This window comes from Harpia harpyja, chromosome 4 (genome assembly GCF_026419915.1).
Source record: "Harpia harpyja isolate bHarHar1 chromosome 4, bHarHar1 primary haplotype, whole genome shotgun sequence".
Classification (NCBI taxonomy): Eukaryota; Metazoa; Chordata; class Aves; order Accipitriformes; family Accipitridae; genus Harpia; species Harpia harpyja.
Window position 1 is genome coordinate 80,338,468 of NC_068943.1, and position 66,749 is coordinate 80,405,216.

At 52.6% G+C, this 66,749-nt stretch overlaps 10 protein-coding genes across 15 annotated transcripts in view; 6 read left to right on the forward strand and 4 right to left on the reverse strand.

The window, feature by feature from the left end:
• Positions 1–1,227: 1,227 nt before the first annotated feature.
• Positions 1,228–1,610, forward strand: LOC128141271 (feather keratin 1-like). Its single transcript, XM_052785868.1, has one exon. The coding sequence runs from the start codon at positions 1,252–1,254 to the stop codon at positions 1,555–1,557; it is 306 nt and encodes a 101-aa protein (XP_052641828.1). The 5' UTR covers positions 1,228–1,251; the 3' UTR covers positions 1,558–1,610.
• A 4,937-nt stretch (positions 1,611–6,547) lies between these two features.
• Positions 6,548–7,837, reverse strand: LOC128141245 (uncharacterized). Its single transcript, XM_052785842.1, has 3 exons — positions 7,624–7,837; positions 7,108–7,256; positions 6,548–6,874 (listed from the first exon to the last, which is right to left on the reverse strand). The coding sequence occupies exons 1-3, from the start codon at positions 7,835–7,837 to the stop codon at positions 6,548–6,550; spliced, it is 690 nt and encodes a 229-aa protein (XP_052641802.1).
• Positions 7,838–10,564: 2,727 nt separating this feature from the next.
• Positions 10,565–13,560, forward strand: LOC128141246 (feather keratin Cos1-1/Cos1-3/Cos2-1-like). Its single transcript, XM_052785843.1, has 3 exons — positions 10,565–10,693; positions 12,277–12,429; positions 12,815–13,560. The coding sequence occupies exons 1-3, from the start codon at positions 10,565–10,567 to the stop codon at positions 13,139–13,141; spliced, it is 609 nt and encodes a 202-aa protein (XP_052641803.1). The 3' UTR covers positions 13,142–13,560.
• Positions 13,561–16,994: 3,434 nt separating this feature from the next.
• LOC128141247 (feather keratin 1-like) lies at positions 16,995–18,193 on the reverse strand. The gene is made up of 3 exons (XM_052785844.1): positions 18,179–18,193; positions 17,699–17,851; positions 16,995–17,321 (listed from the first exon to the last, which is right to left on the reverse strand). Exons 1-3 carry the CDS (start codon positions 18,191–18,193, stop codon positions 16,995–16,997), a joined length of 495 nt encoding a protein of 164 aa, XP_052641804.1.
• Positions 18,194–22,413: 4,220 nt separating this feature from the next.
• On the forward strand, positions 22,414–23,723 carry LOC128141248 (uncharacterized). Its single transcript, XM_052785846.1, has 3 exons — positions 22,414–22,707; positions 22,982–23,134; positions 23,397–23,723. The coding sequence occupies exons 1-3, from the start codon at positions 22,414–22,416 to the stop codon at positions 23,721–23,723; spliced, it is 774 nt and encodes a 257-aa protein (XP_052641806.1).
• Positions 23,724–34,318: 10,595 nt separating this feature from the next.
• On the forward strand, positions 34,319–35,277 carry LOC128141249 (feather keratin 1-like). The gene is made up of 3 exons (XM_052785847.1): positions 34,319–34,345; positions 34,413–34,565; positions 34,951–35,277. The coding sequence occupies exons 1-3, from the start codon at positions 34,319–34,321 to the stop codon at positions 35,275–35,277; spliced, it is 507 nt and encodes a 168-aa protein (XP_052641807.1).
• A 4,676-nt stretch (positions 35,278–39,953) lies between these two features.
• LOC128141272 (feather beta keratin-like) lies at positions 39,954–40,694 on the reverse strand. The gene is made up of 2 exons (XM_052785870.1): positions 40,665–40,694; positions 39,954–40,280 (listed from the first exon to the last, which is right to left on the reverse strand). Exon 2 carries the CDS (start codon positions 40,257–40,259, stop codon positions 39,954–39,956), a length of 306 nt encoding a protein of 101 aa, XP_052641830.1. The 5' UTR covers positions 40,260–40,280; positions 40,665–40,694.
• A 2,860-nt stretch (positions 40,695–43,554) lies between these two features.
• On the forward strand, positions 43,555–43,884 carry LOC128141273 (feather beta keratin-like). The gene has a single exon (XM_052785871.1). It carries the CDS (start codon positions 43,579–43,581, stop codon positions 43,882–43,884), a length of 306 nt encoding a protein of 101 aa, XP_052641831.1. The 5' UTR covers positions 43,555–43,578.
• Positions 43,885–48,837: 4,953 nt separating this feature from the next.
• On the forward strand, positions 48,838–58,421 carry LOC128140743 (gametocyte-specific factor 1-like). 3 transcript variants are annotated; one of them, XM_052784950.1, is made up of 7 exons: positions 48,838–49,105; positions 50,995–51,092; positions 53,285–53,411; positions 54,400–54,486; positions 54,945–55,005; positions 55,993–56,075; positions 57,827–58,421. In XM_052784950.1, coding segments are annotated over exons 1-7 (480 nt in total). In that variant the 5' UTR covers positions 48,838–49,083; the 3' UTR covers positions 57,829–58,421. The 3 variants fall into 3 exon arrangements, with proteins under 3 accessions (XP_052640910.1, XP_052640908.1, XP_052640909.1); XM_052784949.1 differs by having other exon boundaries at positions 48,840–49,105; positions 55,987–56,075; XM_052784948.1 differs by lacking the exon at positions 57,827–58,421 and having other exon boundaries at positions 55,987–57,818.
• A 6,409-nt stretch (positions 58,422–64,830) lies between these two features.
• Positions 64,831–66,749, reverse strand: part of GOSR2 (golgi SNAP receptor complex member 2) — a 17,144-nt gene continuing 15,225 nt past the window's right edge. For all 4 annotated transcript variants that reach the window (XM_052784952.1, XM_052784953.1, XM_052784951.1 and 1 more), the window contains one exon: positions 64,831–66,749. This exon is cut by the window's right edge and continues 1,391 nt beyond it. The gene's annotated coding sequence lies outside the window, so the exon portion shown is untranslated.

Genomic DNA, 66,749 nt, shown 5'->3' on the forward strand with positions numbered 1-66,749 from the left:
ACTTGGTGCTGCTCATCACAACCCTTGGAGACCAGCAGCCATGCCAGATTGCAATGCCCTGCACTGCCCTCTTCCCCAGCCTGTGTTTCGTTAGCTGGTCTGTCAGGATCGTGCCCTGGTTTTGGCTGGAATAAAGTTAATTTTCTTCCTGGCAGCTGGTATAGTGCTGTGGTTTGCATTTAGGATGAGAATAATGTTGATAACGCACTGATGTCTCAGTCGTTGCTAAGCAGCGCCTATACTAAGTATGCTGCTGACCTACCTAGAAGAAGACTTTCTTGTTGCCCTCCACGTGCTTTGCCTGATTCAACGCCAGGTGGGCTTTGATTTTGCTAGCACCAGCCCCGCATACGCAGACAGCCTGGCAAATGTGCTCCCCAGAGCAAAGGGCATCAAGAGGAAGACAGCTGAAACCTTTGGCACGGCCTGGCTGCCTGGAGATGCCACAGCTAGTGACCGCTGGAGCAAGCCGAGAGAGAGGGAGGAGAGAGAAGCACGTGGCACGTCCTTGAAAAGAGCAGCCTTTGGGTGCTCTGCTGACGTGTGCAGCGGCAGGCAGAGCTGGGCCTCTTCCTGCCAAGGGAGTTGCAAACAGTCGCGCTTCACTGCCCCAAGCCAACATCCCCTGCCTGCACAGGACCCCTCCAGCACGTGGGAGCCATCTTCTGCCCAAACCGACGCAGCCCTGCCTGGGATATCCTTGGGAGTCTCATGAGGGCACATGAAAGGAGCCTGCATGGCAGACCAAGCAAGTCAGAAATGAGGAAATGAAATGGCAGCGTTGACGGAAACAAAAACACCACCTGTGCCATTAGGTAGGATATTTTGCTGTGGAGGTGAGTCTGTTGGAAAATTACTGCCCGCGTGCAGTGACTGTGGGCCTGGGGCGGTGCAGGAGCGGTATAAAAGTGGGCCCTTCTCCTCACTCTCTCATCCACTCCTCTCGCCTCCATCTCCTTGGGAACAAGGTGAGTACGAAGGCCTAACTCCTACTCCGCATCCTCCTCCAGGATTTCTCAGCACACACCCTATCTTATGCTGGGTCGTGGGGCTACTTAATCGTGGGAGAGGGAAGGGGGCTGAAAGTGTGGCATGGTGAGAGGCTGGGGCTTGGCTGAGGTGAGCTATGGGCTCTTGCCTCCAGCTCGTGGCTTGTCTCCCTCATGGGGGGGTGACAGGCTGCTCCTCACCCCTCTTCCCTGCTCTGCTCCCCCCTGCCCTCTCTCCCAGGTGCACCTCCGGACCCAAGACATGTCCTGCTACAACCAGTGCCTGCCCTGCCAGCCCTGCGGCCCGACCCCGCTGGCCAACAGCTGCAATGAGCCCTGTGTCAGGCAGTGCCAGGACTCCACCGTCGTCATCCAGCCCTCCCCCGTGGTGGTGACCCTGCCCGGCCCCATCCTCAGCTCCTTCCCACAGAACACCGCCGTGGGCTCCTCCACCTCCGCTGCCGTTGGCAGCATCCTCAGCTCTGAGGGAGTGCCCATCTCCTCCGGGGGCTTTGGCCTCTCCGGCTTTGGCAGCCGCTACTGCGGCAGGAGGTGCCTCCCCTGCTAAAGCTGCTGGCGATGGCCCTGGGCAAGGCCACCAGGGACCCAGGAGATGGTACCGCACTGGGGACGAAGCATCGGCTTGTTGCTTGCAGAGAGGCGGAGCAACCCCAGCACCCCTTGCAAAAGGACGGGGCCAGCCTCAGCTCTGAGAAAGCACAGCCCTTGCCTGCCTTTCCCCTCTTCCGCTCTCTCCTTTCCCTCCTGTCTCCTTGTTCTCTTGTGCTCCCCGGGCTGTGAGCACCACAAAGGCAGCCTAGAGAAGAGCTGTTGGTCCTTCTCCCTCTGTGGGGCAGGCACATGGACACCTGGAAAGATCTCCACCACAGCCATGGGGCACAGATTCTTTTCTGCCCCTGGTGCTCCCTGCAGTGGTTCCTTGCCTCAGATTGATGTAGTCTCCCTCTTTTGACTCATTAAAGTTCTGCTGCATCCCATCCTATGCCTCGTTGTCATCTTTTCCCCTGAAAAGTCTCTCTCGAGATGCCCAGGGAGAGAGATGTTGCTCAGTGGTGTTTCTGGGAAAGGGTTGTTGGGGGTGAATGGGTAGTGATTGGTAACAGCATTGTATAGGTTCTACCTGGGATGGAGTTTAATTTTCACCATATTAGCCCTCCTACTGGTTCTTGGTAGTTGTAGCTAAAATGGTGTTGATAACAGGTAAATGTTTTCTTTTTGCTGGGCAGTGGTTGCACAGCAGCAACCCTTTCTCTCCAACTCCCTCTCCAAAAGGCCAGTAGGCTGCGCGTGGGCAAGAGGTTGGGAGGAGACATAGCCAGGACAGCTGACCCAGACTGAACAAAGGGATAGTCCACACCCTATGACATCATATGCAGCAATAAACGCTAAGAGAAAGGAGAAAGCGGGGTGGAGGTGGGGGTGGGGGCGGCGGCGAGGCATTCATTATTAAGTTGTTTGTCTTTCGAGCAACCGCTAAGTGTACTGTAACTCTGCTTCTGTCCTGGTTTCAGCTGGGATAGAGTTAATTGTCTTCCTAGTAGCTGGTACGGTGCTATGTTTTGAGTTCAGTGTGCGAAGAATGTCGATAACACTGATGTTTTCAGTTGTTGCTAAGTAGTGTTTAGTCTAAAGTCAAGGATTTTTCAGCTTCTCATGCCCAGCCAGCGAGAAAGCTGGAGGGGCACAAGAAGTTGTCACAGGACACAGCCAGGGCAGCTGACCCAAACTGGCCAACGGGGTATTCCACACCATGGGACGTCCCATCTAGTGTATAAACTGGGGGGAGTGGGGGAGGGGGATCGCCGCTCGGGGACTAGCTGGGTGTCGATCTGTGGGTGGTGAGCAGTTGGACTATGCATCATTTGTACATTCCAATCCTTTTATTACTGCTGTTGTCATTTTATTAGTGTTATCATTATCATTATTAGTTTCTTCTTTTGTGTTCTATTAAACCGTTCTTATCTCAACCCACGAGTTTTACTTCTTTTCCCGATTTTCTCCCCCATCCCACTGCGGGGGGGGGAGTGAGTGAGCGGCTGTGTGGTGCTTAGTTGCTGGCTGGGGCTAAACCACGACAGCTTCCCAGGAGTGCCTGGACATCACCTGCTGATGGGAAGTAGAGACTAAATCTTTTTGCACGCTTTGCTTTGCTTTGCTTTTCTTCATTAAACTACCCGTATCTCAACTCTGTTTTTTTTCATCTTATTTTGCCCCCCCTTTCTCAATGAGGAAGGGGAGTGGTAGAACACCTTGGTGGGCACCTGGTGGCCAGACATTGTCAACTCACCACGGTCTTGTTGGTGCTTAACATGGGGCTCAAGACAATGGCAGTTTTGAACTGAGCATGCTATGGCTGTAGTAGTTACTAATTGACTGGCCTCTGTGCAGGTCAGGGAGTTTGCTTGCTGCACTACTTATCTCTTTATTTGGCTGAGCTTGGGAACTTGTTAATAGAACCAAAGGCCATGTGGTTTGCCCTGGCATTCATGCCCTTACTGTGCTGGGAGAGCTGTCTTGTGGAGAGGATGAGGGAATACACCTCCCTCTTCCCATCTGGGACTGATGTGGGTTGTTTTGTTGTGCAGGCTCCCGAGGTCCTTGTCCACCCTTACGTGAGGTGTTTAATACTACTAATTAACACTGTTGGCCTACTATGGCTTTTGTGGAATCTGGTGTCATGCTGGCAAAAGAAGAGACAACTTTTGGGTGAGGCAACAGTGAAACATGCCCTGCCGTGGCCGGTCCCTGGGGGGCAGCTTTTAGCACTGTATTGGAGCTTGACCTGTGCCTATCGAGCCACGATTCAGTATTATCAGAGGACAGTGGTTAAGACAGGGACCCAAACTACCTCTGCAAATGTCACGATTCAGCCAGGGATCCAAACTACATGTAAGAACGTGGTAGTTGAGGCAGAGACCCAAACCACATCTGAGAACACCATGGTGGAAATAGGGACGCAAACACCACCTACAGTAATCGCTCCAGTAGTGAAAAAGAAATAGTGGACAAGGAGGTGAATGGGTCCATATCATTGATTAGTAAGGGAGTGGGGAGGAGGCAGAGTCTGACTGGGAAGCCAGTCCTTCAGCAAAGAAATGGAGGAAGAAGTGAGAGGAATCATGCAATCACTCAAGAGATGGAAAGTACCTGGTCCCCGACCTTGAGAGAACTTTGAGAGATGTGTAAAGATTACAGGCACCTGCCAGGTGAGTGGATTACTGCCTGGCAACTCCAAAGCTGGGAGAGTGGGGCCAACAGTCAGGACATGGAAGGTAAGGAAGCTCAGCAGATGAGATCCCTCTCTAGGGACTGGGGAGTTGACAGTGGAATTGGAAAAGAGGCAATGAACTGCAGTCTCTGGAGGTGTCTCCTGTCAAGTGTGAGGGCAAGATATCTGTTCAAGTGTCGTGGTTTAACCCCAGCCAGCAACTAAGCACCAGGCAACCAGTCGCCTACTCCCCACTCCCCGCAGTGGGATGGGGAGAGAATCAGAAATAAATAAGTAAAACTCGTGGGTTGAGATAAGAACAGTTTAAGAGGACAGAAAGCAAGAAACTAATAATGGTAATAATAACAGTAATAAAATGAAAATAATAATAATAATAATGATAATAATAATAATAGTAATAATAATAATAATAGGATTGGAATCTACAAGTGATGCACAATGCAATTGCTCACCACCCGCCGACCGACGCCCAGTTAATTTCCCAGCGGAGATCCCCCCAGCCCCACTCCCCCCAGTTTATATACTAGACGTGACGTCACATGGTATGGAATACCCTGTTAGCCAGTTTGGATCAGCTGTCCTGGCTGTGTCCCCTCCCAACTTCTTGTGCCCCTCCAGCCTTCTTGCTGGCTGGGCATGAGAAGCTGAAAAATCCTTGACTTAGTCTAAACATTACTTAGCAACAACTGCAAACATCAGTGTGTTATCAACATTCTTCTCATACTGAACCCAAACCATAGCACTATACTAGCTACTAGGAAGACAATTAACTCTATCCCAGCTGAAACCAGGACATCAAGGAAGATCTTGTGATTTAGCAAGGAAGGTGGACTCCTGCTTAGGAAGGCATCGAGTACCTGAGAGAATTAGCGGTGCTGGAAGTCATCTACGGTGACCTCGATGACAACAAGGTCTCCAAATGTCTAGATAATGCCCTGTGTATATGAGCCATGTGAGAAAGTTTGTCCAGAATGCACCAGTGTCATATTCTAACAGCTTGGCAGCAACATATTGCCCGGATCTGGATACAGCAACTGTGGAGAGAGCATCTTCCCACCTCTGAAATTTTGAAGAAAATCTCTCTCCCTTCTTGTCCCCACAGGCCAGCACCTCAGCTTTGAGGGGTGCCCCATGGAGCCAGGTCTCTCCCACCACGGTCAGTGGGAAAGGGACCCCCAAGACCATGCTGCGTGGCCCTCTGTGGTTCCTCCTGCATGACCGGGAGAGGACTGAGGAAGTGGGGTGGTGAGTCCACCTTTAAGCTGGAAGCATGTGTATGCAAAGTGAGGGGGAAGACAGCTGCTAAGGAGGAGCTGTGCAAGAAGGCTGTCAGTTTGGTTGCCCCATCATGTGGGGCAGTAAAGAAGAAGTGTTTGAGAAGGGCAAAAGAACAATTCCAATTCTTCTGAAAGGTGGATTGGGCATGAAAAGAAGCAAGGTCAAAGGACCTGCACAGGAGATGCAGTTCTTGGGAGTAAAATGGCAGGGTGGATGTTGTCACATCCCCATGGATGTGATCAATAAGATAAAAACTGTATCCTCACCAATCTGCGGGCAAGACAATGTTAACCCACCACAAGAAAGGTTTTTAACCAGCTCTGCATGGTCCTTCCCTCTGTGAACACTGAAGCAGCAATGGTGAGGAGAGCGTTGCCCTGGGGAAGCTTGGGGTGCATTAGGCACATGGGGAGCCTTCACCATTCCCAAAGGGAGAGGAGGGTGAACCGGTGCATGACTATGCATACTCAATGCAAGCCTGTGTCACTGCACAACCATACTCAAGAACCCCTTCCCAGAAGCACCCCCGAGCAACATCTCTCTCCCTGGGCATCTTGGGAGAGATTTTTCAGGGGAAAAGATGACAACGAGGCATGGGCTGGGATGCAGCAGAACTTTAATGAGTCAAAAGAGGGAGAAGGGGTCGGTCTGGGTGGAGGTCCCAGTACACAGAGCACCAGGGGCATATAAAACTCTGCACCCCATGGCTGTGGTGGAGATCCTTCCAGGTGTCCATGTGCCTGCCCCACAGAGGGAGAAGGACCAACAGCTCTTCTCTAGGCTGCCTTTGTGGTGCTCACAGCCCAGGGGAGCACAAGAGAACAGGGAGACGGGAGGGAAAGGAGAGAGCGGAAGAGGGGAAAGGCAGGCAAGGGCTGTGCTTTCTCAGAGCTGAGGCTGGCCCCGTCCTTTTGCAAGGGGTGCTGGGGTTGCTCCGCCTCTCTGCAAGCAACAAGCCGATGCTCCGTCCCCAGTGCGGTACCATCTCCTGGGTCCCTGGTGGCCTTGCCCAGGGCCATCACCAGCAGCTTTAGCAGGGGAGGCACCTCCTGCCGCAGTAGCGGCTGCCAAAGCCGGAGAGGCCAAAGCCCCCGGAGGAGATGGGCACTCCCTCAGAGCTGAGGATGCTGCCAACAGCAGCGGAGGTAGAGGATCCCACAGCGGTGCTCTGTGGGAAGGAGCTGAGGATGGGGCCGGGCAGGGTCACCACCACGGGGGAGGGCTGGATGACGACGGTGGAGTCCTGGCACTGCCTGACGCAGGGCTCATTGCAGCTGTTGGCCAGCGGGGTCGGGCCGCAGGGCTGGCAGGGCAGGCACTGGTTGTAGCAGGACATGTCTTGGGTCCGGAGGTGCACCTGGGAGAGAGGGCAGGGGGGAGCAGAGCAGGGAAGAGGGGTGAGGAGCAGCCTGTCACCCCCCCATGAGGGAGACAAGCCACGAGCTGGAGGCAAGAGCCCATAGCTCACCTCAGCCAAGCCCCAGCCTCTCACCATGCCACACTTTCAGCCCCCTTCCCTCTCCCACGATTAAGTAGCCCCACGACCCAGCATAAGATAGGGTGTGTGCTGAGAAATCCCTTCGTACTCACCTTGTTCGCAAGGAGATGGAGGCGAGAGGAGTGGATGAGAGAGTGAGGAGAAGGGCCCACTTTTATACTACTCCTGCACTGCCCCAGGCCCACAGTCACTGCACGCGGGCAGTAATTTCCCAACAGACTCACCTCCACAGCAAAATATCCTACGTAATGGCACAGGTGGTGTTTTTGTTTCCGTCAACGCTGCCATTTCATTTCCTCATTTCTGACTTGCTTGGTCTGCCATGCAGGCTCCTTTCATGTGCCCTCATGAGACTCCCAAGGATATCCCAGGCAGGGCTGCGTCGGTTTGGGCAGAAGATGGCTCCCACGTGCTGGAGGGGTCCTGTGCAGGCAGGGGATGTTGGCTTGGGGCAGTGAAGCGCGACTGTTTGCAACTCCCTTGGCAGGAAGAGGCCCGGCTCTGCCTGCCGCTGCACACATCAGCAGAGCACCCAAAGGCTGCTCTTTTCAAGGACGTGCCACGTGCTTCTCTCTCCTCCCTCTCTCTCGGCTCGCTCCAGCGGTCACTAGCTGTGGCATCTCCAGGCAGCCAGGCCGTGCCAAAGGTTTCAGCTGTCTTCCTCTCGATGCCCTTTGCTCTGGGGAGCACATTTGCCAGGCTGTCTGCGTATGCGGGGCTGGTGCTAGCAAAATCAAAGCCCACCTGGCGTTGAACCAGGCAAAGCACGTGGAGGGCAACAAGAAAGTCTTCTTCCAGGTAGGTCAGCAGCATACTTAGCATAAGCGCTGCTTAGCAACGACTGAGACATCAGTGCGTTATCAACATTATTCTCATCCTAAATGCAAACCACAGCACTATACCAGCTGCCAGGAAGAAAATTAACTTTATTCCAGCCAAAACCAGGGCACGATCCTGACAGACCAGCTAACGAAACACAGGCTGGGGAAGAGGGCAGTGCAGGGCATTGCAATCTGGCATGGCTGCTGGTCTCCAAGGGTTGTGATGAGCAGCACCAAGTCCAGCTGGCAGACGCTCACTCCTGGTGCACTGCAGGGGCCCAGCCTGGGGCCAATAACGTTTAACCCCCTTTAGGCAAAGTCCTGCAGTGGGGGAGGAAGAACCTCCTGCACTGCTACAGCCTGGGGCCGATGGGCTGCCAAACAGCTTTGCCGGGGAGGATGTGGGTCCCGGTGGACACCATGAGGCAGGCCTGCACCCTTGCGGAAATGGCATTTGAAAGCATCCTGGGCTGCATGAGGAAGGGGTTTGCCATCAGGTCATGGAAGGTGATCCCTCTCCTCTGCTCGACAGTGCTGAGACCACAACTGCCGCAAAGAGTGTCGAGTTCGTGGCTCCCAGTATGAGAGATGCACGGTGTCGTGGTTTAAGCTCAGCCGGTATCAAAGCACCACGAAGCCGCTCGCTTGCTCCTCGCCTGCCGCGGCCCCGGTGGGATGAGGAGAAAATACAAAGAAAAGCTCGTGGGTCGAGACAAGGAGAGGGAGGGATCACTCGCCGCTTATGGTCACGGGCAAAAGACAGGCTCAACTTGGGGAAGACAAAATCAATTGAATTTACTACAAATCAAACCAAAACAAGGATACTGAGAAGTCAACCCAAACCTTAGAACATCTCCCCCCCACCCCCCTCCTTCCCGGCTCAGCTCCGCTCCCGGTTTTCTCTACGTCCTCCCCCAGCGGCGCAGGGGGACGGGGAATGGGCGTTGCAGTCAGTTTGCCACACATTTGTCTCTGCCGGTCCTTCCTCCGCGGGGGGAGGACTCCTCGCGCTCTTCCCCTGCTCCAGCGTGGGGTCCCTCCCAATGGAGAGAGTGCTTCCCAAACTTCTCCAGCGTGAGTCCTTCCACGGGCTGCAGTCCTTCACGAACTTCTCGGCCATGGGTCCTTTCCGCGGACCGATCTTCAGTCACAGACTGCTGCAGCGCAGGCTTTCCCATGGCGTCACGGCCATCTTCGGGGGCATCCAACTGCTCCGGCGTGGGGTCCTCCACGGGCTGCAAGTGGGCATCTGCTTCCCCGCTCACCTCCACGGGCTACAGGGGGACAGCCTGCCGTCTCACCACGGGCTGCAGGGCGCACCTCCTTCTTCACTGACCTCGGTATCTGCACAGGGGTTTCTCTCACATTCCAATCTCCTCCCCCACTGTAGGTTCCCCTTCTTAAGTGTGTTATCCCAGAGGCGCTACCGCCATCACTGATTGGGTCGGCCTTGGTCAGAGGCGGGTCCACCTTGGAGCCGGGGAATCTTCTAGGAGCTTCTCACGGGAGCCGACCCTGCAGCCCCTCCCCCGCTACCAAAACCCTGCCACACAACCCCAAAACACACGGCCGTACTGGCGCGAGTCCCGCAAAGCGTCACGGAGCCCACAAAGCGACTGGAGCCCCTGAGGCAGGAGGGGCTGTGAGAGGTGGGGTTGTTCACCCTGGAGGAGCGAAGGCCCCGCGGCACGCCTCTTAGCAATGCGTAAAAGAGCTGCTGGGAGAGAGTCAAGAACATAGAGTCAGACTGTCCTGAGTCCTATGCGGTGAAGGGGCAAGAGGTGATAGGCACACATTGAACGACGGGAAATCCCACAAAAACCTAAGAAAAGACTTTGTTCGTGTGAGGGTGGTCACGTACTGGATGGGGTTGCCACGGACAGGTTGTGGCTTCTCCATCCCTGTAGGTATGCAGAGCTTGACAGGACTTGGCCCTGAGCATCCTCCAAAGGCTGACCGTGCTTTGAGCAGGGGCGGTTGGACGAGGCGATCTCCAGAGGTCCCTTCCAACCTCAGGGATCCTGCGATGCTGTCATGGGCAAAAGACAGGTGCTGCACAGCTGCCCCTCAGAGGGAAGAACTGGTTGGGAACATTGGAATCAAGGGCAGGCGTGGTTGTCACACCTGCGAAACAGTGGAGTTCACGACCTGACGGCAGGGAGGAAAGCGAGTAGCAGAGTACGGCCCCTGGCCTTCAGGCACGCTGACTTTGGCCTAGTCAGGCAGCTGGTAGGTCGGACGCCGCGGAGGCAGCTGTGAAGCACAAAAGAGCTCCGAAAAGCTGGCAGCGCCTTAGGCGCCTCATGGTCCAAGCGCAAGAATGGTCCAGCCCAGTGCACAGGGAAACAAACAGATGTCTCAGCAGACCAGCTTTGGCTAAGTGGGGTACTCAAGGCAGAGCACCAGCGTCAAAAGGCAGCATCCTGGAGTTGTAGGGAGGGACGAGCTGCAAAGGAGGAATTTGGAAATAATTCCTAGGCATGTTGGGATGCTGTTAGGAAAGTCAAAGCTCAGCGTGCCTTGAGTCTTGCGAGGGGCACGAAGAGCAACAGGCAGCAAGCATCAAGAGCAAGATCGACCCCTGCAAGAGTAGCCAAAGAGTGACGGAGGAAGAAGCGGGCCCACTGCTGACTGGGGCGGCTGATTTCCTCCGAGTGGACAGAGAGCAGTCTGGGGGGAGTCCATGCCTTCTCTCTCTCACTCTTTACGTGCAAGTTCTCCCGGGCCGATGTGCCCTCTGAAAGAGTTGAAGGAAGGAGGCGGGGCCCTCCCAGCAGTGGGTGGGCTTCAAATCAAGGACTGCCTGAGAAAAGTCAACCCATACAAGCCAGGTGACGTGCTCCAGGGCAGCAGTGCTGTAAGGGGAGACGTAGAGCAGCTGGAGGACTGGGCCACAGGAGCCTCATGGCATTCAAGAAGGTCAGATGGCAAGTCCTGCACCAGGAAGGGAAGAACCTCTTGCTTAAGGACGGACGGGGGACTGAACTGTGCTACGATCTTAGAGCCCTTGACCCTCCTCTGGGCAGATCTGCCGGCGGGGGCAGGGTCAGCCTTGGGGAGAGGCATGGAGGGTGGACGGACAGGCCTCATCTTCCTGGCCAAAGAGACTAAGCTGTGGTGAGGAGCTCTCCGGAACGCTCCATGGAGGGAAAGAAAGGGTTGCCGAAAACACGTCCCCAGCGGCTGGGACTCATCCTTGGGTCCCAGGCAATATGTCCTCTCATGGCATTAGTGCTTCAGCATGCCGCCTTTCCCATGCCCCACAGGCCTCCTCAGCTTGCAGCACAACCCAGCACCGCTGGAGATGTAGGGAAACTTCCCCCGGTTCCCCAGCGAGCGAGGGCTGGCAGGACCCCGCAGTGCTACGCGCCTGGGGATGCTCAGGGAGGGGATGTGCTCAGAAGGGCCCTGGGTGCAAAACCAGCTCTCAGACTACATCAAGGAGGTGATGCACTTCCCTGCCCTGCAGACACGGAGGCAGCTGGGGCGCGCCCCAGGAGGGCAAGGGAATGCCTTCAGTAGCCAAGCTTCCTGGGATAGACTCTCCCTACCCATGGCGAGTCACGCTCTAATTTTGGGTTGGCCATGTGTCAGCCTCTTGGCGTGAGGCCAAGCCAGGAGCGCGTGCTGTCTGCGGGCCGTGTCCCATGCAGGGCTGAACTCCCCTGCAGCCAGGGCGGTTCCATCCCTGCCCCGGGAAAACCATGTCCGAGCACTGGGCTTGTACCCAAGTACGCAGCGCCAGGGAGACCCAAGGGCCATAGCCCTCAGCATGACCTTCTTGCCAGCGCTCCCACAGCTCGGGGGTGGTCGCAGGATGGTCAGTGTGTTTTGGAAAAGTGGCCAGGCCTTTGTGTCTCCTGCAGGTCAGGGTCCAAAGCCTGCGACCAAAGTGCATGGTGGAGAGTGGGAGGAACGAGGCGCTGTCCTGAGCCCCAACACACCCCTTTGGTAGTGAGGACAGATCCGACTCCACCAAGCTTGTTGAGTAATCATGGTGTTCAGAAGGCCAAAGTTTTCCTTCTTCGTGCCCGCTGAAGGCACTGATCAGAGACACCCATAGACCGTAACGTATGGGGATGACTTTGTAAAATAAACCTGTAAAGGATTAAGGGAGAAGGATGTGTCACAGCATCAGGGACAGGAGCCTTTGGGTACCCAGGATGGACTGTTTTGGCAGGAGGATATCTGTACATTCCTGTAATGTGAGTTGAAAACAACCTCACCAAATTTCCCCACACCGACGTCTCTTGCCTACACAGACCCCTCCTGCACTTGCTGGTGCATCTTCTGCCTGTACTGATGTGTTCCTGCCTAGGAAATCCTTGGGCCTCTCATCCTGGTACATGACGGGAGCCTCTGTGGCCTCATGGGTATGTCTGAAATGAGGAAATGAAATGGCAGCGTTGACGGAAACAAAACCACCACCTGTGCAATTAGGTAGGATATTTTGCTTTGGAGGTGAGTCTGTTGGAAAATTACTGCGCGCATGCAGTGACTGTGGGCCTGGGGCAGTGCAGGAGCAGTATAAAAGTGGGCCCTTCTCCTCACTCTCTCATCCACTCCTCTTGCCTCCATCTCCTTGGGAACAAGGTGAGTCTGAAGCTCTTTCTCTTCCTTCTTTTCTTCTTCCTCCTCCTCTTCCTGCTACGGGATTTCTCAGCACAAAACTGCCTTTTGTCCTTGCTGGGTCATGGAGCTCGTTGTCATGAGAGAAGGATGGAGGTATTAGGTGTGCATGGAAAGAGGTTGGGCTTGGCTGAGTTGTCTCCTGAGCTATGGGCTAGGAGGGGATCTCCCTGGGCATATTTGCTCTTCTGAGGGCTCTTTTGGGCTGAGGGGATGGTGAGGACAGCGGGCCTCCCTACACAGCCTCCAGCTCTCACCTCCAGCTTGTGGCTTTTCTTCCTTGTGGTGGGCCTACAGGCTTCTCCTCACCCAGCCCCTGTGCTCTGCTCCCCCCTGCCCTCTCTCCCAGGTGCACCTCCGGACCCAAGACATGTCCTGCTACAACCAGTGCCTGCCCTGCCAGCCCTGCGGCCCGACCCCACTGGCCAACAGCTGCAATGAGCCCTGCGTCAGGCAGTGCCAGGACTCCACCGTCGTCATCCAGCCCTCCCCCGTGGTGGTGACCCTGCCCGGCCCCATCCTCAGCTCCTTCCCACAGAGCACCGCCGTGGGATCCTCCACCTCCGCTGCCGTTGGCAACATCCTCAGCTCTGAGGGAGTGCCCATCTCCTCCGGGGGCTTTGGCCTCTCCGGCTTTGGCAGCCGCTACTGCGGCAGGAGGTGCCTCCCCTGCTAAAGCTGCTGGCGATGGCCCTGGGCAAGGCCACCAGGGACCCAGGAGATGGTACCGCACTGGGGACGGAGCATCGGCTTGTTGCTTGCAGAGAGGCGGAGCAACCCCAGCACCCCTTGCAAAAGGACGGGGCCAGCCTCAGCTCTGAGAAAGCACAGCCCTTGCCTGCCTTTCCCCTCTTCCGCTCTCTCCTTTCCCTCCTGTCTCCTTGTTCTCTTGTGCTCCCCTGGGCTGTGAGCACCACAAAGGCAGCCTAGAGAAGAGCTGTTGGTCCTTCTCCCTCTGTGGGGCAGGCACATGGACACCTGGAAGGATCTCCACCACAGCCATGGGGTGCAGAGTTTTATATGCCCCTGGTGCTCTGTGTACTGGGACCTCCACCCAGACCGACCCCGTCTCCCTCTTTTGACTCATTAAAGTTCTGCTGCATCCCAGCCCATGCCTTCGTCTCATCCTTTCCTCTCCACATGCTGTCTCAAGATGCCCAGGGAGAGAGATGTTGCTCGGGGGTGGTTCTGGGAGGGGCTTGTTGGGGATGCTTGTGCCGTGATTATCAACACAGGCTTGCACTGAAGACGCTTAGTCAGGCTCAGGTTGACCCTCTGCTTTCTGAACTTCCCTGCCTATCTGGGGCTGGATAGGATGACCCGATGCAGTCTAGTGACCACAGCTACTCCAAAGATGATTTTAGGGCTCCCACCAAAGCATTCTCTTCTCCACGCTCAGCAAGCCCTGCACCCTCAGCCTCTCCTCCCCAGCCAAGTGCTCAAGCCCTCTCACCATCCTGGCCACCCTCCGCTGAACTCACGCCACTTGCTCAAGGTCTTCCTTGCATTGCAGCCCAAAACTCAACACAGCTTTCTACACGCCGTCAGGTGAGCGCTGAGCAGAGTGGGCTTGTCGCTCCCATCGATCTCCTGGCTATGCTGCTGCTCATATAGCCCAGGTTGTTGGTGACAGTCCTTGGTGTCCGGGAACAGTGCTGGGAGTCGCACCCGTTTTGATGGCGTTACTACAAGAGCACCTTCCCCTGGCCCCGCTTTTGGGCTGCTACTTGCCAGGGGTAGAAGCACGTGTGGAGAGACAGGGCCGCTTGCTACCAAGTTTAGCTGCTGATCAGGGCTCTGGGTGGACATGTATCATCTTGCCCAGCTGTGTCCTGCAGCAGTTCAGCAGCTCCCCTTTCTCAGCTGCAAGTCTTTCTGCAGCCTTTGCTGCTGGTCACCGCGCCGCTTTGGAGAGCTCCCAGACAGCCCTTCCAGATGCTCAGCCCACACCCGCTGCCTCTCCTCCTGCCCTGAGTCTCTCCCTGCCTCCCTGTCTCCAGAAACTTTCCCAGGAAGCCCTGGGCACAGACAGCAAAGGAGCAGGGCAAGCAGGACATGCGCTGCCTATGGGCCTGTGTGGTCTGTTGACCTCAACCAGCACTAAGCACTCACCAGCCGTTTTCTCCGTCTGCTGTCTGAGTGGGATGGGGCAAGAATTGGAAGAGAAAGACTCCAAAAAAACCTTGGGGTCAAGATCAGGACAGTTTAAGTGGGGAAGGGAAAAAAGAGAAAAAACCCAAATGATGCAAAGGCAATCACCCACCACCTAGCACCAGCAGACTGATGCCCAGCCAGTCTCCGAAGAACAGCTACTTTGGAAAGACTGCCCACAGTTTCATTGCTGAGCATGATGTTATATGGCATGGAGTAGCCCTTTGGTCAATTCAGGTCAGCTGTCCTGGCTGTGTCCCCTCTCGGCTGCTTGCCCACCCCCAGCCTTCACTGCAGGGGTGCAGACTAGGAAAGAGGGATGGCCTTGAAGCTGTGCAAGCACTGCAGTGTTATCTGCACTAGTGTACCCTTACATTTAAAACACAGCACCACAGGGGCTGCTATGAAGAAAATTACCTCCATCCCAGCCAGCGCCAGTACGGCCTGGTTCCCCCATTCCCTCTCCTGTTGTCCTCTGGGGCCATTTTTGTACTCGAGCCTCCTCCCCCGGAACAGCGGCAGCCAGGCCAAGAGGAATTGCCGCCCCTCCTCTCGCCTCCCTTCTTCTCCCCTCTTGTCCGCTTCCCAGGAGCCTGTGGGGCTGCTGCCCTCCCAGGGCCTTCCACAGCCCAGGCTCCTCAGCTGAGGTCAAGCAGTGTCCATGTGCCCCTTCCGCAGCACGTGCACCGAGGCCAAGAGGACACGTCTGGGCAGAGGCTCAGCAAAGCCGGGCCTGATGGCCAGGGGCGCTGGTGGAGTCCTGGATGCCTTCCTCACCTGCAACTGACAGTGCCCCAAGGGCACTTTGGCTGCATCCAAGGAGTTATAGTCAACAGCTCAATCTCCAAGTGGAAACCAGCAACGAGTGGGGTCCTTCAGGGGTCCGTACTGGGACCCATACTATTTCATACCTTCATCAGTGACATAGATAGCGGGACTGAGCGCACCCTCAGCAAGTTTGTGCGTGACACCAAGCTGAGGGGTGCAACTGTTACGCTTGAGGGGAGCCATGCAATCCAGAGCGAACTTGACAGGCGTGAGGAATGGTCTCATGAAAGTGAAACTCAGGAACTTCAACAAGGCCAAGTGCAAGGGCCTGCACCTGCGTTGGGGCAATCCCCTGTATCAACTACATCAACACAGACTGGAGGATGAATGGTTGCGAGCAGCCCCGCAGAGAAGGACTGCGGGGTACTGGAGGCTGAAGAATTGGACATGAGCCAGCAATGGGCGCTTGCAGCCCAGAAAGCCACTCGTGGCCTGGGCTGCACAAAAAGAAGTGTGGCCAGCAGGTTGAGGGAGGTGATTCTCTGCTTCTAGTCCGCTCTCGTTAGACCCCACCTGGAGCAATGCACCCAGCCTGGGATCCCCAGTACAAAAAAGGCAGGGACCTCTTAGAGCAGCTCCAGAGATGGACTGCAAAAATGGTAAGGGGGCTATATCACCCCTCTTATGAAGAAAGGCTGAGGGAGTTGGGGCTGCTCAGCCTGGAGGCTGAGCCTGAGAAGGCTATGGGGAGACCTTACTGCAGCCTCTCCAGATATAAAGGGGACTCGCAAGAAAGTCGGAGAGGGACTTTTTATCAAGGCCTGTAGCGATAGGACAAGGAGCAACAGTTTTAAACTGAAATAGGGTAGACGTAGATTGGACAAAAGGAAGAAATTTATTATGATGAGGGTGGTGAGACACTGGAAAAGGTTGCCCAGAGAATGATGGGACGCCCCATCGTTGGAAGGGTTCAAAGTCGGGTTCAACGGAACTTTGAGTAACGTGATCTAGTGACAGATGTCCCTGCCCATGGCAGCGGGGTTTGACTGGATGATCTTTCAAGGTCTCTTCCAACCACAACCATTCTCTGATTCTATGGTAAGATGGTTCTACGATAAGGCAGCCCACTGCACTGTGTCCCTCCCTTTGAGAATGCTAGGGTTAGGAGGGGTTCTCCTGGCCTCTCCTGGGAAGCTAGTGCGTATGTCTTGTCAAAACCACGTTCCCTCCTGACTACTTGCATCGCAGTGTTGAGTTTACTGAGGAAAACCAAAAGGTGTGCACAACAAAGTCGACGGTAGACACTGAACTATGTTGGGTAATTCTATCCAGGCCCAAAGAGGCAGACAAATTTAGAAACTAGAGCATCAGCTGATGCATGAGCAAGCATACTCAATGCAAGCCTCTGTTGACAAGCAGTGCAAAACCATCCCCAACAACCCCCTCCCAGAACCACTCCTGAGCAACAGCTCTCCGCCTGGCCATCTTGGGAGAGCATCTGCAGGGGAAGGATGACACAGAGGCAGGGGCTGTGATGCAGAAGAACTTTAATGAGTCAAAAGAGGGAAACGAGGTCGATCCAAACAGAGGCCTCAGTGCAGGGAGGAGCTTTAGCAGGGGAGGCACGTCCTGCCGCAGTAGCGGCTGCCAAAGCCGGAGAGGCCAAAGCCCCCAGAGGAGATGGGCACTCCCTCAGAGCTGAGGATGCTGCCAACGGCAGCGGAGGTGGAGGATCCCACGGCGGTGCTCTGTGGGAAGGAGCTGAGGATGGGGCCGGGCAGGGTCACCACCACGGAGGAGGGCTGGATGACGACGGTGGAGTCCTGGCACTGCCTGACGCAGGGCTCATTGCAGCTGTTGGCCAGCGGGGTCGGGCCGCAGGGCTGGCAGGGCAGGCACTGGTTGTAGCAGGACATGTCTTGGGTCCGGAGGAACAACTGGGAGAGAGGGCAGGGGGAAGCAGTGCAGGGGAGAGGGGTGAGGAGCAGCCTGTCACCCCACCACAAGGGAGCCAAATCACACACTGGTGGCGAGAGCCAGAGGCGCTGTAGAGATGTCCACGTGTTTCCCCTTCCCCTCATCCCAAAAGAGCCCTGCCAGCAGCGACTAAGCGCAGGGAGGTCCCCGCCTAGCCCATAGGTCAATAGACACCCCAGCCAAGACCCAACCACTCTCCATGCCACACCTTCTGCCCCCTTCCCTCTCCCATGGCAAGCAGCTCTAAGACCCAGCACGGGACAAAGAGGCAGGTATGTGCTGAGAAATGACAGAGGAGGAGGAGGAAGACGAGGAGGAGGAAGGGCTCCAGACTCACCTTGTTCCCAAGGAGATGCAGGCGACAGGAGCGGATGAGAGAGAGAGGAGAAGGGCCCACTTTTATACTGCTCCTGCACTGCCCCAGGCCCACAGTCACTGCACGCGGGCAGTAATTTTCCAACAGATTCACCTCCAAAGCAAAATATCCTACCTAATGGCACAGGTGGTATTTTGCTTTCCGTCAACGCTGCCATTTCGCTTCCTCATTTCTGACACGCCCACGAGGCCACGGAGGCTCCTGTCAAGTACCAGGTTGAGAGGCCCAAGGATCTCCTGGGCAGGAACACATCAGTACAGGCAGAAGACGTGCCCCCGAGTGCTGGAGGGGTCCATGCCAACAGGGGACACCGGTCTGGGGAAACCTGGTGCGCTTGTTTACAACCCTCCTTGCATGTGCGCATATCCTCCTGCCCATGCAGTCCTCCTCTGGGTGCCCAAAGGCTCCCGTGACCGAGGACATGCCGCATCCTTCTCCCACCCTGACTGCCTCCATGCTCGCTCCAGCAGTCACTGGTCATTGACCCGATTGGCAGGTGGGCTGCCCTACTGTTTTCAAGTGCCTTCACCCAAGGAAAGCTTCTCCTTCTGGGGAGACATTTGACAGTTTGTTTGGCAAAGTCGTCCCCTCTCGTGGCAGCCTCTGGGGGTCCCCCACCAGTGCCGTCAGCAGGCTTGCGGAAGGAAAGCTTTGCCCTCCCGCGCCACCCGATTCCTCAACAAGCCCTGTGGAGTCGGGTCCGTCCTCACTACCAAAGGGGTGTGTTGGGGCTCAGGACAGCGCCTCGTTCCTCCCACTCTCCACCATGCTCTTTGGTCGCAGGCTTTGGACCCTGACCTGCAGGAGACACAAAGGCCGGGCCACTTTTCCAAAACACACTGACCATCCTGCAACCACCCCCGAGCTGTGGGAGCGCTGGCAAGAAGGTCATGCTGAGGGCAATGGCCCTTGGGTCTCCCTGGCGCTGTGTACTTGGGTACAAGCCCAGCGCTCGGACATGGTTTTCCCGGGGCAGGGATGGAACCGCCCTGGCTGCAGGGGAGTTCAGCCCTGCATGGGACACGGCCCGCAGACAGCACGCGCTCCTGGCTTGGCCTCACGCCAAGAGGCTGACACATGGCCAACCCAAAATTAGAGCGTGACTCGCCATGGGTAGGGAGAGTCTATCCCAGGAAGCTTGGCTACTGAAGGCATTCCCTTGCCCTCCTGGGGCGCGCCCCAGCTGCCTCCGTGTCTGCAGGGCAGGGAAGTGCATCACCTCCTTGATGTAGTCTGAGAGCTGGTTTTGCACCCAGGGCCCTTCTGAGCACATCCCCTCCCTGAGCATCCCCAGGCGCGTAGCACGGCGGGGTCCTGCCAGCCCTCGCTCGTTGGGGAACCGGGGGAAGTTTCCCTACATCTCCAGCGGTGCTGGGTTGTGCTGCAAGCTGAGGAGACCTGTGGGGCATGGGAAAGGCGGCATGCTGAAGCACTAATGCCATGAGAGGACATATTGCCTGGGACCCAGGGATGAGCCCCAGCCGCTGGGGACGTGTTTTCGGCAACCCTTTCTTTCCCTCCATGGAGCGTTCCGGAGAGCTCCTCACCACAGCCCAGTCTCTTTGGCCAGGAAGATGAGGCCTGTCCGTCCACCCTCCATGCCTCTCCCCAAGGCTGACCCTGCCCCCGCCGGCAGATCTGCCCAGAGGAGGGTCAAGGGCTCTAAGATCGTAGCACAGTTCAGTCCCCCGTCCGTCCTTAAGCAAGAGGTTCTTCCCTTCCCGGTGCAGGACTTGCCATCTGACCTTCTTGAATGCCATGAGGCTCCTGTGGCCCAGTCCTCCAGCTGCTCTACGTCTCCCCTTACAGCACTGCTGCCCTGGAGCACGTCACCTGGCTTGTATGGGTTGACTTTTCTCAGGCAGTCCTTGATTTGAAGCCCACCCACTGCTGGGAGGGCCCCGCCTCCTTCCTTCAACTCTTTCAGAGGGCACATCGGCCCGGGAGAACTTGCACGTAAAGAGTGAGAGAGAGAAGGCATGGACTGCCCCCAGACTGCTCTCTGTCCACTCGGAGGAAATCAGCCGCCCCAGTCAGCAGTGGGCCCGCTTCTTCCTCCGTCACTCTTCGGCTACTCTTGCAGGGGTCGATCTTGCTCTTGATGCTTGCTGCCTGTTGCTCTTCGTGCCCCTCGCAAGACTCAAGGCACGCTGAGCTTTGACTTTCCTAACAGCATCCCAACATGCCTAGGAATTATTTCCAAATTCCTCCTTTGCAGCTCGTCCCTCCTTACAACTCCAGGATGCTGCCTTTTGACGCTGGTGCTCTGCCTTGAGTACCCCACTTAGCCAAAGCTGGTCTGCTGAGACATCTGTTTGTTTCCCTGTGCACTGGGCTGGACCATTCTTGCGCTTGGACCATGAGGCGCCCAAGGCGCTGCCAGCTTTTCGGAGCTCTTTTGTGCTTCACAGCTGCCTCCGCGGCATCCGACCTACCAGCTGCCTGACTAGGCCAAAGTCAGCGTGCCTGAAGGCCAGGGGCCGTACTCTGCTACTCGCTTTCCTCCCTGCCGTCAGGTCGTGAACTCCACTGTTTCGCAGGTGTGACAACCACGCCTGCCCTTGATTCCAATGTTCCCAACCAGTTCTTCCCTCTGAGGGGCAGCTGTGCAGCACCCGTCTTTTGCCCATGACAGCATCGCAGGATCCCTGAGGTTGGAAGGGACCTCTGGAGATCGCCTCGTCCAACCGCCCCTGCTCAAAGCACGGTCAGCCTTTGGAGGATGCTCAGGGCCAAGTCCTGTCAAGCTCTGCATACCTACAGGGATGGAGAAGCCACAACCTGTCCGTGGCAACCCCATCCAGTACGTGACCACCCTCACACGAACAAAGTCTTTTCTTAGGTTTTTGTGGGATTTCCCGTCGTTCAATGTGTGCCTATCACCTCTTGCCCCTTCACCGCATAGGACTCAGGACAGTCTGACTCTATGTTCTTGACTCTCTCCCAGCAGCTCTTTTACGCATTGCTAAGAGGCGTGCCGCGGGGCCTTCGCTCCTCCAGGGTGAACAACCCCACCTCTCACAGCCCCTCCTGCCTCAGGGGCTCCAGTCGCTTTGTGGGCTCCGTGACGCTTTGCGGGACTCGCGCCAGTACGGCCGTGTGTTTTGGGGTTGTGTGGCAGGGTTTTGGTAGCGGGGGAGGGGCTGCAGGGTCGGCTCCCGTGAGAAGCTCCTAGAAGATTCCCCGGCTCCAAGGTGGACCCGCCTCTGACCAAGGCCGACCCAATCAGTGATGGCGGTAGCGCCTCTGGGATAACACACTTAAGAAGGGGAACCTACAGTGGGGGAGGAGATTGGAATGTGAGAGAAACCCCTGTGCAGATACCGAGGTCAGTGAAGAAGGAGGTGCGCCCTGCGGCCCGTGGTGAGACGGCAGGCTGTCCCCCTGCAGCCCGTGGAGGTGAGCGGGGAAGCAGATGCCCACTTGCAGCCCGTGGAGGACCCCACGCCGGAGCAGTCGGATGCCCCCGAAGATGGCCGTGACGCCATGGGAAAGCCCGTGCTGCAGCAGTCTGTGACTGAAGATCGGTCCGCGGAAAGGACCCATGGCCGAGAAGTTCGTGAAGGACTGCAGCCCGTGGAAGGACTCACGCTGGAGAAGTTTGGGAAGCACTCTCTCCCGTGGGAGGGACCCCACGCTGGAGCAGGGGAAGAGTGCGAGGAGTCCTCCCCCCGCGGAGGAAGGACCGGCAGAGACAAATGTGTGGCGAACTGACTGCAACGCCCATTCCCCGTCCCCCTGCGCCGCTGGGGGAGGACGTAGAGAAAACCGGGAGTGGAGCTGAGCCGGGAAGGAGGGAGGGGTGGGGGGGAGATGTTCTAAGGTTTGGGTTGACTTCTCAGTATCCTTGTTTTGGTTTGATTTGTAGTAAATTCAATTGATTTTGTTTCTTCCCCAAGTTGAGCCTGTCTTTTGCCCGTGACCATAAGCGGCGAGTGATCCCTCCCTCTCCTTGTCTCGACCCACGAGCTTTTCTTTATATTTTCTCCTCATCCCACCGGGGCCGCGGCAGGCGAGGAGCAAGCGAGCGGCTTCGTGGTGCTTTGATACCGGCTGAGCTTAAACCACGACACCGTGCATCTCTCATACTGGGAGCCACGAACTCGACACTCTTTGCGGCAGTTGTGGTCTCGGCACTGTCGAGCAGAGGAGAGGGATCACCTTCCATGACCTGATGGCAAACCCCTTCCTCATGCAGCCCAGGATGCTTTCAAATGCCATTTCCGCAAGGGTGCAGGCCTGCCTCATGGTGTCCACCGGGACCCACATCCTCCCCGGCAAAGCTGTTTGGCAGCCCATCGGCCCCAGGCTGTAGCAGTGCAGGAGGTTCTTCCTCCCCCACTGCAGGACTTTGCCTAAAGGGGGTTAAACGTTATTGGCCCCAGGCTGGGCCCCTGCAGTGCACCAGGAGTGAGCGTCTGCCAGCTGGACTTGGTGCTGCTCATCACAACCCTTGGAGACCAGCAGCCATGCCAGATTGCAATGCCCTGCACTGCCCTCTTCCCCAGCCTGTGTTTCGTTAGCTGGTCTGTCAGGATCGTGCCCTGGTTTTGGCTGGAATAAAGTTAATTTTCTTCCTGGCAGCTGGTATAGTGCTGTGGTTTGCATTTAGGATGAGAATAATGTTGATAACGCACTGATGTCTCAGTCGTTGCTAAGCAGCGCCTATACTAAGTATGCTGCTGACCTACCTAGAAGAAGACTTTCTTGTTGCCCTCCACGTGCTTTGCCTGATTCAACGCCAGGTGGGCTTTGATTTTGCTAGCACCAGCCCCGCATACGCAGACAGCCTGGCAAATGTGCTCCCCAGAGCAAAGGGCATCGAGAGGAAGACAGCTGAAACCTTTGGCACGGCCTGGCTGCCTGGAGATGCCACAGCTAGTGACCGCTGGAGCAAGCCGAGAGAGAGGGAGGAGAGAGAAGCACGTGGCACGTCCTTGAAAAGAGCAGCCTTTGGGTGCTCTGCTGACGTGTGCAGCGGCAGGCAGAGCCGGGCCTCTTCCTGCCAAGGGAGTTGCAAACAGTCGCGCTTCACTGCCCCAAGCCAACATCCCCTGCCTGCACAGGACCCCTCCAGCACGTGGGAGCCATCTTCTGCCCAAACCGACGCAGCCCTGCCTGGGATATCCTTGGGAGTCTCATGAGGGCACATGAAAGGAGCCTGCATGGCAGACCAAGCAAGTCAGAAATGAGGAAATGAAATGGCAGCGTTGACGGAAACAAAAACACCACCTGTGCCATTAGGTAGGATATTTTGCTGTGGAGGTGAGTCTTTTGGAAAATTACTGCCCGCGTGCAGTGACTGTGGGCCTGGGGCGGTGCAGGAGCGGTATAAAAGTGGGCCCTTCTCCTCACTCTCTCATCCACTCCTCTCGCCTCCATCTCCTTGGGAACAAGGTGAGTACGAAGGCCTAACTCCTACTCCGCATCCTCCTCCAGGATTTCTCAGCACACACCCTATCTTATGCTGGGTCGTGGGGCTACTTAATCGTGGGAGAGGGAAGGGGGCTGAAAGTGTGGCATGGTGAGAGGCTGGGGCTTGGCTGAGGTGAGCTATGGGCTCTTGTCTCCAGCTCGTGGCTTGTCTCCCTCATGGGGGGGTGACAGGCTGCTCCTCACCCCTCTCCCCTGCTCTGCTCCCCCCTGCCCTCTCTCCCAGGTGCACCTCCGGACCCAAGACATGTCCTGCTACAACCAGTGCCTGCCCTGCCAGCCCTGCGGCCCGACCCCGCTGGCCAACAGCTGCAATGAGCCCTGCGTCAGGCAGTGCCAGGACTCCACCGTCGTCATCCAGCCCTCCCCCGTGGTGGTGACCCTGCCCGGCCCCATCCTCAGCTCCTTCCCACAGAACACCGCCGTGGGCTCCTCCACCTCCGCTGCCGTTGGCAGCATCCTCAGCTCTGAGGGAGTGCCCATCTCCTCCGGGGGCTTTGGCCTCTCTGGCTTTGGCAGCCGCTACTGCGGCAGGACATGCCTCCCCTGCTAAAGCTGCTGGTGATGGCCCTGGGCAAGGCCACCAGGGACCCAGGAGATGGTACCGCACTGGGGACGAAGCATCGGCTTGTTGCTTGCAGAGAGGCGGAGCAACCCCAGCACCCCTTGCAAAAGGACGGGGCCAGCCTCAGCTCTGAGAAAGCACAGCCCTTGCCTGCCTTTCCCCTCTTCCGCTCTCTCCTTTCCCTCCCGTCTCCTTGTTCTCTTGTGCTCCCCGGGCTGTGAGCACCACAAAGGCAGCCTAGAGAAGAGCTGTTGGTCCTTCTCCCTCTGTGGGGCAGGCACATGGACACCTGGAAAGATCTCCACCACAGCCATGGGGCACAGATTCTTTTCTGCCCCTGGTGCTCCCTGCAGTGGTTCCTTGCCTCAGATTGATGTAGTCTCCCTCTTTTGACTCATTAAAGTTCTGCTGCATCCCATCCTATGCCTCGTTGTCATCTTTTCCCCTGAAAAGTCTCTCTCGAGATGCCCAGGGAGAGAGATGTTGCTCAGTGGTGTTTCTGGGAAGGGGTTGTTGGGGGTGAATGGGTAGTGATTGGTAACAGCATTGTATAGGTTCTACCTGGGATGGAGTTTAATTTTCACCATATTAGCCCTCCTACTGGTTCTTGGTAGTTGTAGCTAAAATGGTGTTGATAACAGGTAAATGTTTTCTTTTTGCTGGGCAGTGGTTGCACAGCAGCAACCCTTTCTCTCCAACTCCCTCTCCAAAAGGCCAGTAGGCTGCGCGTGGGCAAGAGGTTGGGAGGAGACATAGCCAGGACAGCTGACCCAGACTGAACAAAGGGATAGTCCACACCCTATGACATCATATGCAGCAATAAACGCTAAGAGAAAGGAGAAAGCGGGGTGGAGGTGGGGGTGGGGGCGGCGGCGAGGCATTCATTATTAAGTTGTTTGTCTTTCGAGCAACCGCTAAGTGTACTGTAACTCTGCTTCTGTCCTGGTTTCAGCTGGGATAGAGTTAATTGTCTTCCTAGTAGCTGGTACGGTGCTATGTTTTGAGTTCAGTGTGCGAAGAATGTCGATAACACTGATGTTTTCAGTTGTTGCTAAGTAGTGTTTAGTCTAAAGTCAAGGATTTTTCAGCTTCTCATGCCCAGCCAGCGAGAAAGCTGGAGGGGCACAAGAAGTTGTCACAGGACACAGCCAGGGCAGCTGACCCAAACTGGCCAACGGGGTATTCCACACCATGGGACGTCCCATCTAGTGTATAAACTGGGGGGAGTGGGGGAGGGGGATCGCCGCTCGGGGACTAGCTGGGTGTCGATCTGTGGGTGGTGAGCAGTTGGACTATGCATCATTTGTACATTCCAATCCTTTTATTACTGCTGTTGTCATTTTATTAGTGTTATCATTATCATTATTAGTTTCTTCTTTTGTGTTCTATTAAACCGTTCTTATCTCAACCCACGAGTTTTACTTCTTTTCCCGATTTTCTCCCCCATCCCACTGCGGGGGGGGGAGTGAGTGAGCGGCTGTGTGGTGCTTAGTTGCTGGCTGGGGCTAAACCACGACAGCTTCCCAGGAGTGCCTGGACATCACCTGCTGATGGGAAGTAGAGACTAAATCTTTTTGCACGCTTTGCTTTGCTTTGCTTTTCTTCATTAAACTACCCGTATCTCAACTCTGTTTTTTTTCATCTTATTTTGCCCCCCCTTTCTCAATGAGGAAGGGGAGTGGTAGAACACCTTGGTGGGCACCTGGTGGCCAGACATTGTCAACTCACCACGGTCTTGTTGGTGCTTAACATGGGGCTCAAGACAATGGCAGTTTTGAACTGAGCATGCTATGGCTGTAGTAGTTACTAATTGACTGGCCTCTGTGCAGGTCAGGGAGTTTGCTTGCTGCACTACTTATCTCTTTATTTGGCTGAGCTTGGGAACTTGTTAATAGAACCAAAGGCCATGTGGTTTGCCCTGGCATTCATGCCCTTACTGTGCTGGGAGAGCTGTCTTGTGGAGAGGATGAGGGAATACACCTCCCTCTTCCCATCTGGGACTGATGTGGGTTGTTTTGTTGTGCAGGCTCCCGAGGTCCTTGTCCACCCTTACGTGAGGTGTTTAATACTACTAATTAACACTGTTGGCCTACTATGGCTTTTGTGGAATCTGGTGTCATGCTGGCAAAAGAAGAGACAACTTTTGGGTGAGGCAACAGTGAAACATGCCCTGCCGTGGCCGGTCCCTGGGGGGCAGCTTTTAGCACTGTATTGGAGCTTGACCTGTGCCTATCGAGCCACGATTCAGTATTATCAGAGGACAGTGGTTAAGACAGGGACCCAAACTACATGTAAGAACGTGGTAGTTGAGGCAGAGACCCAAACCACATCTGAGAACACCATGGTGGAAATAGGGACGCAAACACCACCTACAGTAATCGCTCCAGTAGTGAAAAAGAAATAGTGGACAAGGAGGTGAATGGGTCCATATCATTGATTAGTAAGGGAGTGGGGAGGAGGCAGAGTCTGACTGGGAAGCCAGTCCTTCAGCAAAGAAATGGAGGAAGAAGTGAGAGGAATCATGCAATCACTCAAGAGATGGAAAGTACCTGGTCCCCGACCTTGAGAGAACTTTGAGAGATGTGTAAAGATTACAGGCACCTGCCAGGTGAGTGGATTACTGCCTGGCAACTCCAAAGCTGGGAGAGTGGGGCCAACAGTCAGGACATGGAAGGTAAGGAAGCTCAGCAGATGAGATCCCTCTCTAGGGACTGGGGAGTTGACAGTGGAATTGGAAAAGAGGCAATGAACTGCAGTCTCTGGAGGTGTCTCCTGTCAAGTGTGAGGGCAAGATATCTGTTCAAGTGTCGTGGTTTAACCCCAGCCAGCAACTAAGCACCAGGCAACCAGTCGCCTACTCCCCACTCCCCGCAGTGGGATGGGGAGAGAATCAGAAATAAATAAGTAAAACTCGTGGGTTGAGATAAGAACAGTTTAAGAGGACAGAAAGCAAGAAACTAATAATGGTAATAATAACAGTAATAAAATGAAAATAATAATAATAATAATGATAATAATAATAATAGTAATAATAATAATAATAGGATTGGAATCTACAAGTGATGCACAATGCAATTGCTCACCACCCGCCGACCGACGCCCAGTTAATTTCCCAGCGGAGATCCCCCCAGCCCCACTCCCCCCAGTTTATATACTAGACGTGACGTCACATGGTATGGAATACCCTGTTAGCCAGTTTGGATCAGCTGTCCTGGCTGTGTCCCCTCCCAACTTCTTGTGCCCCTCCAGCCTTCTTGCTGGCTGGGCATGAGAAGCTGAAAAATCCTTGACTTAGTCTAAACATTACTTAGCAACAACTGCAAACATCAGTGTGTTATCAACATTCTTCTCATACTGAACCCAAACCATAGCACTATACTAGCTACTAGGAAGACAATTAACTCTATCCCAGCTGAAACCAGGACATCAAGGAAGATCTTGTGATTTAGCAAGGAAGGTGGACTCCTGCTTAGGAAGGCATCGAGTACCTGAGAGAATTAGCGGTGCTGGAAGTCATCTACGGTGACCTCGATGACAACAAGGTCTCCAAATGTCTAGATAATGCCCTGTGTATATGAGCCATGTGAGAAAGTTTGTCCAGAATGCACCAGTGTCATATTCTAACAGCTTGGCAGCAACATATTGCCCGGATCTGGATACAGCAACTGTGGAGAGAGCATCTTCCCACCTCTGAAATTTTGAAGAAAATCTCTCTCCCTTCTTGTCCCCACAGGCCAGCACCTCAGCTTTGAGGGGTGCCCCATGGAGCCAGGTCTCTCCCACCACGGTCAGTGGGAAAGGGACCCCCAAGACCATGCTGCGTGGCCCTCTGTGGTTCCTCCTGCATGACCGGGAGAGGACTGAGGAAGTGGGGTGGTGAGTCCACCTTTAAGCTGGAAGCATGTGTATGCAAAGTGAGGGGGAAGACAGCTGCTAAGGAGGAGCTGTGCAAGAAGGCTGTCAGTTTGGTTGCCCCATCATGTGGGGCAGTAAAGAAGAAGTGTTTGAGAAGGGCAAAAGAACAATTCCAATTCTTCTGAAAGGTGGATTGGGCATGAAAAGAAGCAAGGTCAAAGGACCTGCACAGGAGATGCAGTTCTTGGGAGTAAAATGGCAGGGTGGATGTTGTCACATCCCCATGGATGTGATCAATAAGATAAAAACTGTATCCTCACCAATCTGCGGGCAAGACAATGTTAACCCACCACAAGAAAGGTTTTTAACCAGCTCTGCATGGTCCTTCCCTCTGTGAACACTGAAGCAGCAATGGTGAGGAGAGCGTTGCCCTGGGGAAGCTTGGGGTGCATTAGGCACATGGGGAGCCTTCACCATTCCCAAAGGGAGAGGAGGGTGAACCGGTGCATGACTATGCATACTCAATGCAAGCCTGTGTCACTGCACAACCATACTCAAGAACCCCTTCCCAGAAGCACCCCCGAGCAACATCTCTCTCCCTGGGCATCTTGGGAGAGATTTTTCAGGGGAAAAGATGACAACGAGGCATGGGCTGGGATGCAGCAGAACTTTAATGAGTCAAAAGAGGTAGAAGGGGTCGGTCTGGGTGGAGGTCCCAGTACACAGAGCACCAGGGGCATATAAAACTCTGCACCCCATGGCTGTGGTGGAGATCCTTCCAGGTGTCCATGTGCCTGCCCCACAGAGGGAGAAGGACCAACAGCTCTTCTCTAGGCTGCCTTTGTGGTGCTCACAGCCCAGGGGAGCACAAGAGAACAGGGAGACGGGAGGGAAAGGAGAGAGCGGAAGAGGGGAAAGGCAGGCAAGGGCTGTGCTTTCTCAGAGCTGAGGCTGGCCCCGTCCTTTTGCAAGGGGTGCTGGGGTTGCTCCGCCTCTCTGCAAGCAACAAGCCGATGCTCCGTCCCCAGTGCGGTACCATCTCCTGGGTCCCTGGTGGCCTTGCCCAGGGCCATCACCAGCAGCTTTAGCAGGGGAGGCACCTCCTGCCGCAGTAGCGGCTGCCAAAGCCGGAGAGGCCAAAGCCCCCGGAGGAGATGGGCACTCCCTCAGAGCTGAGGATGCTGCCAACAGCAGCGGAGGTGGAGGATCCCACGGCGGTGCTCTGTGGGAAGGAGCTGAGGATGGGGCCGGGCAGGGTCACCACCACGGGGGAGGGCTGGATGACGACGGTGGAGTCCTGGCACTGCCTGACGCAGGGCTCATTGCAGCTGTTGGCCAGCGGGGTCGGGCCGCAGGGCTGGCAGGGCAGGCACTGGTTGTAGCAGGACATGTCTTGGGTCCGGAGGTGCACCTGGGAGAGAGGGCAGGGGGGAGCAGAGCAGGGAAGAGGGGTGAGGAGCAGCCTGTCACCCCCCCATGAGGGAGACAAGCCACGAGCTGGAGACAAGAGCCCATAGCTCACCTCAGCCAAGCCCCAGCCTCTCACCATGCCACACTTTCAGCCCCCTTCCCTCTCCCACGATTAAGTAGCCCCACGACCCAGCATAAGATAGGGTGTGTGCTGAGAAATCCTGGAGGAGGATGCGGAGTAGGAGTTAGGCCTTCGTACTCACCTTGTTCCCAAGGAGATGGAGGCGAGAGGAGTGGATGAGAGAGTGAGGAGAAGGGCCCACTTTTATACCGCTCCTGCACCGCCCCAGGCCCACAGTCACTGCACGCGGGCAGTAATTTCCCAACAGACTCACCTCCACAGCAAAATATCCTACCTAATGGCACAGGTGGTGTTTTTGTTTCCGTCAACGCTGCCATTTCATTTCCTCATTTCTGACTTGCTTGGTCTGCCATGCAGGCTCCTTTCATGTGCCCTCATGAGACTCCCAAGGATATCCCAGGCAGGGCTGCGTCGGTTTGGGCAGAAGATGGCTCCCACGTGCTGGAGGGGTCCTGTGCAGGCAGGGGATGTTGGCTTGGGGCAGTGAAGCGCGACTGTTTGCAACTCCCTTGGCAGGAAGAGGCCCGGCTCTGCCTGCCGCTGCACACATCAGCAGAGCACCCAAAGGCTGCTCTTTTCAAGGACGTGCCACGTGCTTCTCTCTCCTCCCTCTCTCTCGGCTCGCTCCAGCGGTCACTAGCTGTGGCATCTCCAGGCAGCCAGGCCGTGCCAAAGGTTTCAGCTGTCTTCCTCTCGATGCCCTTTGCTCTGGGGAGCACATTTGCCAGGCTGTCTGCGTATGCGGGGCTGGTGCTAGCAAAATCAAAGCCCACCTGGCGTTGAACCAGGCAAAGCACGTGGAGGGCAACAAGAAAGTCTTCTTCCAGGTAGGTCAGCAGCATACTTAGCATAAGCGCTGCTTAGCAACGACTGAGACATCAGTGCGTTATCAACATTATTCTCATCCTAAATGCAAACCACAGCACTATACCAGCTGCCAGGAAGAAAATTAACTTTATTCCAGCCAAAACCAGGGCACGATCCTGACAGACCAGCTAACGAAACACAGGCTGGGGAAGAGGGCAGTGCAGGGCATTGCAATCTGGCATGGCTGCTGGTCTCCAAGGGTTGTGATGAGCAGCACCAAGTCCAGCTGGCAGACGCTCACTCCTGGTGCACTGCAGGGGCCCAGCCTGGGGCCAATAACGTTTAACCCCCTTTAGGCAAAGTCCTGCAGTGGGGGAGGAAGAACCTCCTGCACTGCTACAGCCTGGGGCCGATGGGCTGCCAAACAGCTTTGCCGGGGAGGATGTGGGTCCCGGTGGACACCATGAGGCAGGCCTGCACCCTTGCGGAAATGGCATTTGAAAGCATCCTGGGCTGCATGAGGAAGGGGTTTGCCATCAGGTCATGGAAGGTGATCCCTCTCCTCTGCTCGACAGTGCTGAGACCACAACTGCCGCAAAGAGTGTCGAGTTCGTGGCTCCCAGTATGAGAGATGCACGGTGTCGTGGTTTAAGCTCAGCCGGTATCAAAGCACCACGAAGCCGCTCGCTTGCTCCTCGCCTGCCGCGGCCCCGGTGGGATGAGGAGAAAATACAAAGAAAAGCTCGTGGGTCGAGACAAGGAGAGGGAGGGATCACTCGCCGCTTATGGTCACGGGCAAAAGACAGGCTCAACTTGGGGAAGACAAAATCAATTGAATTTACTACAAATCAAACCAAAACAAGGGTACTGAGAAGTCAACCCAAACCTTAGAACATCTCCCCCCCACCCCTCCCTCCTTCCCGGCTCAGCTCCACTCCCGGTTTTCTCTACGTCCTCCCCCAGCGGCGCAGGGGGACGGGGAATGGGCGTTGCAGTCAGTTCGCCACACATTTGTCTCTGCCGGTCCTTCCTCCGCGGGGGGAGGACTCCTCGCACTCTTCCCCTGCTCCAGCGTGGGGTCCCTCCCACGGGAGAGAGTGCTTCCCAAACTTCTCCAGCGTGAGTCCTTCCACGGGCTGCAGTCCTTCACGAACTTCTCGGCCATGGGTCCTTTCCGCGGACCGATCTTCAGTCACAGACTGCTGCAGCGCGGGCTTTCCCATGGCGTCACGGCCATCTTCGGGGGCATCCGACTGCTCCGGCGTGGGGTCCTCCACGGGCTGCAAGTGGGCATCTGCTTCCCCGCTCACCTCCACGGGCTGCAGGGGGACAGCCTGCCGTCTCACCACGGGCCGCAGGGCGCACCTCCTTCTTCACTGACCTCGGTATCTGCACAGGGGTTTCTCTCACATTCCAATCTCCTCCCCCACTGTAGGTTCCCCTTCTTAAGTGTGTTATCCCAGAGGCGCTACCGCCATCACTGATTGGGTCGGCCTTGGTCAGAGGCGGGTCCACCTTGGAGCCGGGGAATCTTCTAGGAGCTTCTCACGGGAGCCGACCCTGCAGCCCCTCCCCCGCTACCAAAACCCTGCCACACAACCCCAAAACACACGGCCGTACTGGCGCGAGTCCCGCAAAGCGTCACGGAGCCCACAAAGCAACTGGAGCCCCTGAGGCAGGAGGGGCTGTGAGAGGTGGGGTTGTTCACCCTGGAGGAGCGAAGGCCCCGCGGCACGCCTCTTAGCAATGCGTAAAAGAGCTGCTGGGAGAGAGTCAAGAACATAGAGTCAGACTGTCCTGAGTCCTATGCGGTGAAGGGGCAAGAGGTGATAGGCACACATTGAACGACGGGAAATCCCACAAAAACCTAAGAAAAGACTTTGTTCGTGTGAGGGTGGTCACGTACTGGATGGGGTTGCCACGGACAGGTTGTGGCTTCTCCATCCCTGTAGGTATGCAGAGCTTGACAGGACTTGGCCCTGAGCATCCTCCAAAGGCTGACCGTGCTTTGAGCAGGGGCGGTTGGACTAGGCGATCTCCAGAGGTCCCTTCCAACCTCAGGGATCCTGCGATGCTGTCATGGGCAAAAGACGGGTGCTGCACAGCTGCCCCTCAGAGGGAAGAACTGGTTGGGAACATTGGAATCAAGGGCAGGCGTGGTTGTCACACCTGCGAAACAGTGGAGTTCACGACCTGACGGCAGGGAGGAAAGCGAGTAGCAGAGTATGGCCCCTGGCCTTCAGGCACGCTGACTTTGGCCTAGTCAGGCAGCTGGTAGGTCGGATGCCGCGGAGGCAGCTGTGAAGCACAAAAGAGCTCCGAAAAGCTGGCAGCGCCTTAGGCGCCTCATGGTCCAAGCGCAAGAATGGTCCAGCCCAGTGCACAGGGAAACAAACAGATGTCTCAGCAGACCAGCTTTGGCTAAGTGGGGTACTCAAGGCAGAGCACCAGCGTCAAAAGGCAGCATCCTGGAGTTGTAAGGAGGGACGAGGTGCAAAGGAGGAGTTTGGAAATAATTCCTAGGCACGTTGGGATGCTGTTAGGAAAGTCAAAGCTCAGCGTGCCTTGAGTCTTGCGAGGGGCACGAAGAGCAACAGGCAGCAAGCATCAAGAGCAAGATCGACCCCTGCAAGAGTAGCCGAAGAGTGACGGAGGAAGAAGCGGGCCCACTGCTGACTGGGGCGGCTGATTTCCTCCGAGTGGACAGAGAGCAGTCTGGGGGCAGTCCATGCCTTCTCTCTCTCACTCTTTACGTGCAAGTTCTCCCGGGCCGATGTGCCCTCTGAAAGAGTTGAAGGAAGGAGGCGGGGCCCTCCCAGCAGTGGGTGGGCTTCAAATCAAGGACTGCCTGAGAAAAGTCAACCCATACAAGCCAGGTGACGTGCTCCAGGGCAGCAGTGCTGTAAGGGGAGACGTAGAGCAGCTGGAGGACTGGGCCACAGGAGCCTCATGGCATTCAAGAAGGTCAGATGGCAAGTCCTGCACCGGGAAGGGAAGAACCTCTTGCTTAAGGACGGACGGGGGACTGAACTGTGCTACGATCTTAGAGCCCTTGACCCTCCTCTGGGCAGATCTGCCGGCGGGGGCAGGGTCAGCCTTGGGGAGAGGCATGGAGGGTGGACGGACAGGCCTCATCTTCCTGGCCAAAGAGACTGGGCTGTGGTGAGGAGCTCTCCGGAACGCTCCATGGAGGGAAAGAAAGGGTTGCCGAAAACACGTCCCCAGCGGCTGGGACTCATCCTCTCATGGCATTAGTGCTTCAGCATGCCGCCTTTCCCATGCCCCACAGGCCTCCTCAGCTTGCAGCACAACCCAGCACTGCTGGAGATGTAGGGAAACTTCCCCCAGTTCCCCAGCGAGCGAGGGCTGGCAGGACCCCACAGTGCTACACGCCTGGGGATGCTCAGGGAGGGGATGTGCTCAGAAGGGCCCTGGGTGCAAAACCAGCTCTCAGACTACATCAAGGAGGTGATGCACTTCCCTGCCCTGCAGACACGGAGGCAGCTGGGGCGCGCCCCAGGAGGGCAAGGGAATGCCTTCAGTAGCCAAGCTTCCTGGGATAGACTCTCCCTACCCATGGCAAGTCACGCTCTAATTTTGGGTTGGCCATGTGTCAGCCTCTTGGCGTGAGGCCAAGCCAGGAGCGCGTGCTGTCTGCGGGCCGTGTCCCATGCAGGGCTGAACTCCCCTGCAGCCAGGGCGGTTCCATCCCTGCCCCGGGAAAACCATGTCCGAGCGCTGGGCTTGTACCCAAGTACGCAGCGCCAGGGAGACCCAAGGGCCATAGCCCTCAGCATGACCTTCTTGCCAGCGCTCCCACAGCTCGGGGGTGGTCGCAGGATGGTTAGTGTGTTTTGGAAAAGTGGCCAGGCCTTTGTGTCTCCTGCAGGTCAGGGTCCAAAGCGTGTGACCAAAGTGCATGGTGCAGATTGGGAGGAACGAGGCGCTGTCCTGAGCCCCAACACACCCCTTTGGTAGTGAGGACAGATCCGACTCCACCAAGCTTGTTGAGTAATCATGGTGTTCAGAAGGCCAAAGTTTTCCTTCTTCGTGCCCGCTGAAGGCACTGATCAGAGACACCCATAGACCGTAACGTATGGGGATGACTTTGTAAAATAAACCTGTAAAGGATTAAGGGAGAAGGATGTGTCACAGCATCAGGGACAGGAGCCTTTGGGTACCCAGGATGGACTGTTTTGGCAGGAGGATATCTGTACATTCCTGTAATGTGAGTTGAAAACAACCTCACCAAATTTCCCCACACCGACGTCTCTTGCCTACACAGACCCCTCCTGCACTTGCTGGTGCATCTTCTGCCTGTACTGATGTGTTCCTGCCTAGGAAATCCTTGGGCCTCTCATCCTGGTACATGACGGGAGCCTCTGTGGCCTCATGGGTATGTCTGAAATGAGGAAATGAAATGGCAGCGTTGACGGAAACAAAACCACCACCTGTGCAATTAGGTAGGATATTTTGCTTTGGAGGTGAGTCTGTTGGAAAATTACTGCGCGCATGCAGTGACTGTGGGCCTGGGGCAGTGCAGGAGCAGTATAAAAGTGGGCCCTTCTCCTCACTCTCTCATCCACTCCTCTTGCCTCCATCTCCTTGGGAACAAGGTGAGTCTGAAGCTCTTTCTCTTCCTTCTTTTCTTCTTCCTCCTCCTCTTCCTGCTACGGGATTTCTCAGCACAAAACTGCCTTTTGTCCTTGCTGGGTCATGGAGCTCGTTGTCATGAGAGAAGGATGGAGGTATTAGGTGTGCATGGAAAGAGGTTGGGCTTGGCTGAGTTGTCTCCTGAGCTATGGGCTAGGAGGGGATCTCCCTGGGCATATTTGCTCTTCTGAGGGCTCTTTTGGGCTGAGGGGATGGTGAGGACAGCGGGCCTCCCTACACAGCCTCCAGCTCTCACCTCCAGCTTGTGGCTTTTCTTCCTTGTGGTGGGCCTACAGGCTTCTCCTCACCCAGCCCCTGTGCTCTGCTCCCCCCTGCCCTCTCTCCCAGGTGCACCTCCGGACCCAAGACATGTCCTGCTACAACCAGTGCCTGCCCTGCCAGCCCTGCGGCCCGACCCCGCTGGCCAACAGCTGCAATGAGCCCTGTGTCAGGCAGTGCCAGGACTCCACCGTCGTCATCCAGCCCTCCCCCGTGGTGGTGACCCTGCCCGGCCCCATCCTCAGCTCCTTCCCACAGAACACCGCCGTGGGCTCCTCCACCTCCGCTGCCGTTGGCAGCATCCTCAGCTCTGAGGGAGTGCCCATCTCCTCCGGGGGCTTTGGCCTCTCCGGCTTTGGCAGCCGCTACTGCGGCAGGACATGCCTCCCCTGCTAAAGCTGCTGGCGATGGCCCTAGGCAAGGCCACCAGGGACCCAGGAGATGGTACCGCACTGGGGACGGAGCATCGGCTTGTTGCTTGCAGAGAGGCGGAGCAACCCCAGCACCCCTTGCAAAAGGACGGGGCCAGCCTCAGCTCTGAGAAAGCACAGCCCTTGCCTGCCTTTCCCCTCTTCCGCTCTCTCCTTTCCCTCCTGTCTCCTTGTTCTCTTGTGCTCCCCTGGGCTGTGAGCACCACAAAGGCAGCCTAGAGAAGAGCTGTTGGTCCTTCTCCCTCTGTGGGGCAGGCACATGGACACCTGGAAGGATCTCCACCACAGCCATGGGGTGCAGAGTTTTATATGCCCCTGGTGCTCTGTGTACTGGGACCTCCACCCAGACCGACCCCGTCTCCCTCTTTTGACTCATTAAAGTTCTGCTGCATCCCAGCCCATGCCTTCGTCTCATCCTTTCCTCTCCACATGCTGTCTCAAGATGCCCAGGGAGAGAGATGTTCCTCGGGGGTGGTTCTGGGAGGGGCTTGTTGGGGATGCTTGTGCCGTGATTATCAACACAGGCTTGCACTGAAGACGCTTAGTCAGGCTCAGGTTGACCCTCTGCTTTCTGAACTTCCCTGCCTATCTGGGGCTGGATAGGATGACCCGATGCAGTCTAGTGACCACAGCTACTCCAAAGATGATTTTAGGGCTCCCACCAAAGCATTCTCTTCTCCACGCTCAGCAAGCCCTGCACCCTCAGCCTCTCCTCCCCAGCCAAGTGCTCAAGCCCTCTCACCATCCTGGCCACCCTCCGCTGAACTCACGCCACTTGCTCAAGGTCTTCCTTGCATTGCAGCCCAAAACTCAACACAGCTTTCTACACGCCGTCAGGTGAGTGCTGAGCAGAGTGGGCTTGTCGCTCCCATCGATCTCCTGGCTATGCTGCTGCTCATATAGCCCAGGTTGTTGGTGACAGTCCTTGGTGTCCGGGAACAGTGCTGGGAGTCGCACCCGTTTTGATGGCGTTACTACAAGAGCACCTTCCCCTGGCCCCGCTTTTGGGCTGCTACTTGCCAGGGGTAGAAGCACGTGTGGAGAGACAGGGCTGCTTGCTACCAAGTTTAGCTGCCGATCAGGGCTCTGGGTGGACATGTATCATCTTGCCCAGCTGTGTCCTGCAGCAGTTCAGCAGCTCCCCTTTCTCAGCTGCAAGTCTTTCTGCAGCCTCTGCTGCTGGTCACCGCGCCGCTTTGGAGAGCTCCCAGACAGCCCTTCCAGACGCTCAGCCCACACCCGCTGCCTCTCCTCCTGCCCTGAGTCTCTCCCTGCCTCCCTGTCTCCAGAAACTTTCCCAGGAAGCCCTGGGCACAGACAGCAAAGGAGCAGGGCAAGCAGGACATGCGCTGCCTATGGGCCTGTGTGGTCTGTTGACCTCAACCAGCACTAAGCACTCACCAGCTGTTTTCTCCGTCTGCTGTCCGAGTGGGATGGGGCAAGAATTGGAAGAGAAAGACTCCAAAAAAACCTTGGGGTCAAGATCAGGACAGTTTAAGTGGGGAAGGGAAAAAAAGAGAAAAAAAACAAGTGATGCAAAGGCAATCACCCACCACCTAGCACCAGCAGACTGATGCCCAGCCAGTCTCCGAAGAACAGCTACTTTGGAAAGACAGTCTTTCACTTAACTTATTAATAACAACTGCATAACCATCCCCCAAAACCCCCTCCCAGAACCACCCCTGAGCAACAGTTCTCTCTTTGGGCATCTCAGAATCGTGCGTCCTTGTTCTCGTGGGGGACTTCAACTCTTCAGACACCGGCTGGAAATACAACACAGCAGTGAGTAAACAATCTAGGAGGTTTCTGGAGTGCGTGGAAGATAACTTCCTGACACTGCTGGTAGGTGAGCCAACCAGGGGAGGAGCCTTGCTAGATCTACTGTTTACAAACAGGGAAGGACTGGTGGGAGGTGTGATGGTCGGAGGCTGTCTTGGGCTTAGCGACTGTGAAATGATAGAATTCTCAATTCTTGGTGAGGCAAGGAAGGGGGTTAGCAAAACCACCGCTATGGACTTCCGGAGGGCAAACTTTGGCCTCTTCGAGGCACTGGTTGAGAGAGTCCCTTGGGAGATGGTCCTGAAGGGCAAAGGGGTCCAGGATGGATGGACGTTCTTTAAGAAGGAAACCTTAATGGCTCAGGACCAGGCTATTCCCACATGCTGCAAGTCAAACCCCTGAGGAAAACGACTGGCCTGGCTGAACAGGGAGCTTTTGCAAGAAAAAAAGGAGAGTTTATCATCTCTGGAAGAAAGAGCAGGCAACTTGGAAGGAGTACAGGGTTCTTGTTAGATCATACAGAGAGGAAATTAGAAAGGCAAAAGCTCAGCTAGAACTAAATCTGGCCACTATTGTAGGGAACAACAAAAAATGTTTTTACAAATAAGTTAACAGTAAAAAGAATCCCAAGGAGAATATCTATCCTTTAATGGATACAGAAGGGAATGTAGCCACCAGAGATGAGGAAAAGGCCAAGGTACTTAATGCCTTCTTTGCCTCAGTCTTTAATAGGGAGACCAGTTATCCTCAGGGTACTCCGCCCCCTGAGCTGGAAGGCGAGGATGAAGAGCAGAATGTACCCCCCTTAATCCAGGAGGAAATAGTTAGTGACATACTACGCCATCTGGACACTCACAAATCTATGGGACCAGATGGCATCCATCCAAGAGCACTGAGGGAACCGGCGGAGGTCCTTGCCAAGCCACTTTCTATCATCTATCAGCGATCCTGGTCAACAGGGGAGGTCCCAGAGGACTGGAGGCTTGCCAGTGTGACTCCCATTTACAAGAAGGGTCGGAGGGAGGATCCGGGGAACTACTGGCCTGTCAGCCTGACCTCAGTACTGGGGAAGATTATGGAACGGTTTGTCTTGAGAGCACTCACACGGTAAGTCCAGGACAAGCAGGGGATCAGGCCCAGTCAGCATGGGTTTACGAAAGGCAGGTCCTGCTTGACCAACCTGATCTCCTTCTATGACCAGGCGACCCGCCTAGTGGATGAGGGAAAGGCTGTGGATGTTATCTACCTTGACTTTAGCAAGGCCTTTGATACTGTCTCTCATGGCATACTCCTTGAGAAGCTGGCGTCTCATGGCTTGGACAAGTGTACTCTTCACTGGGTGAAAAACTGGCTGGATGGACGAGCCCAGAGGGTTATGGTGAATGGGGTGAAATCCAGTTGACGGCAGGTCACAAGTGGTGTTCCCCAGGGCTTGGTGTTGGGCCCCATTCTGTTTAATATCTTTATCAATTATTTGGATGAGGGGATTGAGTGCACCCTCAGCAAGTTTGCAGATGACACCAAGTTGGGAGGCAGGGTCGATCTGCTTGAGGGTAGGAAGGCTCTACAGAGAGATCTGGACAGGCTGGATCGATGGGCCGAGGCCAATTGTATGAAGTTCAACAAGGCCAAGTGCCTGGTCCTGCACTTGGGTCACAGCAACCCCATGCAGCGCTACAGGCTTGGGGAAGAGTGGCTGGAAAGCTGCCCGGCAGAGAAAGACCTGGGGGTGCTGGTCGACAGCCGGCTGAATATGAGCCAACAGTGTGCCCAGGCGGCCAAGAAGGCCAACAGCATTCTGGCCTCTATCAGAAATAGTGTGGCCAGCAGGACTAGGGCAGTGATCATCCCTGTGTATTCGGCACTGGTGAGGCCGCACCTCAAGTACTGTGTTCAGTTTTGGGTCCCTCACTACAGGAAAGACATTGAGGTGCTGGAGCATGTCCAGAGAAGGGCAACCGAGTTAGTGAGGGGCCTGGAGCATAAGTCTTATGAGGAGCAGCTGAGGGAGCTGGGGCTGTTTAGTCTGGAGAAGAGGAGGCTGAGGGGAGACCTTATAGCTCCCTACAACTACCTGAAGGGAGGTTGTAGTGAGGTGGGTGCTGGTCTCTTCTGTCAGCTGGCTGGAGATAGGATGAGAGGAAATGGCCTCAAATTGTGGCAAGGGAGATTTACATTGGATATTAGGAAAAATTTCTTTACTGAGAGGGTTGTCAGACATTGGAATAGGCTGCCCAGGGAAGTGGTTGAGTCACCATCCCTGGAGATATTCAAAAAGCGCGTAGACGAGGTATTCCAGAACATGGTTTAGTGGGCATGGATGATGGCTGGACTCGATGATCATGAAGGTCTTTTCCAACCTAAATGATTCTATGATTCCATGATCTCGGGACAGCATCTGCAGGGGAAAAGGATGACACAGAGGCATGGACTGGGATGCAGCAGAACTTTAATGAGTCAAAAGAGATATACGAGATCGATCTGCGTAGAGGCCTCAGTGCAGGGCATACCAGGGGCATAAAGGAGTCTGCACCCCATGGCTGCGGCGGAAATCCTTCCAGGTGTCCATGTGCCTGCCCCACAGAGGGAGAAGGACCAACAGCTCTTCTCTAGGATGGCTTTGTGGTGCTCACAGTCCAGGGGAGCACAAGAGAACAAGGAGACAGAAGGGAAAGGAGAGAGCGGAAGAGGGGAAAGGCAGGCAAGGGCTGTGCTTTCTCAGAGCTGAGGCTGGCCCCGTCCTTTTGCAAGGGGTGCTGGGGTTGCTCTGCCTCTCTGCAAGCAACAAGCCGATGCTCCGTCCCCAGTGCGGTACCATCTCCTGGGTCCCTGGTGGCCTTGACAGGGCCATTGCCAGCAGCTTTAGCAGGGGAGGCACCTCCTGCCGCAGTAGCGGCTGCCAAAGCCGGAGAGGCCAAAGCCCCCGGAGGAGATGGGCACTCCCTCAGAGCTGAGGATGCTGCCAACGGCAGCGGAGGTGGAGGAGCCCACGGCGGTGTTCTGTGGGAAGGAGCTGAGGATGGGGCCGGGCAGGGTCACCACCACAGCAGGGGGCTCGATGACGACGGTGGAGTCCTGGCACTGCCTGACACAGGGCTCATTGCAGCTGTTGGCCAGCGGGGTCGGGCCACAGGGCTGGCAGGGCAGGCACTGGTTGTAGCAGGACATGTCTTGGGTCTGGAGGTGCACCTGGGAGAGAGGGAAGGGTGAGGCAGAGCATGAGGGTTGGGTGAGGAGAATCCTGTCACCCCACCATGACAGAGCCAAGGCACATGCTGGGCAAGGAGCTGGAGCTTCTGTAGGGAGACCCATGGGCTTCTTCCCCTCAGACCAAAAGTGCCCTGCCAAGAGCAGCCAAACCCAGGGAGGTCCCCACCTAGCCCATAGTTCAGGAGACACCTCAGCCAAGACCAAATGTCTGTCCATGCCACACCTTCTGCCTTCTTCCTACTTTTATGACAAGGACCTTCAAGTCCTGCTGTGGCGTGATGGAGCAGGCATCGGCTGAGGTGTCCATTGATGTGAGACCTCAGCCTGGGGAAGGATAAGAAGCCAAAAGGGCTGCAGACTTACCTGGTTCCCGAGGAGAGCAAGGCGAGAGAAGTGGATGAGAGAACAAGGCTTGGGTTTACTTTTATACTGTTTTTGCACCACCCCATGCTCTGAGGCTGTCTCTGCGCAGGCAGTTATTTTCCAAGAGACTCATCTTAAATGGAGAATACCCTTCCTAATCACACAGCTTTTAATTTGGTTTCCTTTATTGCCTTCTTTTCATTTCCTCATTTCTGAAATGCCCTTTTTGCCAGAGAAGCTCTTGCCAAATGGTGGAATAAGAGGCCCAAGGACTTCCAGGGCAGGAACACAACAGAGCTGAGGACACAACTCAAGTGCTGAAGAGGTCCCATGCAGGCAGGGGACACCAGCTTGGGGTACCTCGGTGGGCTCATTTGCAACTCTTTTTTCAGGAAGGGTCCCAGGTCCTCCAAGTGTTCCAGTCCTCAGCTGTATACCCACAGGTTCTCATGCGCAAGGACTTGCTCTGTCCTCTCTCCCTCTGTCCCAGCTCATTCTGACAGTCAGTGGTTGTCACTCCTGAGGCTGGTGGGCTATGCTCCTGGTTTCAGCTCTCTTTCTCCTTATACTGCTTGGTTTGATGAGAAATTTCCCCCCTTTCTTGGCCTCCTCTCCTCTCTGGTCTCTCTCTAGGTGTGCAACACAGCCTGGGACATGTAAGTGGCTGTAGCACCCAGAAGTGACAGGATTCCCACTTCCATATCTCAGGGACTGGATAAAATGTCTTTGGAATGGAATCAGCAGAGTGAGAGCCTGCCTCTTGGAGCCTCTCAGCAGCCGAAAGCCAATGCTTCTTACCCGTGTCGAGGTGAAGGTGGTATGGGCAGAAATATGCCCAGAGGTGTTCAGGGGGCATGGAAGAATGGGGCAAGAGGGGATTCAGTCACAGGTAGAGAATTTGTCTCTGCTATTGCACGCCTCATTCCCCACCAGCAAGCACCACGGTGCAGTGATTAGAGATATGGAAAGCCTGGTTGGAAGAGAGGAAGAAGGTTATTGAGAGGAAAAGCCCAAAGTGAAACGCAAAGAAGTTTCTTGCAGAAGCAGTTCTCAATAGGGAGAGCATTTCCCCCTCTCCTGCAGTGCCCTTCCTTCACCGCCAACAGTCTCTGAGGGAAAGAGTTTTTCCCCTGACACTCCTTGTAGGATAGCAGCAGCGTTTGGGGAATGTTGCCATGAATCAGACAATCTTTCCCTCCCAGGCAGTTCCTGGCAGAATAGGATTTCAGTGTGGGACATAAAAGCTCTGTGTGGCTGAAGACCAAATGAGTTATCAGCTGTTTGGCTCTCCCTTTGCAGCCTAGATGGTCTGTCCTTCGTCTCAAAGCACAGTGACACAAGGTCATCTGTCCTTGTGTTTGGTAGTGACTCAAGGTCTCAGACCCTGCCTGACTCAGTGTCACATCAATTAGCTGCAGAGGTGCCCATGGCTTTAACTTGGACACGAAGGGGCCTATGTCCCATCCCAGACACTGTTAACACTGCAACAGAAGCACATTCACTCAGGAGTGCCCTTCATGAGGTGGGCAGGATTTCCTGGCTTTTCTCCCTGTACATAAAGCTAACCCCATTGTTCTGAACTCCTTAACACTGGGAGAAGATGTATCCTGACCTGGAGAGGCAGGGAGTGTGACTGACAGTCATGCTAAGACACTTTGAATGTTGATACACTGAATTAAACTGTGTTTCCAAACTGGTGTGAAACTGTCCTCGCTAGGCTTTGAAATCTGCAGTTGCAGAGTGTAAGCTTTGGAGGAGCATGAAAAGGACAGCTCAGGAGACAGGGGTTGTGTTTCAGTGCCAGTGCCCAGGGCAGGTCTCCACCAGGTCCATGCCATTGCTGTTCAGCTGCCACTGGGCTCCTTTTGGCCTGTGGAACCTGCTGCTCTGTGGTGCTCATGTACAGAGGAGCGGAGAGTGCCCCTGCCATGACCAGCCCATCTCCTCGTGAGGAGGAGACATATGCAGGGACACACAAATAGGTACTCATGCACACCTGTGTGCATACAGATATTTAAGCATGCATATATGCCCAGATTTTAGGGAAAACAAATTCTTTTGATACAAGAATGAATACGGACACACAAGTTGGAAAACATATATATGCACGCATGCATATATGTGAAGTTATACAGATGTTGTTTGCACTTAGATTGGACAGAGAAATAACCCTAATATGCTGAAGGCATTGGCTGGAGACCCCAAGTGATTGCTCAGAGAGAGGAAATAGCAAAACAGTCTGGCAGATTTGTCCCAAAAGCAAGAGCATCAGGAGGAGGAGATTCAAAATGAGCCGAGCAGCTCACTCACCAGAAAGTAGACCAGTGACCACCAGAGCATGCTGGACCCCTTATTTTGAACAGGGTGACAAACAACCCTACAGGAAAAGCTCAGGCCATTGTACTTGCCTCCACTGGACCTCTGTCCAGCAACTGGGTCATGTCTACAGCCCATCATGATGCATTCCTGACCTGAAAACCCTTGGGTGTCTCACCTCAGCACTTGAAAGGAGACTCAAAGGGAAATGGCCATGGCATAAATCACAATATGAAAGCATTGAACTGTGGAAAATGAAAAGAGCCTGTGCCATTGGCTGGGATGTCTTCAATTAGAGAGTCTGTTGGAAAATTACTGCCTGTATATAGCATGACTGCGCACCTGGGGCGGTGCTGGAGCAGTATAAAAGCCAGAGCAAATAACCAGTCTTTCATCCACTTCTTTCACCTCTTTCTCCTTGAGGATCAGGTGAGTCTGAAGACCTTTCTCTTCCTTTCAGTCCTCTGAGCAGCATTCAACTCCCCACCCAGCATGTGCCTTGCCTCCCTCATGGCGGGGTGACAGGCTGCTCCTCACCCAACCCTCATGCTCTGCCTCACCCTGCCCTCTCTCCCAGGTGCACCTCCGGACCCAAGACATGTCCTGCTACAACCAGTGCCTGCCCTGCCAGCCCTGCGGCCCGACCCCGCTGGCCAACAGCTGCAATGAGCCCTGTGTCAGGCAGTGCCAGGACTCCACCGTCGTCATCGAGCCCCCTGCTGTGGTGGTGACCCTGCCCGGCCCCATCCTCAGCTCCTTCCCACAGAACACCGCCGTGGGCTCCTCCACCTCCGCTGCCGTTGGCAGCATCCTCAGCTCTGAGGGAGTGCCCATCTCCTCCGGGGGCTTTGCCCTCTCCGGCTTTGGCAGCCGCTACTGCGGCAGGAGGTGCCTCCCCTGCTAAAGCTGCTGGCAATGGCCCTAGGCAAGGCCACCAGGGACCCAGGAGGTGGTACCGCACTGGGGACGGAGCATTGGCTTGTTGCTTGCAGAGAGGCTGAGCAACCCCAGCACCCCTTCCACAAGGACAGGGCCAGCCTCAGCTCTGAGAAAGCACAGCCCTTGCCTGCCTTTCCCCTCTTCCGCTCTCTCCTTTCCCTCCCGTCTCCTTGTTCTCTTGTGCTCCCCTGGGCTGTGAGCACCACAAAGCCATCCTAGAGAAGAGCTGTTGGTCCTTCTCCCTCTGTGGGGCAGGCACATGGACACCTGGAAGGATTTCCGCCGCAGCCATGGGGTGCAGACTCCTTTATGCCCCTGGTGCGCCGTGCACTGAGGCCTCCACTCAGATCAACCTCATATCCCTCTTTTGACTCATTAAAGTTCTGCTGCATCCCAGTCCATGCCTCTGTGTCATCCTTTCCCCTGCAGATGCTGTCCCAAGATGCCCAAAGAGAGAGATGTTGCTCAGGGGTGGTTCTGGGAGGGGGTTTGGGGTATTGTTGTGCAGTGTTTCTTAACACAATGATTGTTAACCATCACTGTGTGGTCCATCCCTCTGTGGACACTCCAGATACATGCAGTCAGGAGGAAGGATGTTCCTCTGGGGAAGTTAGGGGTGCATGGGGCACATGGAAAGCCTTCACCATTCCCAAAGGAGGGGAGGGTGGGACACAGTGCAGTGGGCCCCCTTCAGGCACTGTCACTTGCAGGTGTGGAAGGCTTCCATCACTCCTCCAGAGCCCCTGGCCACCAGTCCCAGCTTTGTTGAGCCGCTGCCCAGAAATTCCCTCTTGGCCTCAGTGCCCGTGCTGCAGAAGGGGTGTGTGGCTACTCCCAAGCTTGGTTGAGGAGCCTGCGCTGTGGAAGGCCCTGGGAGGGCAGCAGCCCCACAAGGTCTTGAGGAGAGGAGGAAAGGGAATTCCTCTTGCTCTGAATGCTGCTGTGCTTGGGGGGAAAGGCTCACGTAGAAAATGTTCCCACAGAATAGCAGGAGTGAGAATGAGGTGAACAGGCTCACAGTGCACTTCATCCTCCTAATTCCATCTATGCTGTGGGTTTCCTGGGGAAAGTTTCTGGGGAGACACTAAGGGCAAGGAGAGAGGCAGGGGGTTGTGGCCAATCATTCTTTAAGCGGAATCTGGAAGCTCTCCACAGCAGTGCTGTCACCAGCAGACTGCATAGAGGGTTGCAGCTGAGGAAGGGGAGCTGCTAAACTGCTTCAGAACATTCCTGAGCATGATGATGCAGCAACCTCCCAGAGCCCTAATTGGCAGTTGGCTTGGTAGCAAAGACACTGCCAACTTTCTCCACACACATCTTCCAGCCCCTTGCAAACAAAAGCTCAAAAGCGAGTCAGGAAAATGTGTTCTGCTGGAGAACTACATCAACATAAACATGCCCCCCACTGGAGAGATCTTCCTCCATGGGGCAGGGTCTGCTCTGGGGGCAGGTGCTAATCAGTCTAAGAAGGGAACAGACACACATGGCTCAGCTTCCTTGCCAAAGAGACTGGCCATGTTAATGACATCTCTTGAAATTCACAACACGTACCCCTGAATTTGGGAGGGTCTTTTCACTATCCCCATGGTTGGAGAGCAGCACATAGTATTCAGCACTTCAAGGCTTGTTGGGACAGACTGTCAGCAAGCGAGGAGCTGCTTTCCCTTCTGCTTGCCTTTTCTTCAGGAAAAAAAGAAGAGGTGAAGATCAAATGTGGAAACAAGAAAGGAGAAGGCAAGGCAAGATGCATTGCTGCTCAGGGTGAGTTTTGCAGAAGTCATGTGTGCTCTGTCACCGAGTGACCTGTGACTGTGAAGAGACGGTTTCCTGTCAGTTCTCCCAGTCACTTTGAGAAGGTAGCATAGCCCATCCTTGTATCAGCAATGACCGCTTTAGATTCTGCAGCCCAAGAGACAGCTCAGGACAGGCATCCAAGACACATGTCAATCATTCCCTGAGTGGGGAACATTCTGGAAATGAGGATAAAAAGGGTCATTCCTGTGTGTAAACCCTTGGGTTTATGTAATGGTCAGAGTTGGTTTATGATCTGCATTAGTGCAGGTGAGAAATACGCCACTGCAAGATCATGTATGCAGGGAGACATCTCAATCCTTTGACAGATTTAGTCCATCTCAGGCTCCTGGAAACAGTTTAAGAGTTTATGTATTTTTGCAGATAAAAGGACAGGAAGAGGCAAGCCTCTCTGTGCTTGTAAATGTCTGTTGTATTTCCTTTCAAAAGAAGCCTACACTGTTATCCTGATCTACTGTTATGATTCTATAAACACACTGACTCTTGAGCCTTAAGATGATTCTGCAGTTGCTGCTACCAGAGAGCATTGATAAGTCTTCAGCTACCTCCTGGAATTAAATTAGGCAGGGCAGGACCTAATGCCAGAAAACCTTGTTTAGTAACTTCTAACTAAAACAGTGGGAAACCCTCTAGTGTATCTTCTTCCCCTCAGGGAAATCAGAGGATTGAAGGTCAGTTCCTTTTGCTCACTTCCATATGAGTCTCCTCATTTGAAGTCAGTTCCAAGAAAGGGCTATTGCATTGAGGAGATGTGAGCTGTGAACATATACTGTCCAGGGAGGATAGAAGTAGAGGCAGAATGATGTAGAAGAGAATGTTTTCAGCTCTACAGCAAATGGTTCCCAAAATCTCATTTAGAGGGAGAAAATTAAAAAGTGCTGTTTTCTTTGCAGAAAAACTACCTGGGTTCTAAATCAGATGCCATCCACCCTCCCATCCCTTGCCTGTCTCACTACTGAGAAAACCTGTTTAGCTGCAATAGGAATTCACTTCAGATGGAGTGGGGATGTGTAAGAGGACATACCAATGCAAAGCAAGTTTTCTAAGAAAATGCTGACCATGATGCTGGCCAGGCTTGTGTGTTGGTGCAGCATATGGCAGAGCAGTAATCATGAATATCACTGTCATGTATCATCTTCACAGCGTGATGAATGCCAGGAGGACTATGCAGCAAAAATATTCAGTGTGTGTGACTTACCCAGCAGCACAAGCACAAGTCAACTTTCTCTGTAAACTCTGTAATCTCTTGGTTTGCCCTTTGTCCTGAAGTACTTGTACCTGACCAGAGTAGCTCTGTCCCCTAACTTGGCATCTACAGATTTGCTGCAGCCAGACAAGCTGGGGTAGAGGAGTTTGTTTTCTCAGGGACAACCAAATGGAAGATGAAAAGGCATCTCAGCAATGCAAGCCCGGAGGGGACAGTCAGCCAGAAAGTAAACAATGGCTTCAGTGGGCCTTAGGAGCATCACCGCAGCAGTGACTCACCTTCAGCAGGGACTCCAGATCCTGCAGCTCTAGGGGAGCTTATCAGGCTCTGACAGTGCTGAGGAGAGACAGTGGCAGGAGACTTCCTAGGGCCCAAGAGGAGCCAAGATGGGGATGTGTCTCAGTTGAAAATCTCCCTCCAGGTTTGCAAATTCATATGCATAGGAGAAAAGAGCTGGGGGCACCCCGCTGGGATCCTGGGAGACCAACCACTTGCTTTGGGCAGTGATGAGACCCCTTGATTGTCCACGGCTCCTGGAGAGATTTCACAACTTCTCTAGGGAGGGTTCGTTGTGTCAGAGTGGGCAGCGTAAGGGAGCCAGAGTCTCAGCCTAACAGCAGGGATTTCCATGGATATGTCTTCAATCCATGGGTCCTACATTCACCTGAACTGGCTACAAATTTGTCCCTCTGAGAGGGGCTTTCCGCTCAGAGCCCCATTGGAACCAGTGAAAGGTCATGGCAGAGATGCAGCCCTGGAAGCCAAATTGCTCTAGAAATGCTTTGTGGACAGTATCAAAGTCTGCACAGTTGATGAGAATGTATGAGTTCTGTGCCACCATGTTGTGATGCTCTTGCCCTGTTTTTACCAGGAAACTTGGCAATGGAGCAACACACTGACCTCCAAAGAGCAGCAAACTCTTTTCAGATGTTGGTTGTCTCTTCTTGCCCTGGAAAAAGGGCAGACTGGAGGGAGAAGCTAAGACCATGCTGCAGTGGAAAACACACCTCTTCTTCCATTCAGGTTTCCTTCCCTCATCCCTGAAAAGCAGTATGTATCATCAGGGCAGGGATCCCCTCATGGAGCTGAGGACATCTGTGCCCCTGGGGAACTCACAAGCCCTGTAACCAGCCATCTTCCATGCACATCCATGCTCTCCAGGCCTGTGTGTCCCACTCCACAGCAGCACAGGCAGGCCTGAGACCTGCTCTTGAGTGTAGTCCACACAAGCCAGCACTCAGGCAGATGCTGTGCTCTAACCACCGGGCTGCACCCCCATCCTGCAGCTGAAGGGACCTGGGTGGTGGTTTGCAGAATCCAGGTCCCTGCATCGCCAGCATTCTGCTTTGACAAAGTATCTCTCTGTTCATTTCTACATCCACTGAACGTTTATATTTTGGTTGCAAAATGAGGCAATCATGAGCAAAAGTGTTTTCTAACCCAGCAGTGCGGGGAGAGGAAGCAGCAGGGATCTCTGATTTCATTTGACAGTAAAACCTCTGTTTTTTTCCTCCTGCATCGCACGTGCCTGAGAGCAGGGTGTAAAAACGTGGCCTTTGTTCAAAGCCGTCTCTTTGCTGAGCCTTCGAGGTAGACCCGTGGGAGCAGAAATCAAGCAGGGTAACCAAATTGCCCTGCTCCAAACATCTGGAAACAGCCCAGCAGGTCAGGCCACCCACCAGGGCTGCACAGTGCATAGCTCCACCATGCCCTCAGCTGCCTTCCAGCTCCCTCTCAGCAGCAGCCTCCTGCAAGACTTCCAGGGCAGGGACACACTCTCCCTACCCTGGGAAGAAGGTTCGAATTTTCAGTCCCCATCTTGGGTGCCGGTGGCGAGGAGGGCCCTGGCGCAAGGCCGGCGTTACTCGAGGCGTGCTTCGGTCTGGAGGAACCAGGCTCCGCCGCACGGCCAAAGCCGGGGAAGATGGCGCCCGCCAGAGACCCAGGCCGCGGCGTTGCCCCGGCAACCGCTCCACGGCGGGAGGGGGGCCTGGCGCGGGGAGGGTGCGGTTGCTAGGAAACAGCCGCGCAGGCGCAAAGGCGCTGAGCGGCACGCGGCCACCGCTACTGGAGGAGTAGCGGTCGCCTTTGCCCCGGCCCCGGTGATCTCCGCAGGCCCAGCGCTCCGCGGAGTCCTTCTCCGCCATGGAGCTGGAGGATGACTTCGGTGAGGCTCGGGGTGGCACCTCGCGGGGGAAAGGGAAAGGGAAAGGCGGCCGCCGTCCGGTTGCGGGCAGGCCCCGGCCCCGGCCCGGCGGCAGTAGGGCTGTGTCTGTCTCCGTGCTCTCTGTGTCCGAGCCAAGCAGGCTCCAGTGGGTTCTTGATTATTTTAACTAGGCCAATGTTATGTGTGGCGGCCACACCAGGCGTGCTTCTGGTGTGGATGGAGTCAGGCCTTTAGGAAGTATCTGAATAAAGTGACTTAATTTGGCTAAAGTGTTGCTCCTGCCTGTAGCTGTTGTCTCATCTGACTCCAGACTTACATTTTTAGGATTGTTGTGGATTTGCGTTTGCATGCAGTATGGCTGGGGGCAGGGATCTCATTTGCACATGGCATTGCTGTGGTGCTGTGGAGGCTTTGCTCATTGCAGCCTTGTGTTAACTGCATCTATTTACCTGATCAAGCCAGGTCCTGTGATTTTTTTGTGTTTGCTCTTTTATGTATTGTGGTGAGGGCTTTCCTCTTTCTCTGGTACTTGTCTCTGTCTCCGTCCTTTTACTGGTAATGCACTTGGTCTGATCTTGCGGTGAACCAGGTCATGGAGAGAAACTACTTCTGATTGCTCTTCCTGGGGCAGCTGAATCAGTACAAAGTTTGTCAATCCTTCTTAATGATCAAGTCTTTAGTTTTCAGCTGTTCTCATGACTGGAACTGGCTAGTGGAGGTGAGAGGTGCTCACAGGTGGCAGAGCTGATAGCAGCAGCACTGCAGAGCTGAGGTGGAAAGAAGGATTAGGCCTGTCCTTCCTTCCTAGTGGCTCACAGCATGAAGTCTGCTTATAGTGACTTGTGGAACAACATCTTAACTAGCTGTCAGCCTGTGGGCTGATATAGCTCCCTGACCTGGCTGTTGAGACAACTGAGCACCAATGCGTGTGTAAGAGAAGGGCTTGTGATGGCAGGGGAGAGGCTAAACAGCAGCAGCCCATACTTAGATCTGTTTAAGCTACTGTGTCATCAGATCTGAAATGTGCTAAAAGCCTGTGCTTTAAAAGGAGTGGCAGAGCAGAAAGGATGAAAGAATCCTGGTCTGTCTCCCTGGTTTGCACCCCACAAACAGACCTACAGGCAGCAGAGGGGACCTGTGTCTCCTTCTGGCTGCCTCTCTTCCTCATTGAGAACATGGAAATGTGTTTTTTCAATAGAGACATTAGTATTCATATTTTAATATATTTTATCTATAGATAGATAAAAAATTTGTATCATATATGCATGCACTCATGCTGCTTCACTGTTCAGTGCCTAGATTCTGAAGTGTTTTAGCTGGTTTAGTAGCTCCTCAGCTCCTAAATAATTGCATGACTTATGAAAAATTTCATTTAGAAGTCACGTGCACCATGTTAGCCACTCTGCTTCCTCAGAAATGAAACTAAATTGCCTGGCATTCTTCCTCCAGCAAAACTAGCTGTTGATCAAAAAAGATTTGGTTCAGACTGACAATGCTCCTGAAAGCGCTGGTGGGTGTGTCACCATTCCACTGATTCTCCTCTAAGATAGCTGGAAAAGTACTGCTGTCTTCATTCACTTTGAGTAAGTGTGGTTACCTACCTAATATGGTAGCTTAAAGAGTTATTATGCTCAGCGCTACTGACTGTTCTCTGTCTGTTTTGACTAACATCCCAGTCACCAAAAACTTCAAAATGAATCTGGTTATGTAAAACAGGTGCCTGCCTTAATTAATAGTTTCAAACTAAGAACAACTGGTTTGACTCCCTAAGATCACAGCCCTGATGTGGTGGTATGTTTTTTTCCCTCTTTGCTGTGTTAGTGGTGCTAGATCTTGTCCTTCTAACTAGGTGGTTTTTTTTCTCTCTCTTTGTTCTTCTGTTCTACTAGATGTTTTGGATCCAGAGAGATTAATACAATGTCCATATGATAAACATCATCGAATCAGAGCCTGTCGGTTTCCCTATCACCTTGTAAAGTGTAGGAAGGTAAGCTGGACTGCCAAACAAGGCGCTGAATGGGAGTAATTCTGTGCATGTAAATACGATGTGCACGTTCTCATTCTTGTTGCATTTTCTGGCTGGCTGGAGTAAGTTCCTGACAAATACCCTTGCTTAGCCTTTATTTCATATAACATTATTATTTGTTTAGTAACAGCTTCAAGCACATGTTAGTTAACCAAAGGCTAGTGTGGCTGTGTTGAAAGGAGATGGAAAGTCTCCATGGTTAGGTCAGGGAGGAAATTCTGGTCTCTTCCAGCAGGTCACAAGGAGGTCAGATATATTTTTCCACTTTAAGTTGAAGAGAGAAGAGTAGGAGTGTTGTGATGTTGCAATTCATTCTTTAAGTGCTAGAAATGCAGCTGCATAGCAGGGGTTTTTTTGTTTTGTTTTGCTAATAACTATTTAATGTGCATCTGGCAGAAACTGCACATCCTGGGCTCAGCACATATGGGGGAGGTTTTTTCCCCTCTCCATCCTTTATCCAGAATTTGAATACAAATCATTTAATAGGAAGCATTCCTTCTTCTGTTCTCCTCTGTTGTCCTTATGGTTTGTTTTCTTTAAATCTGTCAAGTGCTAGCATCTGACTGAGCCTTGGGTTTTTGCTGAGACCTTTTAAAACCCAATTGTCCCTCTAAGTTTACCAATAAGTTTGCCAATGTGTTTTTAAAATAGTATAACAGTGCTGTGCCTTCCAGTTAAGACGCAGTTGTAAGGTGTGTGTCTTGGTGTCAGTACTTATAAACAATTAATTTTGGTGGTGCTAGAGCCTTAAAAAATAATAAGTAACTAGTGAAAGTGGTGGGCAGAGCTAAGTGGCAAGTACCTCCATCTGTCCAACATTCAAAAGCACTGAAATTATCCTTGTTGACCCTCTGCAAATTTTGGCAAGAATGTGCATGTGAGCTAGATGAAATGGTAAACTTTTAACCATGCTGGTTTTGTCCTTGTGTTGCATAACTGATGACCAGACAGTTTTGGCAAGCTTACCTACTTAGGAGGATGAGGTGAGATAGTGATCACCAATCAGACACAGTTGGTATCTGTAAGTAATTAGCTGAAGAAGGGCTTGGGGATTGTCATCTGATCCATCTGAAGATGCCACTGTGTCATTATTTGCAGTAGCAAGCATCTGGACGGAGATTGTCCTTGCTTGGTGGTTTGTTGAATTTCCTTTGTGTGCCCTATGCATAAAATTCAATTAAATGCTTCCACCTGCCTCAGCTTCCCACAGCTTTGTGTAGAATGCAGCCCTGCCACATAAATGGGGACACTGCAGGCAGAGCAAGTTGAATCCTCTCAGCTTGAACTGCGTTAGTATTGAGAAGCTTCTGCTATGTGGACAGAACAGCTTGCTCAACCTAGATGAAGCAAATGATGGACACGTGAGGACACAGCAACCCTGGCTGTATAGACCGGGTAATGACAACTGCCTTGGATATGCCTGCAGCCTGAGCTACGGTCACATATCAGCAGTAGCGAGCAATGTCTGTACGAGGCAATTCTGCCTCTGCATCTACCTCGGGTGCAAGTCTGATCCCTGACCAGCAGAGCTGCATCAGCCAGAACCAGGCAGGCACTGGTATAGTGGCAAAGTTGTGCTTTTCCCAATAAAGGCCGTATCATTTGCAGGGAGTGGACTAATTTACCATAGTAACAGCTGAGCACTGCCGGTAGAACCTGTGATAAATTTTTACTTGAATAGTAATCCTGTAGCACCAAAGTCTGCAGGTGGAATGCTGCCAACTCCCTAGCTGTTTTGAAAGGTTTAAGGAATTTCTCTGCCTTTGTGCCTACTTATTTAAAAAATATCTGAATGGTTTAGATTTGCCTAACATCCCTCCCCTATTGTTTTTAAAGTAGTTTCATCTGTGCTTTAAACCATGCAGCCATATTGCCAGTGTTGCAGCAAATTGTGGGGAGTTTAGCTGAGGTTATGTTTCATTTCAGTCAACTCAAGGGTGGCTCAGTTTCTCAGTGAATTGTGTTTTAAAGAACAGTCCTGTTAGTTTCCTGTTGCATTTTTAGTAAGTGTCTGAACAATATATTGCCATTCCTTGTTTAGTCTTTTTTTTAAAGCAACATCACAAATATTCTTGGGGGATTTTTCTGTGGATTAGAAAGAGATAAGTGAACTTTAGACATATGGCACATGATTTTGGTTTTCCCTTGTCTAGAGCTACCCTGAAGTTGCAAAGGAATTGGCTACATGCCCCTTCAATGCTCGCCATCTAGTTCCTCAAGCTGACCTCAGCGATCACATAATGAAGTGCAATGACAAAGGGTTCATTGAGCAAGATATAGGTAAGAGAACCACCCATGCTCCAAGATGTATGTTCACCCTGGGGACTGCAGTCTTCTGTTTGTAAGGATAGCTCATAGAATAACCAAAAAGTGGGAGTCAAATTATTGTCTATAGTTTTGTGTGACACAGCAGCTTTGGGGAAACTTGAGTCTTACTTGCTTTGATTTATTGAGTAGGTTCAGAAGAATATTGCAGATGTTCCTGGTAGGCCTTGCACATGTTTTGTTACCAGGCTTGTTGAATAAAAAGGTTGTACCCTAGCTAGACTGTGCATGTTGAAGTGCCTCCAGCAGGAGCTGGGATGCTTTACTTACCAGAAGGACAGGCCCTTATTTTTGTAGAGCTGATCTCCCTTTGTTGAGGCTTGACCACTGATGTCATGTGAAAAGTTGATTTCCACCAAAGAGGTGTCTAAGCTATGGAAACTCCTGCAGCTGTTCTCCTCCAGGGAAACCTGAATAGTTTACTCCCACCAAGAGATGGGGCAGCTCCTCTTCCAGGCTGCCCTGCTGCTGCACTTGCTTCATCTGCCATACAATTAAGATTTCAGTCTCCTGCCCAATGAGACAAGGTGGGAGGGGTGCTGTCCAAAACCCCCAAAATACTTCGGAAGGCATCCTGTGCTATGTGGTGTCTTTTCCATCCCCTGCAGTGGCTCTTTAGCTATTGCCGCACTACAGAGCAGATACATAGTTTTCTATCTTCTGTAAAGTTGCGCTGAGGCTAACAGCGATGCCTACATTCATGTAAGCAGGTTTCTTCTTCACTCAAGCGTTCCTGCTGCAAAGTTCCAGGGGGCAGAGTCTTTTCCTGTTCATTGAAAAAGGTGAATTCAGATGAATACCTGGCTCCTGGGTGTACCTAACCTGTTTGCGTTGTGCAAGGGTTTCTCTAAAGCCAAGAGATGTTTTACAGCTTGACCCAAAGCACTTAATGCCTCTGAAGCAGGATTGACTGCTAGTCACTGAGTTTTCTCTCTTTCTGAAGTGAATCAGTCCTCTGGCTTCCAGAGGGAGCAGATGAATGCTGTGAGCACGTGGCAGGCACCTCCATGTGATGAAGACTGGGAAACAGGTGAGGAACTTCCCCATCTGCCACACCGCTGCCTTCTCCCTGGTCCTGTCCTTCAACTCCACTTGGGACAGTGTGAGTCCAGAGATGCTGTTCGCTTAGGTGTCACTTGTAGGACACCTTGCTTATGCTCATTCCTAAAAACGTGCACCTTTCCACCCAGCAGGCTTTTCTTGGTTTAGAGAACTATTCAACATGCCTGCCATAACTGGCATGGAGATATATTTCCAAGCATCTGCTCCTTCCCATATAAGCTTTTGTACCTTATGTGCAATGATAGCAATGGAAACATGATAACTTTTATGTTCCTCAGCTAAATGACAGTGAAGCAGACACATTCATCATTAGATGAACTTTTACTCCCTCTTGAACATGTAAAAATATGACAGATATATTCCTGATCTGATGGTGGTTGCTGGAGTTTCTTAGTTCTGAGCCACAACATCTGTTTCCTTTTGCAGAGTCATTGGAGCAGTCAGATTCCCCTTTTGTTTGGGGCATGACCAACTCTGGCATAAACAGGTAGCAAATGCAAGTTTGATTCCTTACAACAATGTTTTGTATAGAGGAATACTGCACTCCGCTCCCAACCCAATCTCAATGGCTGGACATGGGCTGAGTTTGCTGCTGTACAAACCCTGGGAGGAGGGCTACTGATTAACAGTGAATGTTCTTAGGGTGCTGCTTCAGTGTTACTTGCTTTCTCGTATGACTGGCCCATATAAGAGAAGGAGGCCCTTAGGAACACATATGCTCTCTGCTCTTGTATGCATGTGGCAGGGTGCTCCTCCTGCCAGTGGCCTGTGTTCAGTTCCTGCTGGATGTCTGGCCAATGTGCAGGGGAGAAAGGTGCTGAGCCTTTATGCTGACTTTGGAGATGTGGCCAGGTGCTTCCCTCTGGAGCCTTTTCAAACAGTTACTGAGCTTCTGTTGAGGTAATGGTTAGCTAGCAGTCCCTTGTGACTTCCTGTCATCTTAGATTTGGCAGATGTGCTGGCATTAGGGTCCTATGTTAGCAGAAATCTCCCCTTCTTGCCCTTTGCAAAGCATAATCACAGTTTGGGTTTGGGGGAGTGAGGTGCTGAATGGCCAGCTGTGAACTGGATGGAGCTGCCTTGACTGGTTTCATTGATCTGATAGTGGGTCATGATTGCAGGCTGTATACAAGATGTGATGGCACCACCAGAGTTGCCAAAGCATGTTTTAAGGTTCCTCTAAGCCCATATGCAGCAACAGTCCTGTACTTGACAGCTCTGCAGTTCAGTATGAGCTCAACCATGATATACCTCTCCTTCCATAAGGGGTGACAACAGTGCTATCTGGTTTCACTTGTTACACTTTTTGGAAAACTTTCTAGTGTTTAGAGCACATATAGCTCTTCTAAGCACCACCACCTCCAAGTGGCAAAGTACCATGCCCTTATGTCTCTGCTCTCCTCCATGCTATAGTAAAATGCATAAATTTGAGCAAGTGCGTTTGTCAGAAGTAACCAAAGTCTTTCAGTTCCAGTACCACCTTTGAACAAAAGAATTGCTTGCCTTCAAGAGTACGTGCCCCTGCGTCCTTGCCATACGCCATATCATGGAAAGGCTGTAAGTACTATGCACGTGCTTTTGGCACTGTGACTTCTGTAGATGGAGGCAGTTGCTGAAATCACTGGCTGCAGCAGTGCTTTTTGGCCACTGCTGCATGGACAGGAGTGGTAGTATATAACACCTGCCTCCTTGAGAGCAGCTTCTTAGGGAATCTGATGCTTGGATCATCCTCTGTATCCTTTCCCTGAAGCATCCTCTGTATTCTTTATTTCATATTCTTGACAGGCCCTTCATTACAGTGGTCCAGTTTGAGCAGCCCTACTCCCTAGCCACTTTGGCTCTGTGTCTTTAAACAAGTCCTTCCACACTATCTACACTAACCCCTTTCACCCCCCACCCTCCCCCAGACTTAAACCAAATTATTTCCTTGCTTTGTGCGACTCTGCTCACTGTCAGACGCAGCTAAGTCAGAGCAAAGGTAAAACTAGGGCCGCTTAAACCAGCACTACTGGGGAAAAAACCTATCAAATTACATCTGGAGGTGGGAGGGAGGGAGGGAGCTTCCTGTGTTGAAGTGTCTGATGCTGAAATCACAGACCATTATTTGCCATTAGCAGCAAAGCAAAAGCTTAAAAGTGCATTGGGGAATGACTGTCTTGTTTCTCACTTGGAGCAACTAAACACAGTACTCTCAGGGGTCTGCAGGCATGGCTTCTGCACAAGCAATAACTGTGCAATTGCCATAATGTCAGGCCAAATCTGCCAAACCAAATTGAAATGTAATTTGTAGATAAGCCTTGTTGCCAAGCTGACAAGTGCTGTTTCAGCAAAGGCCACTCTCACTTGGGGGAGTGGAGGAAATTCTTGTATTTTTCTCCATCTTGTGCAAAAAGTGTGTCTTGCCCTTTTCAGAGTTTGGAGTATTAGCATCTCTTCCCCCTGGAAGTTCGTTCCCCCCAGCACTAAATGGCTCCCTTTCTAGGACCATATAGCTCCTGCGGATGGCAGATATTCTCTGGACCTGACGGCAGGACTCTGTAGATTTGGCTGTTGCTGCATGACATGTTTTTGCAACATTTGAGTTTGTCAAACCATCCTTGGTTGCCAAGTCTTTTTCCCAAGCATTTGTTTCATAAGTTGCCCTCATCTTCATTTGGTGATCTTTGTTACTGTTATTGAGTAAATGGACTGATAATTTTACACAGCACCAACTCCTTCCCTCCTCAGACAGCAGTGAGTAGTTAACAGTAAAAACCGCAGGAATTAGCAAGTCTCTTGGTTCAGTTGTCACATGGCAGCAATGATGATCTGTGAAGTTGTTCTATTTGCTCCAAAGATTTGGAAACAGCAGGAGAACTCTTCTGAAGTGGTGATGGGTTTTAAGGGGCTAGGGTGGGGAAGGAGGGTGATTTTTAAGTAGAGGAGGTAAGGTCTGATTAGGTTCCTAATCAGAGAAGTGATAGTGGGAAATGGAACAGCATGGAGGGTTGCACATACAACTAAAATCTTGTCCCTTAGCTTTATGCTTTAAAACAAGTGTGTGGATATTTGAGGGCCTGTTACAGCCTGGATTGCATAAAGTAAGTTCTGAGAGTTTCTCCAGCCTGTAAAGAAGCTGAGACTTCCTACTGCATAATGTTTAATTAAAATCATCTGGATCAGCCAAACCTAGAAGTATTTTTTCTGTGCATGCACTTTTTGCTTTTTATCTTGTCAGCATCTGAGTTTGTGTACATAGGGTATGTAAAGTGGACAGTTTTGGTTTTAAAATACATTGTCATTTACAGACACTTCTGTCTTCTTCCTAGAAAGCATCCTGATCACACCTTTGCAGCTTCAAGCCTTAAACCTTAACTTTATCACATGGGTGCGTCGTGCTTCAAGTCATACAACAATGGGGAATCCTCTGTGAACTCCTTACAATATGCGTAATACCAAACAGGTGAAGTTTAAAGAGTACGCTTAAATACTTGTCTAGTTTCCATTAGGGTTTTGTAGTTTTCTAACACTTAAAACATGTTTGAGAGCTCTAATGTAACTGTTCTTTGTTGGAGGGGCGGGGAGGGAGGAGCCAGGAATGGTTTAAATCACTAAAAATACGCTTGGGACTGTATAAATATGTGGATCCAGCAGTATATTGTTAAAAATGGATGCAATGTACAAAATGTCATCTAAATATACAAACACAAAGCATTAAGAAACCAGACATAGTATTTGTCTAGAAAGAAATTAATGCCTTTTACATTTTGAAAAGAATGTTCCCCAAAATACTGTATTTTCACCATCTGTATTACTACCCATGTAAAATAATATGTTGACTAGAATGTGCAAAATTAGGATTGTTTTAAAGTTCAGTTCTGTCAAGGTTCTTGCTGGCAATTTAGAATAAAAAGGTTATGAATACTCCTGGACCTATTTTATATTTCTAAAAGACATCTGCAGTGATTTGTTATATTCTTGTTCTGTTGAGTAAGTAAATGCTTATACAGTAAGCCCTCCACTCAACATTTATTTGATTACATTTTGGTCACTTTGAGTGAAAGTGATGACAAATGTCAGCTGTTTGTTTCTGGTTTGACTACAGTAGCAGGATTTGTGGCCCAGACCATTATAATTTTACAGATAGATGCCATAATTGGGCCCCATTATCCTAAGCTCATTTAATTGCCAGTTGGTGGAAGACTGACAGTACTTAGTGCAGTAACTACCTGCTTTTTGTTGGGTCTCGCCACTTGGTCTGCATCGCAGAGGAGGTGAGCTTCGAGTGCAGGAGGCACATTGTCTCAGGCCCCAGCTCTTTGTCAGGGTGAGTCTTGGGAGAGCACTGTTCTCCAATAGCCCTGCCTTCCTGGAAGGACTAGATGGACTTGGAAGGTCATGGTTGTGACTTCAAAACATCCCCTAGCCACAATAATCGGGGGATATCCCTATCCCACAAGAAGTGGGTTTGTCTTGTAGGGTAGGTGCAACCAACACGTGACAGAGATCTGAAATCCCATAATCTTCTGGGCAACTTTCTCAAGCACGTCCTGCACATGCCACTGCCTGTGAAGAGCAGGAAACCCATCATTTTACTGTTCCCTGCAGTGATTTGGGAATGAGATTAACAGGCTGTGTAAGGATGTAAAACACAAAGATGACCCTCCTCCAGCATTATGACTAATTAAAATGCCAGTATCGTCTATCACTGGGCTGTTGGCTCCCTCTGACTGTTTTGTATTTACCACAGGGCAAGGAGTATTTTAAAAAGTATGCCAAATGGCACCTACTCCAAGATGACAGAGCGAGGACTTTCATGTGACTATCACTGTGTGGCCACAGCCACATATTTCTGTGTTAAATCCTCAGTCTCTCTTGTGATGGGCAGGCTGTGCAGTGCTGGAGCCTTCACCCCCTTCCCTAGAGGCTGGATGTGTCCCTTGCCAGGGGAAGCTGGTGGGATGTAGGGGAAATATCAGCCCCTTTTGGCCTGCTAGGGAGGGTTTTGGAGCATGTGGCTGCGTGACCTTCTCCCAGCCTGAGTTTCTTGGTAGCTCAACAGTGCCTGTGCTCACTCTGAGCACTCCTGTGGGTGCACCCTGCCTGCTGGGCCATTTCTGCCTCGACTGAGCTACCAGGTCTGTGGCAATAGGACTGGTCTGACTAGAACTGCCTACGGAAATTTGGGATAGAAATGGTTGGGTCTGCAGTTGTTACTGGTGACTCAGGAGGGAGGACAGGAGGCAGCATTTATCTTTATGCACAGATTCCTCTGTGTTGGGGAGACTGGACACACTGGAGTTCCTTGTTGTTTCTCCTGGTGCCCCCAGCCCTGTGTGGTGTCTGGTGGGTCTCCTGACCCCTGATTTGCACCCAGCCACAGAGGGGCAGCAGCTCTGCTCAGTGGTAATTCTCGCTGTTGGTGCAGCTCCTGGACCCACAGATGTCTAGTGCTCTGCTTTGTCCCTGCATCTCACTGTATGGTGCTGCACAGACTTTCTCCCACTGAAGGGCCGAGCTTGCACTGCAGGACACCCCCATGCTATTACTGTGCCCCACTGGGGCTGGAGCACAGCAAGGTGCACAGGCCTACGTGGATCAGTGGGAAACCAGATCGCTTCCCCCCTTGTGGGCTCTGTGTTTCCCCATGGGCTGTGATCTGGTCAGCGCAGCCAGCTCCCTACAGTTCCCCCTGTGGGGAACCTTGCCTGGTGGATGCTTGCTGAGTCAGACTGTGCCTTGGTGGTCTGGTCTAGGGTGCCCAGCTCCTCTCTGCTTGGCCACCAGCTGGAGTAAGGGCATCATGAGCAGGGCTTTCTGCCACCTCCCACACTGTCCCTGGTGTTTTCACCCGCAGGATGCAGCACAGGCTTTCCCTCAGCAGAGCTGCAGTCCACTGGCACAGGAAAGAAGTGTCCTTTCTCCAGCCTCCCCTCTCCTCCCACCAGTTCCAGAGCACTGAGGAAGGCTAAGACCCTTTCCTCCCCACTCACATGGCCGAAGCCAAGCCTGCACACAGATTTGTTTATTTTTCACTTCACTGTGTTGGGGGAAGAAGGGGGATTTCTGCCTTCAGCTGCACATCTTTTCAGGGTCAAGGTCTGGATGGATGGCCTTAGTTCTTTCAGACTGCCCTTCTGGCACGCAGCGATTTGCACTGCTGAGGTCTCTGGGCCCTTTGCTGCTGACTCCAGAAATCCACGCAATTCTCTGGTCACAGCTAGTGGCACCCCTTTCTCCTTTTGTTCCTCTTCACTTTCCCCATGATCTAGAGATGAACACAGGGTGCCTGTAGTCCCACAGAGATGCAGTCACAGCTGCGGTGTGTCCATATGCATGGTTCACATCCAGTGGTATAGCCCTGGAAAAACACACTCTCCTGTCTCACCCTCCCCCAGCAGTTCAGACTGTGCTCTTTCCTCAGTGCTGTCTTCAGCTCATGGGGATTTGGGGTAGTTGCATTTGTTCCCAGGTGAAATCCAGGAGACCAGCACTGTCCAGTGTCCCCCCATCAAAGGGGGCAGGGATCCTTGGTACTGTGAATAAGCAGCTTTGCATCTGATCAGTTAAATCCTGCTTAGTCACTCTTGTAACCTAATCATCACACATAAATACAGGGTCCTGAACTATATTGGCTCCTACCCAGTGCAAAAGGGAAGAGGGTGAGAGAAAGAGAGGGAGTAAGGAAGACTTTCCATCATGGGAGTGTTTACAATTAAAAAAAGTGCTGGAGGTGGGAGAGAGAGAAGGGAACAGATGTACCTGGTGGGGCAAGGAAACACTAGCTGCAAAAATGCCCCTTCGCACTTGTTCTGGAAGGTGAACAAGCTCCTCATATTGTTTTGCCTTTGGAGTTCAGTGTCCAGCTCCTTTGTGCTGTGGTCAGGAAGGCTGGAGGAGAAGAGCTGGGGGGTGGTGGGGACCAGGCTGTCCAGAGACTCTCCAGACTACAGCCTTTGTGTTCTAGGTATACCCCTCACATTGCAGCAGTAGTTCAGCCTGAGTTACACTGGTGAGTTGCATGTGGTGTTGCCTTTAACTCCCCAGGGAACCACCTCCTGCTTCTGAACTTCAGGTTCCCACAGGTGAGACTGCCTGGGGTTACTGAAGGCAGCACAAAGTCTCCTTTTTCTGGCAGATCAGGCTCTGCCCCCAGATCTCAACTTTACAACCAAACCACGTTTAAGAAGTCATTTCCCCTTTCCTGGCTTTAAGTCAAGGTTATAACTCATAAAACCAAAAGCATGGTTTCAGCCTGGAGATCATTTACAAGTGCTCACTCAGCAATAGGCTGGAAATGAAAGCAGTGGCTGCCTGGACTGCCCACACAGCTGCAGAGCTGAGCATATTTCTTTTGAAGCGTTAGCCAAACCATGCAGATGAGGTGTCTCCTTATGCAGCCCTGACATGCTTGTGCCAGAGCAGGTAGATTGAAAGGGCCCATCCACCTCCTATCCAGTGTCCGGGAAGAACCTTCCTACACAGAGTTCCCAGCCCTGCCAATGTCTGGGTGCCTCCTGGCAGCTGTGCTGTTCCCTGGAGTGCACTGTGGGAAGGACCATGGCCATCATGCCTCATCCTTGCTGCTGTGATGTGCCTATCCTGGGAGTGCTGCTGTGAGCCACTGGGATCAGATATATCACCTGCTGCACAGGCAGCCGTGCCTATTGCTCCCAGCTAGCCCCTGCCACTTGGGCTCCAGAGGTAGACAGGCACTTGCACACACATCCCAGAGCCCTGTCCCCAAACCAGGAGGGATCCCAGGCTCTGCAGACAAACAAAGTCCCTAAGGATTTCTATAGGGCTCTTCCCACCTGCCACTGGCCAGGCTGGCCGTGCCCTCCTCCCTGCCCATAAGGAGGGGATGCACCAAGCCAGCATCTGAGTTACTCTGGAGATACCGTGATGGCCAAGGGCAGCAGCACTCCTTTACTATGTATGTCCAGCACAACTGATGTCTGATAATATACCTGCCCTGTATTTTGCGAGTGATACCATTTGAAATCTAGCCTAGTTGTAATTTCTACTGCCCATTTCCAGAATATTGAGATGACTTACTGTTCTCTGGTCCCCTGTCACCGTTTATTACCCTCTCCCTCCTCTCTTTTCCTCTTAGCTTTTCACCTCCCTCAATCAAGGTACAAAGATAACCAAGAGTGGTAGAACAAGAGCCAAATGATTGCCTGGGGAGGAAGAGGGCAGGTTGCTGCCAAGAATCCACCCAGGACTGCAGCAGCTGGTGCTTGCTGGGTACAGGGAGAGCTGGAGTTGGGCTGGGGGAGGTGGGGGGCTGTGTACAGGGAAAGGCTTCAGCACCCACAGGCCTTGGGCAAGACAAAACAGAGCGAGGCAGGAGCACCCTCTGCAGAGCAACTATCAAAATTGTTATACTTACACGGTGTTACTGTGAAAACATGATACCATCACCTTTAGATTATGTTATAGCTTATGAAGAGAAATTTTTCTTCTACAGTTGAGACATTCAATATTGTTACTATAGTCATGGGTAGTGTTACCACTACCCGTGGTTTTTGTTTTAGGCTAACGGTGCTGATTTTTAACACACATCTGTTGTAATCATGCATTACAGGGTTAACATTTGGAAGCAGTATACATATATAGGCATACATATTAAGCTGTGGTTACTAGACAAGTATAAACATCCTCTAGTACTTATCTCTACTACCTTCCTTCTAAATTAATTCTATCCCACCCAATCATAATGTCTTATTATTCATTATCTCTCCCTCCAATCTGCCTATTACGTTAGCCACATTTCACTCTTAACTGCTAAAATACTGACTGCACTTGGTCTCTTTGTTTCAAAACTTTTACCTCTGTTTTATACCCTCCTAGATGTCTTCTACACATGCAGTCACACCTTAAAGCACACTGCTGAAGCAACAATACTATTTCTAGGCTTAAGCTGCTGCTTATCATAGTGAAGTCCTTCAGGGGACCACCCTAGAAGGTAAACTGTGAAGACCTGGCTCAGCAGACTGCCAAAGGCTGATCTGATCTATGTATCTAGTTTATACCTACATCACTGGATGACTTTCTAACTTTTTGCATTCTTTGCTGGATATTTTCTGATTTAATAAGTGTTTTGTAGCTGTGGAGAACTTGAATTACTACAAAACAAAACATAATTGCAAGAGAAAGGTAAGCTAACCCCTTGATCTCACATTTTAAATCCATGATCTCTTTATCAACAGCCACATTTTGTCCTCCAAGTTCTTCCTTTGCTATCCTTAATTAGAACGTAGAAAGAAAGTTGTATAGGACACCATGACTCCAGCTCCCACCACCTGCATCATTAGCAGGTAGCAGGCAGGAGAGAGGAAGGTCTCTCCAGTGCCAAAGAGGGAGCCAGCAGAGCACGCTGAGGTCCTGGGTGTCTTCCCTGCAGCATAGCTCCCACCTGCAACCAGCTCCCTGCCACCCCAGTTGCCCCTACACTCCTGTTCCACCACCCAGCCAGCAGAGACCACCACCACCATTTCTACCATCCTTCTGAGCCAGCACCAGTTCCAGGGCCATACAAGCCTGTGTGCCACCACCAGTCTGACCAGTGAGATCCATCACTGGGAGAGCCTGGTCTGGAGCCAGCACACACACTCTCCCCCCACCTTCCAACCCCACAGTGTGGTGGGACCCACTTCCTACTGAAACACAGACTGGGCCACTCCACAACATCCCTGCGACCCTCTCCCTGCTGGTGCCTTCTCCTCTCTCCATCCATTCTCAGTGAACTGGGAAGAAAATCCACCCCATGTTTCCCATCTCCTTTCTCCTCATTGCACGCTTTCTCCCTTGGTAGGCAGGACTTTATGCCTCCCTGCGTGTTTCCATCTGCTTCACACTCACCCACTTCGTGGAAGCCTGAAGAGCCAGTCCTCTCCCCTTGTGGCACTGCTTCCCTCTCCAGTGGGGCATCTGCCACCACACACCTTCCTGCGTGGGCAAACAGTGGGAGAGACTGCAGGGGGAAAGACTGTCACCCAGCTGCCTCCTGCAGTGTCCCCTTCCCTTTGGGTGGGAGCTTTGGTTCCTTTTGCTACCAATGCACCTATACAAGCCCGTCTTATCCCTCGCTAGTTTCAATGCCAGCTGAGCTTTGGCTTTGACGCTTGAGCAACATCTGTCTCTTCCTCCAGGGTAGCTGACCGCTGCTTCCACTTTGTGAGTCTCCTTTTTCAGATCTGAGCTCAGGCAGGGGTTCCCCGTTTGGCCAAGCCAGCCTTCTGCCTTACCTGCCTCAGTATTAGAATATTGGATTTGTCCAGCTTAAGTACTTGGGCACCTTACATGTTAGTCAAGGTAAAAAACTTCATTTTGGTTGAAAAATCTTTATTCACATAACACGTCACATGAATCACATCATGTCCCACCCTTGCCCCTTTACGTATAAAGTACTGGTTAAAAGTTTTTTTCCAGAGGCAAGTTAATTTCCACAGTGTCCTCTCGTGAGAGAGTTCATCCAACAGCTGAAACGTTTGCTGTGCCACAGCTGTTCAGAGGCAAAACAGCTCTGTTGAAGGAAATGTAGTCTTAGTAAGAAAGGAAACTTTACAGAGAGCTGTAGCAGCAACGTGTAAAGCCACCCAGGGTTTCAGCTCTGTCCCATTTCATGTTAGCAGGGATCTTGATCCTACCTGTGCTCCTAATGTGGCACACTGTAACGATAGAGGCTTTGAGGGTTGTACACTAACCATCTGAGATAGCACAGATGCTCTTGTAAATCATTTTGGACTTAACATGTTGTAGAAATTTGTCTGAAGTTGCACATCATCACATCATTACCTAAGTGGTTCCTTCAAGCCCCACATCTCACCTTTAGACATAGTAAATACCAAGGACACTTTGCTTACAAAAGGGAAATTAGCTTACACAAGAACAAGGATACTCTAAAAGGGCAAACTAAATGAACAGAGAAACTTGTATTAAAATGCCAAGCTTGTCTCAAAAAACAGAAAAAAAATCCAGTTCCAATTATTTTATGGCTCCTGCCACAAGCCAAAAAAGGAAACAAATTGGCTAGAGTCTCACCTTGGTATAAGACAAATCCCGCTACACCAGGTCACAACTATATAAACTTTAAACACCACCAAATGACATTCTTTAAACACTAAACCATAAAGTTGTAAAATTAATGTGGAATTGGACCAGTTTCTGAGAAGAGAAAAAGATTTGCCAGGGATCCCTGACAAGGTACCCAACTGATCTCATAGATTATCATCTTGCAAGTGCATAGAATGCCAAATCTATCAGACTTCATATTTACAATAAATTTAAGGTAAATTTAGATTTAAGATTTAAAGATACAGGAAGACAGATGATCTATCACTGCAGACTTCCTCTCTTCCTTTCAATTCCCTAGCCCCTGGGGCTCAAATGAAAACCGATTCTGTACTTGGTCTGCTAATGTGTTTCCTTGGAAAAGCCTAGCCTAGACTGAACACAAAGAGCACAAAACAATTCAGAAACATTAAACACATTAAGCACAAAACAGACAGCCAGCAGGCGTGCAGCACACTAGATATCCAACAAACATTGAGGCTTTCCTGCTTTCTTCTGCTGAACCATCCAATAGAATTATCCAAGCAGTGACAGCATCTTGGTCTCCACCCCTGTGTCTGCAGTGCAGCCAGGTAGCGCTCCGACTGCTAACTCTTCTCTTGCCCTGGGTTCCAGGCATGAAGCTGACTGGCCTGTGACAGCTGATCAAATTGGGTACTCTCATCTGCTCTGCCACAGCACACAGGTCAGTCAATAGTTCAGTTATGCAAGTGTAAACAAGCACAGCTAAAGCCTGTTTCACTTGCCCATGTTAACTGAAATTCATTTTTTACAGTTATTAATACCATTTCTCAAAAGTTTGCAACAGGCTATGTAATAAAAGCAAAGCTTATTGCAGCAAAGATAGAATGCAAAACTTGTAATCTGTTACTAATTAAGAGACCCACAACCATTCCAGACAGAAAAAAATGAAGGAATTGCCAGTATTATGCCACATCATCTGAATATGACACTTCTGTGCCACTATCAGACATCTGGAAATGCTCCAGACTTGTACACAAATTGGGATGGGAATGTATCTGAAGGCTGATTGAAACGGATGATGCCCAAAATCTCAGGATGGCCGTTCTAACAGAGCCCCCCCGAGTGTGCAGGGAAAGGAGTACCATATTTAAACAAGGCATTTCATAATTGTGATTGTTTAAATGTGGATAGATACCTACAACCAAGGAG

Coding starts and splice junctions, on each gene's coding strand:
- LOC128141272 (XM_052785870.1), bottom strand. CDS start 40,259: ATGTCCTGCTACAACCAGTGCCTGCCCTGCCAGCCCTGTGGCCCGACC.
- LOC128141245 (XM_052785842.1), bottom strand. CDS start 7,837: ATGCTAAGTATGCTGCTGACCTACCTGGAAGAAGACTTTCTTGTTGCC. Junction 7,257..7,623: donor GCCTGGAGATGCCACAGCTA/GTGACCGCTGGA, acceptor GCCATTACGTAG/GATATTTTGCTGTGGAGGTG. Junction 6,875..7,107: donor TCCATCTCCTTGCGAACAAG/GTGAGTACGAAG, acceptor CCTCTCTCCCAG/GTGCACCTCCGGACCCAAGA.
- LOC128141246 (XM_052785843.1), top strand. CDS start 10,565: ATGTGCCCTCTGAAAGAGTTGAAGGAAGGAGGCGGGGCCCTCCCAGCA. Junction 10,694..12,276: donor TGCTCCAGGGCAGCAGTGCT/GTAAGGGGAGAC, acceptor CTGTGCAATTAG/GTAGGATATTTTGCTTTGGA. Junction 12,430..12,814: donor TCCATCTCCTTGGGAACAAG/GTGAGTCTGAAG, acceptor CCTCTCTCCCAG/GTGCACCTCCGGACCCAAGA.
- LOC128141273 (XM_052785871.1), top strand. CDS start 43,579: ATGTCCTGCTACAACCAGTGCCTGCCCTGCCAGCCCTGCGGCCCGACC.
- LOC128141249 (XM_052785847.1), top strand. CDS start 34,319: ATGACGGGAGCCTCTGTGGCCTCATGG. Junction 34,346..34,412: donor GAGCCTCTGTGGCCTCATGG/GTATGTCTGAAA, acceptor CTGTGCAATTAG/GTAGGATATTTTGCTTTGGA. Junction 34,566..34,950: donor TCCATCTCCTTGGGAACAAG/GTGAGTCTGAAG, acceptor CCTCTCTCCCAG/GTGCACCTCCGGACCCAAGA.
- LOC128141247 (XM_052785844.1), bottom strand. Junction 17,322..17,698: donor TGCATCTCCTTGGGAACAAG/GTGAGTCTGGAG, acceptor CCTCTCTCCCAG/TTGTTCCTCCGGACCCAAGA.
- LOC128141271 (XM_052785868.1), top strand. CDS start 1,252: ATGTCCTGCTACAACCAGTGCCTGCCCTGCCAGCCCTGCGGCCCGACC.
- LOC128140743 (XM_052784948.1), top strand. CDS start 49,084: ATGGAGCTGGAGGATGACTTCG. Junction 49,106..50,994: donor GGAGCTGGAGGATGACTTCG/GTGAGGCTCGGG, acceptor CTGTTCTACTAG/ATGTTTTGGATCCAGAGAGA. Junction 54,487..54,944: donor TGATGAAGACTGGGAAACAG/GTGAGGAACTTC, acceptor TTCCTTTTGCAG/AGTCATTGGAGCAGTCAGAT.
- LOC128141248 (XM_052785846.1), top strand. CDS start 22,414: ATGCTGCTGACCTACCTAGAAGAAGACTTTCTTGTTGCCCTCCACGTG. Junction 22,708..22,981: donor CCTTTGGGTGCTCTGCTGAC/GTGTGCAGCGGC, acceptor CTGTGCCATTAG/GTAGGATATTTTGCTGTGGA. Junction 23,135..23,396: donor TCCATCTCCTTGGGAACAAG/GTGAGTACGAAG, acceptor CCTCTCTCCCAG/GTGCACCTCCGGACCCAAGA.